The following is a 72,089-nucleotide window of genomic DNA, read 5'->3' as shown; positions in this document are numbered from 1 at the left end:
ATTCCATGTTTCTTTTTGGAGGACTTGTTGATTTAATCTAACAAATGTCATTGAGTAAATGTTAAAAGTCACTATATGAAAGGAAAATGGTAGATCTCTAATATTCAGTAATGAAGCCTTTATTGTAAGTATAACACACTTAGAATTATCTTAAAAGTAAGAGTGAAACTCTTTCAGCCTTTTATTAAAACTTCAACTCTTCTGGGGTAATATTCTTTCAAGTTTTATGCTTTGATCTCATCCTACTTCTCTGCATGTCCCTGTTCAATGAATTAAATTGCAGAAAACGGAATTACGGGTGTCTTTGAGGGATAAATGCACCCTTTTGGTTGGTTGCAGTCCTTCACTTGTTTAGCTGACAGTGAGGTCTCCTTCTGTTGAGTGGTATGAGGGCTCAGGAATGAATTGTAATTGATTCAGGCTAATCACAGTAGCCCCATTTCTTTTGCTAATAGAGAATGAAGAGCCATCCCTAGTTTTTGGCAGGCCTCAGAATAATTTCTCCCACTACTGTGATACAAGTTAAAAAACCAGTAAGTTCTGAGACAGGGTGTCAGCTCCTCCCAGAAGTTAATGCTGCCCGCAGGTGTTCAGCTGAGAAAGAGGATCATGGTTTGGCCACTAAGAGATTGTTTTCTGTGTTCATTGTGTTTGCTTCCACATGCCATGGAACTTAAATTAATTTGAAAGCTGCCTTTTGAATGGATGACATGGAGGTAATATTTAGACATAAAAAAAGATACATGTGTACTGAAAGAGTAAAATTAAAAATAAATGAGATCTGACATCCTCTTTTAGTGCATTTTTCACTTCTATTCTCTCCGTCAGTTGATTTATTAAGGCTTTTCAGCTGTGAGCTTATCATACTGCAATCTTCCCCAGGAAAAAGCAATTTGAAGGTTGTTGTGGCTGAAGCAAATTATGACAGTAGGAAATCAAATAGAACACTGACTTTCATTTAAGATTGTCAACTTGATGAATAGAATGAATCTGACTTAAAATAGACAGGACCTGATAAAAATGATCTATTTCTAATGGGTAGAAGTCATGTGGAATGATGTTTAAATAAGGCATATTTCGTTACCATGATCCAGAAATTATGTATTTTGCTACATTTGAACATACAGAATTAAAACAAGCTAAGGCCTAGAATCTTCCAAACCAAATTCTCTGTAAATAACGTCCATTTGTATAAATTTTGAAATACATAATTCCTCCATTTTTCTTAGATAGGCATTTTAATTCTTTGAAAGTTATTTTTCTTTAGTTTGTTATTGAAAAAGAATATGCCATTTTTAAAACCAATTTTATCTTCTAATTTGTTACAAAACCCTAATTTTGTATGATTAACCTTGTATTTTGTGATTTTTCTTTAATATAGTGCTTGTGCAGGCTCTGAGAATCACTTACTCGATATTATTTATTCATCACATGTTTATGGACTTCCTACTCTGTGCTGTGTAGCGGGGAGAAAGACAGACATCAAGTAATCCCACAAACAGATATACTATTAGAATTATGAGACTCTATTATAAGTGTTTCAAAGGAAGAGTCAGAGGACCCTGATCTGGTTTGAGGGTTAGTGAAGTCTGAACTGAAATCTGAAAGACAAACAAAGTACATTATAGGTACCAATATTATTTTTATCCAATGGTTTTTCCCCTTGGTAATTCCATCTTGAGTGTGTGTGTTGTGTCAAGGTGACCTTCCTCTGCTAGAGAACTGGTCTGAGTGAAGGGAGAACCAGCAAAATCACAGGGTGGGTGAAAATAGTTATCTGAAGAATTCCGGGAGACAGCATCCCCAAGCACAGCCCAGCACAATCTGAGAAGAGAAGGAAAATCTTAAAGGGCAGGTCCTGGGTGCAACATAAATAACTCCTTTCTGTAGCTTTTGTATCCAAGAAAACAAAAATCAAGTTATTAATCTTACATAGGAGTCATTTCATTTCATTTCCATTTTGTGTCATTCAATCTTTTAGCAACTTGTAGAGTCTCCAAGTAATAACAGTTTGAGCACATTAAGGTGAGGAAGAGTGGGCCCAGCACCGTGCCTGGAATAGGGCTGACGTCCAGCCCTGGAAGACATGGTTCCTGAGGACGAGGGTTGCTGTCTCTTTCATTCATGGCTCTCTTCCCCGTGCCTGGAACAGAGTCGGGCATATAGTAAGTGTGCAATAAACACCTGCTTAATGAATGAATGTCAACTAAACAGTGCACTCACGAAGCTGCACATGTGTTAGGAAGGATGCTTTCAACTCTCAGTTTTCCATTCTTTCTCCCACTCACAGTCCCAACGTCTACAGAGGTTTCCACCAGATGGTGAGAGTCTTCAAGATATGGACCATGTTTTGTTCTTGTTTTTACCCTCAGAGCCTCACAGCGCAATGCCAGGACAACAGTAGTGGCTCAATAAATTTGCGTAGAAAGATTGAGTTTAAAGTTACTTTCAGTGAGTAGTATTCCCTTAGTGGCTCTGGTGTTCTGAACTTTAAGAGTCTGGGCTGTGGGGCCATCTGAATAGGTAAGATGCCCTGTTCATGCTGTTCCTTTGATCACTCGCAAAGCCTTTTGCAGAGGGGCCAAGGTACCTGCTTTAAATCACACCTAGATCTACAGAGGGCAGCGTTACGCGAAGGACCAGGGCGTTAAACTCTAACATTTTCATCATATCTGTGGATTTTTCATAGCTTTTGTCTTCTTATAGGATTGAAGAACTTGTGAAAACATGTTATAAGTAGTAAAACATTATCCAATTTTAAGGTATGAATCCCACAGACTTACCAGAGGTGAAAGTCAAACTTGCTTTTTTTTTGAGGAAGATTAGCCCTGAGCTAACATCTGCCAATCCTCCTCTTTTTGCTGAGGAAGACTGGCCCTGAGCTAACCTCCGTGCCCATCTTCCTCTACTTTATACATGGGATGCCTACCACAGCATGGCTTGCCAAGTGGTGCCATGTCCGTACCCGGGATCCGAACTGGCGAACCCTGGGCCACTGAGAAGCAGAACGTGTGCACTTAACTGCTGCGTCAGCCGCAAGAGAGTCAAACTTTTAAACTAATAATCTTCACAACCTTTTTTTTCTTTTTCTTTTTTTAATTGAGACTCATAATAGTTTACATCAATGTGAAATTTTAGTTGTACATTATTTCTTGTCTGTCACCACATAAGTGCTCCCCTTCACCCTCAGTGTCCACCTCCCAACCCCCTTCCCCTGGTAACCACTGAATTATTTTCTTTGTCCATGTACTTGTTTATATTCTGCATGTAAGTGAAATCATGTGGTGTTTGTCTTTCTCAGTCTGGCTTATTTCACTTAGCATAATTCCCTCCATGTCCATCCATGTTGTTGCAAATGGCATGATTTTGTCTTTTTTTATGGCTGAGTAGTATTCCATTGTAGATATATACCACATCTTCCTTATCCAATCATCAGTCGATAGGTACTTGGATTGTTTCCATGTCTTGGCTGGTATGAATAGTGCTGCAGTGAACATAGGGGTGCATATGTTACTTTGGATTGTTGATTTCAAGTTGTTTGGATAAATACCCAGTAGTGGAATAGCTGGGTCATATGGTAGTTCTATTCTTAGTTTTGTGAGGAATCTCTACACTGTTTTCCACAGTGGCTGCACCAGTTTGCATTCCCACCAGTGCTGTGTACAGGTTCCCTTTTCTCCACATCCTCTCCAACATTTGTTGTTTTTGGTCTTGATAATTACAGCCATTCTGACTGGTGTAAGGTGGTATCTCATTGTAGCTTTGATTTGCATTTCCCTAATGATTAGTGATGCACAACCTTTAAATGTATTTATTTAACCGTTTCCTTTATCTCTTCCTCCCTTCTTTCCTTTCCCTCCCTTTCTTCCTTTACAAAAAAAAAAAAAAAAGAGTTTTATTGAATTCCTAGTGTGTGTTAAATTGGAGATGGAGGAATGAGTAAGGAATGCTTGCAGCCTTCAAAACTCTCCTTTTCTAGTGGAGGAATAAGTAGGTAGTAACACAAAAGGATTCTTGCAACAGCCTGAGTGAGCATGCTCGGAGAAGGTTGAGAGTTTCATGAGAACATAGAGGAGGGAGTTTAAGAAGTAAAAAAAGATGGATAAAGATGATAATTTTATTGTTTGCATCTATTTACACCAAGGAGTGTCACATACTTGGCATTCATCTCTCTTAACATTAGAGAGGAAGATAAGGATGCACAAAGACTAACTTCTGTTAGACTATGTTCACAGTTGCAAACAATCAATGGGTTAAACATGTTTTCTTTGCATTGGATTATCTGTGTCCAGGCAGGAGATAGAAGAAGAAAGGGCAAGGAGGACATGAGGGGCATGTAAGTTGGACACTTGTGGGCCCAGAGCAACAGTTTCTGCTAGGCAACCTATGTAAGGGAATAGTATGGACTCCTGGTACCACGGAAGAGGCCGTGAAGAGGAGTAGAATACAAAAGAAGACTACAGCGCATGGTGTGAAACCATTGCCTGAATACCATTTTTAAAATTGTAGGTCTTAAACTTTTTATTATGGAAATTTCAAACATATGCAAAAGTAGAGGGAATAGTATCAGGCATAATAGTATGAGAATGAAATGATTCCTCCCCACATACCCATCACCTAATTTCAACTATTATCAATTCACACCGGTCTTGTTGGATGTGTACTCCCCACCCGACACCGCAGGCTTATTTTGAATTTAAGACAACATATAATTGCATCTGTAAATGTGTCTGTTTTTATCTCTACAAGTTAATAATTATTTTTTTCTAAACACATAGCATATAATCATTATCTCACCTAAAATATTAATAATGATTTCCAAATAATATCAAATATCCAGCCAGTGTGCATCTTGTCACATGCATTTTTTTCTCAGTTGATTTGTTTGAATTAGGATCCAAATAAGGTTCACAAATTGCATTTGGTTGATATGTAGCTTAAATTCTTTTTCATCTATAGATTTCTGCTTTCTAACAGTCTTGATTACTTACAATTTATTTGTGAAAGAAGCTAGGCTGTTTATCCTGCAGCGTTTCCCACATTCTGGATTTTGATCACTGTGTACTCACGGTGTCAATTAGCATGTTCTTCCAAATTCTGGCTAGATTTAGATGTCTGATCAGATTCAAGTTGAATTTTTTGGCATTAGTGCTTCCTAGGTGGGGGTGTGTATTTCTATGAGGAGGCATGTCTTTTTGGGTAATGTTAAGATTAATCGAAGAGTTTATGGGTTATCAGATTGATCCATCCATTGTAATCTTCCCATCAGCTTTTCATTTCATGATTTTTAGTAACCACTGATAATCACTGTCCAAGCTCCCTTATTTCATTAGGGGCTGCAAAACGCAATATTCTAATCCAAAGTAGGTGGTAAATCCTACCAAGATTTGAGCCTGGATTCAAAGTCCAGCGTGTAAGTGTAGACAACTCTGAGTGACCTGAAAAACTGACCTTCTTCTGTTTCAAATGTTATACCAGATCCTTTCCTTTCATTTCAGTGAAAATCAGCCTATCTTCCTTAACTGTAATGCTTTTTTGTGTCATCCAGTTAGTCCATTTATACTATTTTCAAGGACTCTTGAATTATAATAAAGGGAGGAAAAAGGAAATGTTGTAAAAGCAATTTTCCTAGAATTTTCTCTTTATTCTGAACATAGATAACTTCAAAATAGTAGAGTTATAACGAAAAGAAAAGTATGCATTTCAATACCCTTCAAAACTTCAGTACCTCCTTCTAGCAGCCCACTAGCTAACATCTGAAGCCTAATTCAACTTCCGAGTTGTTGTCAGTGGGATGTGCTCCCCTCCTTAGATGATTCGGTAGTGTTCCTTCATTCGTCCCTGTAGTCTCCTCCTTAAGTTTTATTTACGTATTATATTTATGTATGGATTTGCTTTTTGAAAAATTAATGTACTTATTTTTGGATGGAAACATCATTGAGGAGCATGCCAATAATATCTCAATTTGGCAATATTAGAACACCAGAGCAGATATCATTCTGAGGTATCTCTTAGTGGATGCATTGGTGAAAATGGTCACTCCATGGTGAAATGCCATTGGACGCTGCCTTGTTGGACCACTGAAGTCTTCCTAAGCTGTCATATGTGGATTTCAGCAACATGTGCAAAGTTCTGTAAGCAGGACGAGTTTCACGGGAGCAGGACATATGTGGTCAAAAAGGGCCTGTACTCAAAAGGGCCCCGTGCTTGGTTTGATGCTCTGTTATCACTGTTTTGAAAATCTTGACAACTTTATCTTTGAACTTGTGTTTTATAAGTGAAGTCCGATGGGACAAAGGCGAGTGCACATGAGCAGAGGAGATCCCTGAAATATGTGTCTAATATGTATCTACCGTTCCTTGCCACCCCGTTTGCATCTAGCATTCATAACACTCCGTGAACACAGAAGTCTGGTGGATCCGTGACATGTGGGAGTTCAGTGACACAAGGTGGGTACTACAAGGGAAATGTCTTATACCCACGACTGGGTAAGCGGGGGCACTAATAGCCCCAAGAGGCCACACTTTCCGTTTGAACCACAACTTGCTTTGAACACAGAAAGAAGGTAGTGGTGTTCTAAGAAACATGATGACCAAGGGACACTCTCAAGTCCTTTCTTACTCATGTTTCTTCCTTATATCAGCCAAACACTTATGCTGAAAATGATGCCATCAGATGATGACATAGTTCCTTTCGTTTCAGTCCTGTCTCAGCCATTTGTAGCATGCTGGTAGAGTGTGTGCATGTCAAGGAGTGACATAAAAACACTTGAGTCAGTTTTATGCAATGTGTCCACTGTGCTGGTAGCAACACATATATAAGCAGGAGCTACAAATTGCAAATTGTGGAGTTTGATGATTCTGCAGATGAGTTAATTGTTCTCGTATTTGCATTTAAAACTAAAGTTGCACAATGTAAAGAGGGATAGTAGAATTTGTGCTAGTAAAATTTTTATTTACTTAGAACAACACGAAATAGCAAATAAAACACGCCATGACAAATCAAGAGAGAGACCATAGAGAAAGGAAAAACATTATATTTTAGTACATTTTGATGGCACTTTTGTGCTGCCTTTGAACAAGAGGCCTGACATTTTCATTTTGTACAGGGTCCTGCAGATTATGTAGCCAGTCCATTCTGTAAAACGCCATGAATTTTATGTCACTGTTTTCCCTTGATGTCATACTTGACTCTTATTTTTCTCTGTTCTCCTAATTATTGTGACATTTGGTGTAGTCCTACAAAAGCTGGCTCAGTGAATGAGTTCTCTCCTTTAATCGTAAAAGGGTGCTTTAAAATCTAAAATGTGAGGTGCTTCAAGCTCTCTGCTCACTTGCAGGGACACAAAGGGCTGTGTTTAATTAGGTGGGGTAGTCTCATAAATTAATTATCCTCTTGTCTGATTCTATGTTCAAAAGATTATGTTTAAATATGAAGATAAGGCCCAGGTCTCCACGTACAGAGAAGGAAGAAAGGAGAAGTAATTTCCTAGGCCAGTTCACATGAAACCAAACCAAAGCAAACCAACAAAAATCGCTCTTGCAGATAAAATAGTCAGCTCTTGAAATGCTTCATTCTGGTAGTCTAATTCGTTGTTAAAATCAGACTTCCCAATGATCACATTATGCTTTCACGTAGCAAAATAGCGAAAGAGATGTCCCTGAGTTGGGCTATGAACAAAAATATAGCAATTTAATTAATTTCTCTCTGTTTTTTTAATGGAAATGTTATCACCTTAATTTTGAATTTTTCTCCTTCTTATAGGTCACTGTTTGTCTCTGCAGCATTTTTTCCCCCACAGTCGTCTTAGCTTTATTGAATGAATTGAGTTTCAACCTCTGCTGAAGTGCTTCAGAATTAGCTGATGATTCCGCTGCAAAACTATAAGTTGGTTAGTGAAGAGAAATCCCCACCTGACTGTCCCATTCTGTCTCTTCACGGAACATTAATCTTTCTTAGACTTAAAGGGATGCATTTATGTCTAGAGAATTAATTACACGTGATTATTCCTGTATCTAACATTACGCCAAATTTGACTCACTTCATTTTTATTCCTGTTCTTTTGGTTCCTTTTAAGGTAATATTACTGGTTACTTTTATTAGTCTAACTCCGATCAATTTCTTGCAATTTATTTCTCTTCCATTTACGTATTATAAGGCTGCTTCTCTTTTAATAGCTATAATTTTTCCCCTGTTTCTTCTTTTCATTTTCATGGCTCCTGTTCCACCTGTCAACATATTGTTTAGGTCTATACATAACAGATAGTTTCATACGTTTATTTATCAAATAAGCATAGACAGAAGACAGCAGGCGACCTGGACAAGAAATCTAAAGCAAAACTCTCAAACTGTGAACCAGTGACTAATAGTTTTCCTCTCAGAACAGCTTCTTTGTAGGTGATGGTCAAGCTCAGGATGGCTGCATCCAGCTCTTCAGAGCAGGCTGCCCTCTCCTCCTCTCTTCTCACTTTACAAGCTCTCCCTGATCCAGCTTAAAGTCCATGAGCTCAACCATCGCCTAGACTTGGTGGCTCTCAAGTCTTCTTGTCCTGTGAATACTCTCCTCTGAGCTGCAGCTGCTCGTTAGATAACTCCATGAGGCTCTTCCCCAGCAAGCTCCCCAACCGCCCTTTTGCGTTCTTATCTCAAATAAAGGCTGTATCAGCCATCTGGCGATCCACGCCAGAAACCTTGGAGACTTCAGAGACTCCCTCCCTTCCATTTCTCAACCACCTGCAAGTCTCTTGTTCCTGGATCCTAAATACCTCTTGCGTCTGTCCCTTGTACCCTGCCTCCAATGCCCCTTGACATAGCTGCACTAAGAGATAATGTTACTTCATTTCTGTCTGGTGGCTTTACGTCCCCCCACTTCTCCACGTCTCTGTCAGAATGATCTTCATGATACCCAAGTCTTCCAAATATGGTCATGGGACTCCCATCCTCAAAACTCTCCAGTTCACTTTTTGGTTCATCTGTTTACTCGTTTATTTTTTTGTTTATTTAGAAGTTGTGATCTAAACTGTATTGCACTGCACATTCAGCACTTTATTATCTAGCTTCTCGGTAGTGTTAAGCCTTATCTGTGGCCTAACACAGTCTCTCTCTGTCTCTCTCCCTCTCACACACAAACATATACACTTTATATTTAAATGGCATACACTTACCTGTGTTTAGACAAAAACACACACTCCCGGGTGCCTTCACACTTTTGACCATGTGGTTCTGTTTGCAAGTAGAACCCCTTGCCCTCACCTGGCCACTGGAAACTCCTACACATTATTGAAGGCGCAACTGTAATGCTACCTTCTTTGCAACATTTTCCTTAATCTGAGGCTGGCCTCAGTGCTCCTATTGCCTCTCCTCTCACTGCACTTGGTAGATACATCTGTTACAACTACAGTCTAACCAATTTGTAGTGGTTTTTTTACTTGTTGGGTTTTCCACTGGACTGTGAGCTCTCTGAGGGCAACAGTCATGTTTTTTCACCTTTATGTCCCAGTGATTAGCACAATGCTTGGGAAGTAATAGACCTTTAATAAATATTTGCTAACTCAGTGAAAATATTCTCGTGTCTGCTTTCTCACTAGCTTCACATTTCAATGTTCCATTTTCATTTACTGAATCACACATTTCTTTTTCTTGGCCTCTTTGGTCTTTCCCTTCTGAGATGGTTAAACATCACAGCACAAGACACAGAAACAGCATCTCCCCTCTGGGCATTGTAATGTTGTGCACAAAGTGACGGGCTGCCTGAGGGAGCACATACTTTCTAATGTTGAAAAGCACAGGACACGCTAGGGTTGTAACTTACTGAAAGAAACCCCCCCTTGTTTGATGACAGCAAATGAGACCTTTTCCTTGATCTGCGGTTTCCATAAAAACTATGAGTGTCTTAAGGGCTCTTACTATCTTTACATTCCCAATGCCTAGATCAGGGCCTAAAAAAATAATTGTCCTCACAATTATTAATGTGAAATACTTTACTCACTGTTGGGAGAATCAGTTGTAGATATTAGCCATGGATCTCTTAATCTGGATATAAGTGTTTGGGGGCAGAGGAAGGTCTCAGGCCAGTTAATTTTGTTCAGTAACTGACTAATCCAACAAATATTTATTGAGTTCCAGGCATTGGAAGGTGCTGGGGGTAAAATGGAAAAATAGAGCAAAGCCAGGCCTGCTTCACAGAGTTCATAGACTGGTGAAGAAGGCAGACTTCAATCAGCCATCACTTAAGGGAGTGTAGTAAACTGAGGCTATGAAGGAAGAAATGTTATCTCTGAGATGGAATAACAAAGAAAAATGTTCCGACTCCAGGCAAGGCTGAAATTAATTTTTTGTTGTTTTCTAACTACTTCACTTGAACTTGGGCATGACCATGACAATTTGGGGGTTGCAACGCAATTCTGAGGTTCTTCTCAGGTTAAGGGCATAGTTTCCCCAAAGACTGCCTTCATTGCAGACATCAGCCCCAAGTTTGGGGAGTTCCCAAGCCACCTGCACCCCCAACCAATTGGCTAAAAAATCAGGGTCCCTGTTACCCCTTCATGTTTGATAATTCCCAAATTTCTAATCATGTGCTTGGTGCCCTTGGTGTAACAATTGCCATCCTGAGTCATGTCTTTAGCATAAATTCAGTTGTGGTTCTAGGGACCCCCCCCCCAGGAATAACAAAGTCACTGCTATTCCAAGGATTTAGGGGTTCCCTCCCAGGACCTGCAGACAAAGTCCATTCAAATTCTTTATTATACGTCAGTGTTTTATTCCTCAATGGCAGCCACATTTAGACATACAGATAATGGAATAACAACTACAATCACATGAAGAATGGGATTCATGGCCCAAGACTAAGGAAACTTCCTAGTTGGGCAAATAGCAATCTGTAAAGGTGTGCTACTAACCAAAGCTGGCATTTTCAGAACACTTGCTAAGAGCCAGATGTGAGTCTCAGTGCTTTTCCAGTATTAACTCTCTTCATCTTCTCAACAATCCTGAGCATCTACCTTTATTATCTCCATTTAACAATGCGGGAAATTGGGGCCCAGAGGCACCAAATGACTTTCCCAAATGATGGAGAGCTGATCAGGGGGACAACTGTGCTTTGGACCCAGACAGTCTGGCTCACTCCAGTGCCTCATGCATTACCACCACATGTTTATGGCAGATGCCAAGATAAGAAGATCAGAAAAAACAGGTGAAATTAAGAAAGGCATTGAATTCTGATTCAAGACAGAAAAGAGAAAAATATGTTCCACTTATTAAGATGAATAATGGGAATGAGATGCAGGGTTAATCAGACGATTCTCTGTCTGACCACCATGAAAATTTCTTCTTGGTATGAGTTATTTTTAGTAACACAGCAAGGATCCATAGAATAAGTTTCCATTTCTTTTTTGAGGTTCATCACATAGTTTATATTTGTTTTGCGTCAAAAGACATCCAGAAGAGTTTAGTTAAAGATGCATATTGGATTCTCATCATCTCATCTACAAATAAGATCTCTGCCACTCTTCCTTTTCCATTGCTATTTGTTTCTTCTCGGAAGGAATAGAAAGATAAAGGTACTTGGATTGACTTTGGCCATTTTATTTAATTTAACAGATTTTTCTTATCAGGGATCCTGGCACTATGTGAGCCATATTCTTTTAATGGGAGGAGCAATCATTGTCAAGGCAATTTTTCAAATATCCATGTAAGAAACCTTAAATCGATGACCTTTGTCAAGTGTCTGAGACCATAATTTGCAAACATTGATGCAATTTGATGATTTGCTAATTAATTTTTAAAACAAATATTTATTAAGCATTGTGTTTAGTGCTGTCTAGGGAAAAATGCTTAAGACTTAGTCACTATTTTATGGGCATTTAAGTGATTTAATTAGGGAAAGAAGACATTTACAAATTGACAGTTTATTAACAATGCAGGCAATAAATAATAAAAAAGACAATGATACATGAAACAATTATGTGCTATATGTGGTTTAGGCATGAGGGTCTGGCCCGGAGGGATCACTGTGGACTGGAAGGATTTAGGAAGGTTCACGGAGGTGATGCACTGTGAACAGAGCCTAGAAGGGGAGATAAGACGTGAATGTGTAAAGAAAAGAACGAAGGACATTTTTAGTCTATGTATGTGTGGTGTAGGGAGGGATGGATGGGAAAAGACTTAACTCATTTCACTCCCTGGATCCAGTACATTAGTGAGTCCTGTTGGTTTAATCTCTAAAATCTTTCTGATCTCTCCTTTCCATTTTTTTCTGCCTAATACAGACCATTCTTAATTCTGATGGACCTCCCCAGCAGCTTGACCTCCCTCCTTCTGTTTCTTCAAGCCATTCTCCATCCAGCAGTGAAATAGATCTCCCTAAAATGTAAATTGGATCACATCATGCCCCTGCTTAAAAGCTTTGAATAATTTTTTAGAGCCTTCCAGGGAGTGTATAGAACAAGAATAGAGCATTAACATTCATGGGAGTGGAAGTCAGAAACTTTGTAAAGAGAAGAGAAAGAGTATGGCCTGGGGAGGGGGAACAAGAGAGCATGAAGCCACACACAGGGAGGTATTTAAAGAAGGAAGCTAAATACCCACCAACAGGGCATTGACTAATAAATTATAATTCATGTTACATGACCATTAAGGATGCATCCTCTAATAAAGTGGTATTTAATTTTGAAGGACATTCCAATGCACAGAGTAAGTCCCCAGTCTGCAGAAATTTTATCAGTGTTGTGGATAAAGGCATGGGAAGCAGGCTGATTAAATTTTCAGGTAACCTTATAATTTGAGGAAATAATAGAACCATAGTTCAAATCATGGTTTTTGAAAAGTTTTATGATGGATTAAGTTTGACAAAAAATTAACAAGTATAAATGTGAAAAATAACAAATGTAAACAAATATAAATAAAACGTTTGTACTTAGGTCTAAGCGGGAAAGATAGATCTTCACAGAATCATATGTTCAAGATATTGAGCTAATTAAAAAGAAAATTGTGTGCATGGAGGTCAAAACTCTGCCTGCTCCTCTCTGCTCTGAAGAGGGCATAAACACGTGAACTTTACAGCCACGCTCTCTGGACACATATATCGACCTTGGTCTCTCCTTGGGTCTCTGTAGTTACTGTTCCCTCTGCCTGGAGTGTTCTTTCCCAGATGCACACACGGCTTACTCCCGGTAACTTACTCTGGTCTCTGCCCAAAGAGCCTGTCAGAGGTGTCTCCTCTCACCACCTTATTCAGAACACCACCTTCCACTTTCTATCCCTTGATCTTCTCTAGTTTCCTTGATGGTACTACTGCTGTCTGAGATTGTATTGTGTGTTCATTTGCTTATTTGTTGTCTATTTCTGTTTCTAGAGGTAAACTTATGAGTAGCCATTTGGTCTGCCTTATTCACCTTCATGTTCCTGCCTCCAAGGGGCTTCATTCTAGACTTTTAATTGGGATCAAGTGGTGAGGATTAGATATCAAATAATGGGTTGCATTGAACTTAGACATTGTCTTGCATCTTGAGAGTTTGTCTGCTCTGTACAATCATACCTTCTCTCTTTTATCACACTCACATCATTGTCAAATTGTAATGAAGTAGAACAAATGTTGTGATCTTAACAACTGGCACCAGAATTCCTTTGGTACGCCACTTGGGGTAAAGGGTGAAGAGCAGGCTCAAGCAGCAAAAACACCTTGCTAAGAATAAGACTGGAAGGAGAATTCGAAGAGCAGGCTCAAGCAGCAAAAACACCTTGCTAAGAATAAGACTGGAAGGAGGATTCGTTGTGTTTTGTGGTGGGGATGGTGGGTGACCGGGGTAGGAAGTGCAAGGAGGAGGAAGAGGAGGAAAGAGGCAAATGGAAAGAAGCTGAGGTTAGGGGAAGTCAGAGAAATGCCAGAGTTGTGGGGGGAGGGGCGGTGAGCCAGTGCCATTCAGGAACAGTTCCTTTTTCATTGCAGCTTTATTCATCCGCAAATATGTTGTGAAAATAGATTTAATTTTGTACCATCCCAGAAAGAGGAAACCAAAAGGCAAAATACTCCATGATGTTATAAGCACCTAGACATTTGTAGAAATCTTGACTTGTGCTCCAAATATCACATTTTGAGGAATTTGGGGTTCCAAGCCAAGATCTTAGGATCCTGAGAAGGCAGGAGGACAAACCGACAACTCAGTTACAAACTACAGCTTTATCATCGTTTTCAAGGGAGGGACAGAGGCACCTACCACTCTTGGCTTAATTTTTACCACTTTCTCTCCCATCTCCCAGCAAATCCTTATGCTTTTCAGTTTGCAACACACAGCACTCAGGTTTCAGTAGTGCTTCATGGAACTGCTAAGATCATCACAGGTTCTGGTGCTGGACGAGCCCAGTTCACTACTTCTTAGCTGTGTGATCTTGGATATGTTACTTAATGTCTTGGTGCTTCTTTTGCCCCATCTGTAAAATGGGGATAGTATTTCTTAGGGTTGCTATGAAGATTTGAGCTTAGGCATAATCAGTGCTACATAAGTGCTTGTTTTTATTGTTATTGTTGTTGTTGTTGTTATTATTGTTATTATATGGACAGATCAGAGAGAGTTTGAGTCTTGAAAACATAAACTGGCTAGCCCATGAAAACCGAAGACAGTGACCCATTTGGAAACAGAAGTCTGGTCTCTTCAAATTTCATTTTCCTCCTCTGAAAGGTACAATGTTATTTAGAGAGAGAGAAAAGAAATATTTATAAGCTCAGATTTTTCCTCTCATTGCAGTAAGAGGCTAAGTATCTCAAATTTTCCTGAAATCTATGGCTGAGGTACTTAAAAAAAAGTGTAGGGGGAGCATTTTTTTACCACCGGCTCTCACATTCTTTTAGGAGAAGCTTCGCGGCTGACCTTTAACTTCCCCACACCTCAGGGGACCTGATGTGGAAGGTTCTTGCAAGCCTATGCTGAGCGAGCTCTGGGAAAGGAAGGCCAGATTTGGTCACAGTGATCTCAGAGGACAGTGCCTGGACACGATATTCTGTGTGTGTGCTTGCAATCTCAGAAACAGCACGAGACTGTGGAGGCTTCACGAACTCTGAAACTTTGCTCATGAGTTGCAAGCAAAGCTGTGAGTTTTCCAAAGGTTATTTGGCCAGAAGAGGATGTCAGCACACAGAAGAAGAGACCACCACTGCTGGCCTTTCCAGTTCCAGCCGGACACCGCGGAGCACTGTTGACAACCGTGCAGGGCTCATTCTCCTTCACAGAGAGGGGCCGGGTGCGCCTCCCTGCCCAGGTCCCCAGGAGGCTCTGAGAGGGCAGAGGGGAGGGCCTTCTAATAAGGCATAAGCTGCTGGAAAGACAAACTCAAGCGCAAGCTGGGAGGATCTCACTAGACCTACAAAAGTGGAAGGAAGCTGGCCGGGTGCCTGGCGCTGTGTGACCTACGCAACGAAAGGCAGGCTGATCTTAGAATGCTCAAAGAGGAGCAACTCTCCCATGACCCTGTCCGTTTACTCCAGAGAAGAGCAGATAAGTCATTCTGCTGCCAGGGCTGAGGAGGGGCAGTTTGCATCAGGAGCAGGTAAGAGAAGAGAAAGGCAGAGTGTGTGTTCAAGGAAGAATTTAAACTGAGGTAAACCTGAGGGTAATAGGAAGAGACATTTCCTGTACTTCTGACAACTGCGTGTGTGTGTGTGTGCATGTGTGTGTGTTTCCTACGTAAGTAATAAAAATGGGACTCAGTGGAAAACACTTTTTTTGGGCGTAGGAAGGCAGATGGGCTTCTCAGGATCCCGTTACCTCATACCCTTTCAGACTTACCACTTGTGTTGAATTTGAGGCTCCTTTTTTCCAGTAACTCTTTTGTCCTCCTCTCCATTACATTCCCATGACTTATTCTTTCTAGTAACTCCAAGAACAATCTGGTTCTAGGTGAAAGAGTGCCTGGAAATTGCAGCACACACTGGCACACTTCCTCCCTCTCCATCTGGTCCAGGAAGCCACAAAGGGTCTGTGAGAAAACCCTCAACAGAGTTCTCCATGCGGCCGATCCAGGGGAGTTTGCTCTTTGCTGTTCTTCAAGTCCCCAGGGAAGAACTGAAGATCTTCCCAAGATCGTTCATGTGACGTTTGGAAATGGAGATGGCCTCCTGGCCCATGCATACCTTCAGCTTCACATTGTGACCTTTAATTAGGTGCCCTGCATTTGACCTCATCAGAGTGCCTGGTGACCTCCAGTAATCAGGCAAGGTCATCTGCCTGAAGTTCCTGAGGGTTTTCTAGGGCCTCATTGTCTATTCGGATCCTACGCCTTTTCTGTCATGGAGGGATGCAAACGAAACAGAACTCACAGACGCTGTCCCCAAGAAACTTGAGGTGAAAGTAGGATACATACAAATAATATAAGACATCTGAGCCATCGAGAAGAAAATATAAACAATCCTTGGTAATTGAAAACCTTTGTTTTTTTGTCCCAACTATAGGATTGTGGTTGAGTATCTGTCTTTTTCAACGAATGTGATTACATCCATTTCTGAAGGAGTTAATCACTTCAGTTACCCAAAGATTGTAACTAGTTTGTAGGACATATAAAGTGAGTGATAATAGTCATTTCTGCTTCACAAAATGCCAAAGAAAATAGTCATTAGATAAACAGAGCCTTTTAAATTTTCACCACTGAAACTTTCTGAGATATTAGAAGTGTTCTGGAGAGTTCCTCAATGTATTCACTTTCTACCTGAATAATTTGTCTGTTTTAAAATAGTATAGTGTTAAATCTTGACAAAATTCCCATACAAAATTATTCCTGTTTCCCTCTACTTGGTTGGCATAGGCTCAGAATTCTCCCCAAAGATTTTTACAACTTTCTAAAATATCTATCATTGAAAAAAAGGATACACATGTAGTCAACCATCATCAAAAAAGCAATCTTTGAATTGATTAGATAATCAGTGCAGGGATGCCGTGTGCATCTTTGTGCATGTACAGAGGGAGACTTCAAGCTAACAAGAAGTACATGGCTGGGGAGAGGTATAATTTGTGGGGTACTTTAATAACATTTATTATTTTGGGGAAAGATACCAAAGCTTTAAGGTTCTTGTTAAATAAAAACTCCCCAGGGCTGAGAGTGGGAGGCATGACAAGCCCTTGTCAGCCTCTACTACTTTAGTATGAATTAAGGTCCTATTTGAGCTGAAAGCAACTTGGAGACCATTTACTACATGTTCTTCACTTAATAGATGAGGAGCCCCAAACCCAGAGAGCATAAGTAATGATGCTGACAATGCTGGAGAAAAGCAATTGAAAAGGAGATGTTAAGGGAAAAGTGACCACAGCAGCATTTTGGTTAGGGCTCACCTTACTCATACATATTCATCAGGTAGATTATAGAATGCCTGCTTCCTTCACAGTTCCAAAAGCAAGTTCTTTTTTGAGGAAGATTAGCCCTTAGCTAACATCTGCCACCAATCCTCCTCTTTTTGCTGAGGAAGACTGGCCCTGAGCTAACGTCCGTGCCCATCTTCCTCTACTTTATATGTGGGATGCCTACCACAGCATGGCCTGCCAAGCGGTGCCATGTCTGCACCGGGGATCCAAACCAGCGAACCCCAGGCCGCCAAAGCGGAAGTTCGCACTTAACTGCTGAGCCACCGGCTGCCCCCTAAAAGCAAGTTCTTATTTACACCAGAGTTTCGAGGGGTCTTTATGGCCCGTAAGCATGCTTCCCTCTGTTCCTAATCCCAGCAGTGAATAGGGAGAAAATGTTTCATTGTGAAGAAATTAATAAGCCTTTAAGGATGAGCCATTGATCCCACCTCCCTGGTGAAAATAGCCCCTTGGAGCCACTGTGGCATCCGGGGCCCCAGGCAGCCGGTGTGTTTATTTCCCATTTGCTGAATTCCTGTCTCTAATGAGCTAATACAACTGGGCTGCACATAAAGCTTATTTATTTCCTTTGATAGGTTTACATACTTAAACAAAAACAAACCCCTAGGAGGACGGAAAGAACAAAGTCATGCAGCTGCTTAAAATCTTTTAATTATGACGGAAAGAATTCTTTTATTTTTAAATCAGTAAAACAAAGTTAAGTGGAAAACTGAAAGCTCATGCCTGACAAACATATTTTCCCAAACAGATTGAATGCTTTTGGATCTCAGACACTATTTCACTAGTGTTTTTAATTCATAGACTTTGAAAAATCTGGATCCAAGTAATCTTTTTCAGAAGCATTGAATTTACACCATTTGAATTTTAAATAAAAATGAGAGGCTTTTAAGGTAAAAATTATTGCTTAGGGATTACAAACAAAATCTTGAATTTCCCATTGGAGGACACTAAGAAATACAATTTTTTCAAATCAGATGAGTAAATTTATTTCAACAATGTAAATTATAGATTCATTCCCAAGGTGGCTCGCATAAATAATGTTTGGTAGAAAATATCAAAGTTCGGTGAGATTAAATTGATATGAAGTCTGTTGCACTCAAACTTTGTTTTGGTTATTAATAGACGTGAAATTAGGCAAAAAGAAATTAAAAGTTTATTTTCTCATGACTCCAGAAGGATTTCTTTGAAGATTCGTATAGTTCTTATCAGGTGCATTTAATTATTTTAAGTTCCCAATTTTATAATTAAAATATGTTAATTAGGTTTCCCTGAAGTTGTACCGTGTTAACTTGGAGAAAATGTCATAAGTCCAAAACTGTCTTAGTTTTCAGAGTAACTATCTTAAAAGAAAGCCCCTCCAGAATGTTCCCAGGACACAGTGCTCCGAGTGTGACAGAGGGACATCAAGACTCTCTAAGTTGCTGTTCCGTTTGTTCTCCAGGGCCCATTTGTACCCTGAGAGCTAAAGCAACTACTTTAAGAGAGAAAAGTCAGCCCATTCTCTATGAAATATTTGAAGTTATTTTTCAGATAAAAAGGTAAAGAGAAGTGCTCTTTTTTCAACCTAACTTCTGGAATACTGAAAAATAAAAATTATTTGATCTCAAGATTTCCATATTTCTACATTTTAATATGTTTTCTACTTAAAGAGTGGATTGTCACCCCAAATTACTTTATTCTCCATATAGCGGGGCTTTTGCTTATTCCAGAAAGCAGCCAATGTTTTGGCTGTACCTAGTTAAATTTGTTTTCTTTCTACTTTTACAGAAGCACAAGACTCAATGCTGAGGGACAGTTAAAGAATTGCAAAAAAATTTTTCCGTTTAAATTCATGACTTCATGATATGAGCCACAAAGCATATTTGACACTAGTTAAAATGTCATATTATTCAATGTACTTAAATTTTACATATTCCTCCAAATGACCCCAGTGAAATAGTGCACGCCTGTAGGCCCAGGTGCCACTGTGATAATGCAAGAAGTATTTGTTATGTTGACTCTGTTCCTACAGAAGGGCAGATTGTAAATTAACTTCACAGCCGATTTATTGAGCTCTTAGATCTATTACTCATTCGTTCAATACATTCCACAAAGATTTTGTGACAACTTTTACATATCAAGCATCATGTCACACACTGGGAACACTTTGACAGATCACACAAAAACGCCCTCAGCGTTGGGGCCTGGGGGGCACTTGGGAGCGTGTTCCGACGAGGGAGCACTGGGAAATTCAGCGTCCTTACCTGATGCAGAGGGAGAGCAATGTGTCACCTGTTTTTAGGAGATCAAGTGTGGTGCTCTTGGATACTGCACACATTACTTATTCTACTGTTGTAAAACCACAAAAAAAATCAATAATTTAATTTTACTTTCATAAGAGCCGTAGCCAAACTTGGCAGCAGCCATATCAGAGGTTCCAACGTGGAAGCAGATGTTCCTCCGGGGAATAAGGAAGAGATTCTCACTGGAGGTACAAGGGAAGAGGCAGTGTTCTGCCCCTGATCCATCTCCTGAGTCCAGATGGCCATTGGCTATACCCGGGAGTCAGTTCAGAAGCTCTCCATGGATGACAGGAGGTCCTGTGGATCCCTGCTGAAAGGAAGTCTCCACCACCTGCCTTGAAGGAGCATGATGGAAACAGAGAGCTAAGGAATAAAATCAGAGAAGGCCTGGGCACTCATAACTGGAAACTCCTGGACATTCAGAGAGCTTGGTCTACACAGAACCATTTCTTATCTCCATTCAGTAAATGTTTCCCCTTCCTAGCACAGGTTCCGGCACTTAGTAGGGGATTAATGAATTTAGGCTGAATGATTAGGTACCAGGTTCTGCTATTACCAGACACTTAGTGATATAGAACAAGAAAAAGGTAAACTCCTTCACTCAGTCACAAGAAATTAATCAGCTCAGGATTATGAACTTCTAGAAATTGAGACACAAATTTTGCTTTTTTAAAAAACTATTTCTTCCCTCCCAGGCATCTTTCCTTTCCCTTTAAACCGGCTGAATTACACAGAAGTCTTGTGAGAATCAATGAGCATGAAATGAGTTCCCTTTGATCTACGTCAGTCCCCCCTCTTTCGCCTTCTCTCCCCTACTACCTCATCACCCTCAAGTCAAATAGTTGTGGGGAAAAGAGCTCAAGATGGAGTTGCCAGAGTCCTGCTGTTTCTAGCAACGAAGGAGAAGAAAGCCCTGGCTTGCTGTTATTATGTACCAGCTATTCTAGAGTACATCCTTCCTCGCTTCTTTCCCAAGCTAGAGAGTTGGCTTCCATATTCTTTTCCATTGGTAAAATTCTGAAATATACCTGTGCCTAACTGTAATTCTATGCACTATGTTTCTATGTGATCTGGATGAAAAGAAAAAAATAGCTGTTTATTTTGAAAATCCCCAATATGTACAAAAATAAAGACAGTAGTACAGTGAATCTAATGTACCAGCTTTCAGTTTCCACAAGTATCAACGTATGTCATCTTTGTCATCTATACCTCTACCCACTACCCCTTGACAACGATTGTTTTGAAGTAAAACCCATATATCGCAATGTTTCATTTCTGTATATTTTAGTATGCATTTCCAAAAGATGAGAACGCTTGAAAAAAACTGTGATACCATTATTACATCTAAAAAATTAATAATAACTCATTAATATCACTAAACATCTACTTAGTATTCACATGTCTCCAAAAGAGTTTAAATTAGTTTCTATAGATATGTTTGAACAGGATTGAAATAAGATCCATACATTGATATTGGTGATCTATTTCCTAATTTCCTTCAATAATCTGTAGGTCCCTGCTTCATCTCTGTTTACTTGCAACTTTTTTTTATTGAGGTAAGCAGGTCATTTGTCTTGTAGATTTTCTACAAGGTCTGTATGTTTATGGATTACATACCCATGGTGGTATTATAAACATGTTCCTTGGTTCCTTATATTTTCTCTAAATTGGTAGTTGTATTTAGAAGATTGATCAGACTAAGATTTGCTTTATTTTTTTTAAACAAGACTTCCTCCCAGGTCGTGGTGTTTGCCCTCAGCAGGAGATGTGTAATGCCTGGGTTGTCTCCTTTCTTGTCAGGCTACCAGCCATTGACGAGTATTGCCTAGATCTATTCTTATCCTAGAAATTGCAAAATGGTACAATTATAATTTTTCATTTACTCTTCACTTATTAGCTGGAAAACTTCTATAAAGAGAAACTTACCTTTGTTGATTTTTGAGTCATCTTGAAGAATGGATTGTATAGAAAAGGCAGGAGAAATGGCTTTTCCCTTGATTGACCAGTTTTCAAAATAAAGAGTGGTTCCTTCTGATCTTCCAAAGATAACCAGTGCATTTTCCAAGTATAAACTTATGGGTTTAATTTAACTTATTTACTAAATTTTAATCCATTTCAGTTATAATCTTCATTGATATTCAAATCAACTTATTTATGTCCAGTGGGTGCTTTTGTTACAACCCTAGGAATCAATGATAACTTCTTTGTTTTCTGTTTTGACCAGAGAATAAATATTTTGGGCTTAGCAGGCCATAAGCTCTCTTTTGCAATTACCATGAACAGTATGTGAGTGATTGAGTGTGGCTGTCTTCTATAAACATCACGCCCACAAGACATTTTTTGTGGACCCTGTCCTAAAGTGTAAAAACCTATATTCTAAGAAAAAAATTCAAAGCAAATGCACATCGTTAAGTACATTTAATCCTTGCTCTTTCCCTTCACCCTATCAAAATGCGTTTCTGTTTAATAGTCTGAAAAGGAAAAAAGGCAAGTGTGGCAAAGTAGAGATGGTGTGAATGGTAGGGGGCTATGGCACTGATTTGATGAGATAATGCTAACTTCTTATTGCAATTAAAAACATATTTTATATGTGTTTATACACTATATATATGTATAATACATTCATAAGACATTTTTATACTTACATACATAGAGTACATAGAGAATATCTCTATGTACCTACATGTACCTGTATGTACGTATGTAAATATTTTGAGTTGCTTGGCGGAATGCTAACTAGTTTTATAACTATGGGGCAGTATTCAATCTGGTCATGTTAAAAGCCCTCTAGCAAGACCTTCTTAGGAGTGGCTGATGTCACTGTTGGTAGAGTCCAGGAATCTCAGGCTTGGATGAGTTCTCAGTTTATCTAGCATGGTCCTTCCTGTTGTGTGACTTCTTCTATATATCATCCAGCAACCAGCCGTGCAGACTCTTTTGGTCCATTCATCCATCTAATGATAAGAGGCTCGCTTCCTCCTTGAATGATTCTTCAAATGATTTTCTTTGTGTTAAGTCCACATCTGTATCTCCTCCCATCACTCCTATAAGGAAGTCATTCCCAACTCCCTAGCTTGGTCGAATTCCTCTATTACATGCTTTGCTATGACCTGCCCCTCTTCTGTGTAGAATTTTTTAGACCTCATTTGAGAGGGTGTTGGATAGTTACTATTCCTGTATTAGACTTTAAGCTTCAAGAGGGCAGGGACTATGTGTGTTTTAATTCACTTTGTACACCAAATATCTAGCACATAGCAGAGTCTCAAGAAATACTTGTCAAATGAATGAATTGGTTCTTATTTTTTCCCTCTATAGTTATATAGAATAAGTACAACCCTTTGAAATATCATACTCCTGTTAAATCTTATTTTTCCTAGGGTAAACATCTAAGGCTCGTCAACAATTCCTCCCATTGCATAGCTCTTCATTTGTTTGTTACTGCAGTTGCTTTCCTGTTAACAGATTCCAGTGGGGCACTCAAAACTCATCAATAGTCCAGATGCACCTTGACCAGATTAAGGTTGGAGTGGGACCATCATGTCCTTGTTGCAGAGACTGAAATCGCCTTTAGCATTTGGTAACAACATTGCATGATGTTGATTCAAATGATGCATTAAAAATATTGTCCCCTTGGTTTTTTATTTCTGAGTGTTTACTGAATCCATTGGCAGTTAACACTATCAGAATGTTTGATTTATTCAAATTCACTGTATTCCCAGTTTTTTCCTCATACTATTGGTTTAAATGTGTCCTGCTTACCATATATTTTTTATATTGAAAGCCTATGTGTGTGATCCAAGAGGAGCACAACTGAATGTAAATAAATTTCTATTCTTCATCAAACAACCTTAAAATTCAGAGGGTTCCTCTATATTTATTGCCGGGCAAACTTCTTCCCAAATGACTTCTCTCCCTCACCTCACCCTTGCAAGAACGTGGCACTTTAGCTGGTTAGGAGTTGATCTTTGCATAGTATATTCTTTTAGGAGCTCATTTTCAATATTTTTTGGTTTCTAAATGCCTATCAACCTGCCATGTCTGATCCGATCCCTGTTTTGGGCAGTGTTCCAGATGACAGCAGCAGTTTATCAGTTTCCATGCCCTGATAAATGCCACGCTCCACTCCAGCAAAGCTACTATTTCTGTGGGATTTGCAGTGGTAATTGAATGTCTGGATTAGGCATCTGCTCTCACGAATTCCTTCCTTGGAATACATTCAGCAACTGTCTAACCTCATCTCTCTCACGAGCAACATAGGCCTGGAACATTGTGATCTCTCTTATTAAGAAAAGACACAAGGAGCTTGGGACCTGCCGCTCTGAGAGATTCCAGACCAGCCAGGGCTCTGGCGAATAGCTGACCCAGGAATAAATGCTGGCCAACCCTTTCCCTTCTAGGGTGTGGGTGCAACTGATTTCCTTTCATGTGAGGAGGACAGAAGGCACTGAATTACAGATTTCCTCTCTGCCCTTATCATAATCTTTCACTGGCACCACAGTTGTGAGTATAAACATGCAGGATAGAAAATCCTAGTGATGTAGGATAATTTTTTTTCAACTTTAGAACACAGAGAGAAGTTTACTGCTCCTGCTCTCTTCTCTCCCTTCTTTCTGGTCATCTCAGATGCCTCTACAATGTCTGTGGCATCTTTGTTCAGTGGACTCGCAAACCTTGTTTTCTTTCCCAAGCTTTAAGTCCAAGAATTTCATTGCTTGTTGAACATTTCCAACTGGAGTTTTAAATGTTTCCTCAAACCGAACATATCCAAAACCAAAGTCATCAACTTTCTATCCAAATTCTTTCAAAATCTCATCTTTCGGTTAACACGAATACTAGTTATCTACTTCTTCAGACTCAACATCTCAGTCTTCCTCGCCACCTCTTCATTCTCAAATGTCCGTACATCCTGTGGTCCACAATGTTGAAATGCCTCTTACTTGCTTCCTCACCTCAAACTCTTGAACCTTCAATCCATTGCATAGACTGAAATCTTTCTAAAGCGTGACCACTAGACTAGAAGACCCACAAAGTCGGGGACCATTATTTTTATGTACGTGGCTGTGTTCCTCACAAAGAGAACTGGGCTGGGGACTCAAAAACGTTTCTAAAGTGACTGACAAACTCCACAAATTTCCACGTGACGTGATTGCATGCTGAGGAACTCCCTATCTTGATATTCAAGGTGTTGCGTGATTTAGCCCTATTCTGTTACTCAAAATAAAAGCAATTCCCCCAAATGACAAATCTAAGGATGAATAAAATTTCTAAACAATTTGCTCCATTAAAACTAATGATAGGGGCTGGCCCGGTGGTGCAGCGGTTAGGTTCACACGTTTTGCTTCTCGGTGGCCCAGGGTTTGCCGCTTCGGATCCCGGGTGCGGGCATGGCACCGCTTGGGAAAAGCCGTGCTGTGTTAGGCGTCCCACATATAGAGTAGAGGAAGAGAGGCATGGCTGTTAGCTCAGGGCCAGTCTTCCTCTGCAAAAAGAGGAGGATTGGCAGTTTTTAGCTCAGGGTTAATCTTCCTCAAAAAAAAAGTAACTATAATTGTTTTTTTATTAACAAAGAAGTCTGCCACAAAAGGCAGTAACTTTAGTTTCCCATTGCCTAGACGTAGTGATGAGCTTAAAAAAGGAGAAGAAAAGAGTATCATGACATCATTCGGACCATTTATAGAGAAGGTACAGTTTTAATTTGGAACTAATCCAGGATACAGTCAAATTGGGAAACTCTTTTCATGGTTTTGAAATAGTGGAAATCCTATAATTTTGAATAATTTAATGGGTCAAATTTACTTAGCATTCAATAAGAAGAAATTGAGGCCTATTTTGAGGTTTACTCATTTACATACAGTTTAGCTCCACGAGGGTGTATGTATGTATTTATTTATTGATTGATTCCTGGATGTTCTTGTTCGTAGAAGAGATGATCTCCTTAAAACTGGTTTTTTGAGGTATGATGTAAAATGATGGGAACGGAGGGCAAAATGTAAAAGGAGAAGTAGAAGGGAGCCATGTGAGGGAGGACACCTTTGGCACAGCTGTTAGCTAATTAGTTGAGCTTTGGAATAGCAGGAAACAGCAGCAGCAAATGAAGCAATTTAGCCCGGAGAGCTGGTTTCACAAATGGGCAGCGAAAGCGGGTGCCCATTCGCTGTGCGGTCAGAGGCGTCAAGGAGTCTATTCCACAACATGTCAGCTAGTGACTGCCTGGCATTTTAGATTTACAGTACAATCATTTGGCTTAAAATTTTCTTTCCTCTTTCTGTGGAATTACTCCTGGGTTAGGGAGACGTCACTCTTCTGCAGTCGTTCATAGTTCATGGTGCTTACGTCTGCAGCCTGTTCTTCCAAGGCAAGGAAGGGAAGGAGCACACTGGGCTGTAAACACATACCTGGGGCACTTTCAAGTTGGGAAAGGAGGTGACACTTAAACTTCACAATTTTAACAAGGGCTACTGACTATCCACTCATTCATTCCATAAATAATGTTTGAACACTAGAGGGGTCTTTATTGAGCAATGTTTCACGCAGGCGAGGTGTAAACTCCTACAGTGGATATAAATGTGTCTTAGGGTAAAGACACCAGTGATGTAGAGGGCAGAGAGTGACAAAGTGCTTTGATCGAGGGGTCTGAGGCAAGGCCCAAGGAACAAGTATTTTAGCCAGTTCACCTCTTGCTGAGGCCTCTCCAGTATTTTCTTTTTTCCCTACCAGGGCTCAAACTTGCCTTCAGAGGCTGTACTTAGAGTTCATATCACGGAGGTGGGGTGTGTGTGTGAGTGTGTGTGTAAGTGCAAGACTGATGGTCATATACAATCTGTTCATTCATTGAACAAATATTTCTAGAGCAACTGTCACGTGCAGGCTCGTGGTTGGGGCACAAATCTGGTGGCTTCTTAAGAAAGAGCCTTAATCTAGCAGACAAGACAAATATGAGCAGGTAACCACATGTGTGATGGGTGCTATAAAATGGTGTGCCATGAATGTGTAAAAAACATAATTAGGGGGTGGAGGGTGGGAGGTGGGAGGACAAATGATGTCACCACTGAGGAAGTAACTAGATTATTCAGGAATTTTTAGGCTGTTTGATGTGAGGCTTTTCTTCTACAGGCAAAGGGAATTAGTGCGAAGAGTTTAAGCCAGAGCATAACATTATCGTATTTGGGCTTTTAAAAAGAATATTTTGGGTTCAGTATGGAGTGTGGGCTGGAGGAGGTGGGAGGGGCTTCTGGTGGTCTAATTAAGTGGTTGTTACAGGATTTCAGGAAGAGAAAATGTTGTCGTGGTCTAGTGTCTTGGCAGTCAGGATGGAGAGAAGTAGGCTGATGAGAGAGACAGTTAGGAGGGGGTGGGCTCAAGATGGGGGTCTGCCTGGAGATGGTGGTCACGAGAAACAGAGAGTAAGAAAGGCTTCCAGGCTTCCACCTTGAGCCACTGAGTGGATGCGGGTAGTACTGTGCACCACTGCAGAGAACACGAAGAAGACTTAGGGGCGAGTTCATGACGGCGTATCTTCCTATGTGGAGTGTGAGATACCTAAGGGACAAGCAAATGGAAATTTTGAGTGGACGTCTCTCAGCATGAGGGAGCCTGTGTGCGACTGCTGGAAAAAGACTGTTCTACTGGTATCATCAGCCTACGTTTTTGAAAGGCTCCCATCTCCTACTGCATCTAGTCTAACCTTTTAAGGTTAACCGTTATCTGGACATGACCCATTTGAATGTGCTCCCTTGGTCAAGCAGTTTTTAACCTTTTATTTTTGAGAAGGTGACACTGATTACTTTTCCCTCTTCCACATCTGTACATTCTTCTGAACTCCTCCCGTATACTCATTCATTTGTTCACTCAAACATGGTATTGCTATACATGTTTATCAATTGTTTCACGGGTCAGTCTTATTTCTTCAGTTAGCTAATGGCAGTGTGATGAAGGAGAAAGTGCATGGGCTACTTAGCAACTGTGCAAACTTGCATAAATTGCATAACCTCTCTGAGGCTTGGTTTCCCCATTTGTGAATTAGATGTAATACCTACTTTGTAGGGTTGTTGAGAGAATTATAGGAAAACTGCACAGTGCCTGCCACATAGAAATGCTTCACGTTACTGATTGCTAACTTCACTTATATTGCTGTCCTTCCCTCTCCCCCCAGCGATGCCATCACAATGCTGAGGACTAGTTAGTGAATGGTAACCCGTCAGAGGAGGAGGCTGAAGGCATTGCCTGTGGTTACTGACGAAATAGGAGCAGCAGCTTTGGGCACAGATGCTAGACAATCAAATATGTTTCCAGAGATTTCTGTAGTAATTATTGGTGATTTTCTTTTTTTTTTCCTTAAAAAAAATTGCCAACTGACTTTTACTTACTATTTTTTGTTTACATACACAAGACATCTTAAGGAAGATTCATACTGTCGCCATAGGGTAAAATGTGCTCTGTTAACTACACAAAATAGTTAAATGGAATTTCATGATACCTGGAATGCTTTCTCCCTTTTTATTTCAATGAAATTTTCGGCTTCCCGAGCAAGTCTGCATCCTCCACCGCTCAGTCGTAGAAATCGTTCTCATACATTCTCTACCTTTCTCTATCATTGCAGTACTATTTTGTGGCTCTTCACAAAATCCAGTTTCTCTTTGATTTTGCGTAAGAGGAACTCAGATGTCTCTTTCCTTCCCTCCTTCCTTCCTTCTTCCTTTGATCTACAGCAGAAAATAATACCAAGATGTCCCACTCATTCCTATGCGATTGTCTCCGCTCTCTGTGTTCTGCTAGCCTGTCAGTCCTTGTTCTAACATCACTTCCCTCTCCTCTACAGCTCCCTGACAGGTGATAGTCTAGTGGAACACGCGTACCTCTAATCTCAGCTTTGTAACTCCATTTAAATCTTAGGAGGAGAAAAGAGAATGACACGTTTTTATGCTAGTTTTATTTCAGAACAATTGCAATTACTACATATTAGAAAAATGACTTTCTCGAGTTCAAGTTGACACAAGTGACCTGTGCTCTGGAGAAATAAACGTGCTCTGCCAGGAACCTCGAGCATTGCTAACCTGGCGTATCGCCCTTGGCATTCCCTGAGCGTGTTGGCCGCACACAGGAGTGTGTGTGCATCCTGTGCCGTCCTGAAGTCTCCTCTGAGCTCTGAGGAGAATCAGAGCTTTGGAGACTCGTCATGCCCAATACAGAGTATTCAGAAGCAATTTGGCTCCAGCCTTATTTGCTTTTTAATCATTTTGGTGGCAGCTTGACTTTTCAGCGACATTCTCAGGAACAGGATTTCTTTTTAAGTGGAAAATCTCCAACTACCATTATTAGAAATGCCAATTACAAATGGTCACGAATGTGTTCCCTGAGTGTGAGCTGGAAAAAGAGAAGCAAAACAAAACCAAACAAGCAGAACAAAGACCAGTGTTTCTGCAGCTCATGCTGAAAGGCGCAAACAAACAAATGCTGTGCACGATTCTCCGAGCCTTGGTGGTGCTGGAAGAGCTGTACGCCCAGCAGCAGTTTCCAGGCTGCGCCAGGCTCCTGAGCACAAGGACTCCACCGTGCACTCTACTGTGTCATTAGAGACAAACGCCCTGGCCCTGATGTGATGGGCCTTCTCAACGCATGCAGTACACTCTTTCATTTCAATATTTCCAATTTGCTTGGATGCTTGGATTAAACAGACAAACCTGAGACACTTGTGCTTTGAGCTCCAAAATCTTTGCAGAGATTCTTTATTCAACACATATGGGAAGAGGGAGCGAGAGAGCGAGAGAGCTGAGCTGGCTTGCTCAGGCCATTTAGCTTGTCAGTGTTGTAAGCGCTGTACTCTGCTCCTCTGCCGTTCCCAGTCCAGATGAGGACTCTCAGCTCAACGAGGCTTTGTGGGACTCGATCCAGGACTCAGAGCCAGTAAGCATAGAAGCTAGGATTGGAACCCGGTCTGCCTGACTCCATGGCTCTTCCCCTACACTGTCTACACTGCCAAGTACAAGACAGTTTTCTCTGGGAAGCAGGACTGACTTTTGACAAAAATATGAGCCAGAAATGTGTAGATTACTTATGTCTAGCTCACCTTTCTTTGGTCACCTCTACACCCTTTTAAATACTGGTTCCCATTCTCCAATAATGCCAAAGGGCATTTGTGAGTGTTTAGCATGTGTCAGAAACACTATCAAAGTTACTTGTGTTGTTACCTGTATTAACTCTTTTAATCCTTATAGCAACCCTCTGCAGAAGGTACTATCTTGTCTCTATTCTACACTCAAGGAAACTGAGGCACAGAGAGGTAAACATCTTGCCCAGATGAGTGGCAGCGCTGGGATTTGAATCTAGTCATGTGCCTTCAGAGCCTGCTCTTAACCATCTCACATACCTCCTCCCTTCTCCTCTTCTCATCTCTCCTCTCTCATACACTACTTATAACCTCTTTGTGGCCATCCCTCCTGCAGCCTTGCCTTCGGCCTGCCTCTCCAGCAGTACTGCATATCCAGTGGAATGAATTTGCCCCATTCCTTCAGGTTCCCAGGTGCCTGGAAGTGATCTGGCTTGCTTATTCTACAATAATGACTAAGGATACAGTGGGGGAAATTAGGGGCAAGAGAATTGAGGGAAAGACTTCGGAAGAGAAGGCATTGAGATATTTATTTATTTCTCACTAAATAATTTCATTGAGCTTTCACTGGGTAGAAAACATTGTTCTTGCCAGATGTTGGAGGGGATACAAAATGATTCTTAAGGTCTCAGCTCTCAGGGAACATAAGCTCCAAGGGGACAATAAGGCATAGAGAGCCAGGTTTTGCAATGGTAAAAGCTGAAGACATTCAGGGGAGAGAGATCCTTTGTCTAGCAGATGACATTGGGAAATGTTTGGATGACTTAGAGTTTGAATCAGACATATGACCACGCATCCACAGCCATTTGCGTCCTACTGATGGCTAGGCAGGGCAGCCGGGAGAGCAGGTCTCAGCTCCTCTCTTCTTTGTCCCCAGAGCTCTCCTGTGCTGCTGTGGGTTGCCCAGTCCTGCACAGAGCATCCTGCACCAGATTTGGTCGGTGACATCTCAACATGAGAAGATGTCCAAAGGGATTTGGAACATAAACTTCTAAACTGACACGTTTAGAAATTGGATCACATTTGAAGTGCTGTTTGAATCAGACTCTAAATCTTTTGTAAATGTTGAGGAAAAATTCCATATAAAATTTTTTACTTTACCTGAAAATTACTAAGAACATGACATTTGTCATTATAATCTAAAGGACTGTGACGATGGCTTTGGTTAATGAGAATTTTGAGGGCACTTAAAAAACAATGCTTAACACTAGGAAACAAAAGAGGGCACTGAAAAACATAAAATTAAAGCTAAGACCAAGCTTATCTGGCCTGATTTTCAAGAGCACTACTGAGAACTCTGAATGCTTCCTAAAATGTTTTTCTAATTTGGAGAAACTTTGCCTCTTTTCATTGTCTTCTCTTATTAAAAAAAAACCATATTTTTGTTACTCTGAGCAATAGTTATTTTACAAGATTTAAAAATGCCTTCTCAAATCATCTAGTCAAGTTTCTGAAGGTCTTTGAGATCATTCAGAGGCTATGATGCTCGTTGTGACGTCTTGCTCTTTCCCCTTCTTCTTCTTCTTCTTTTTTTCCATGAGGAAGATTGACCCTGAGCTAACGTTTGTCGCCAATCTTCCTCTTTTTTTCCCCTGAGGAAGATTGACCCTGAGCTAACATCTGTGCCAATCTTCCTCTACTTTGTAAGTGGGATGCTGCCACAGTGTGGCTTGACGTGTGGTATGTAGGTTCACACTGGGGCTCTGAACCCGAGATCTCTGGGTCACTGAAGCAGAGCGCATGAACTTATCCACTATGCCACCCAGCCAGGCCCGGGACTCTCCCTCTCCTATACTTATGTGTGACTTCGTTGGGTGAAATGTTATTTTGACCTGGTCTCATGTCATGTTTTGAAGGAGAAGCCCTTTCCGGGCCTTACTTTTAGTGGAAACATATGATATAAATCTGCAGCTTCCTTAGCTTGCCTCTTTTTCTATCTCATTTTATCATTTTTATTTTGTGATTTCAAGTGCAATCACATTTTGGTGACTCTGCCTTCTGTTCAAATCTCCAGGAAGCAGAGCGAATGGCTTATCCTTTCTCTCTATTTGTCCCAGCTCTGAAATTTTCTTTTAGGTAAGGGGGTATTCAACCTAGGTTATTAATTTGCTTCCTTCCGCACAGCCCCATGGGGCAGAATCTAAGGATTTATGATCATGTTGGCGTCGGAGGTGTGGAAATGGAAACCTGACTTTCTACGAGGATAAGCAAGCCGCTGTGGGCTGTATCGAGTAGGGAGACCACTGCAACACAGACAGAGCTCACCATATTTTATCTAAATATTAGGAAAATGTTTCCATTTTGGAGTAAAGAATTTCTGTACAGAAAATTAAAGACGGTAATAAGTGATCAAAAGCTCTGTAGTTCAGTGTGCTTAGTGGCATGTCCAACAGTGGGTAAAACTGATTATCTTTTGCTTGCCTTTAGATGGTACGATAGGAATGCTGTGGTCACTGTGACGCAGGGGGTTGTTGATTCATAGCAGTTAGAATACCTTTTCTGGGTTTTTAAACATCATGTTTTTTAAACTGTGCTGTATTTTTTTTTCTTCCTTCCTTCCTTTCTTTCTTTCCTTCCTCTCTCCCTCCCTCCCCTGCTTCCTTCATGATAAGGTGAAACGATCATAAAAATAACAAACATGAATCTATAAAACAAGTCGGGCCTTCTGTCTTTAGCCTGGGAGCAAAAAGTCACAGCACTGAGTAATTTATTACTGGAAGTAAATAGAAACAGATTAGAATTAGATGATAATAAAAATAGTTTTCCTAGCAAGATATTTAACAAGAAAATAAACTGGAGATGGGAGATTTTGTATTAAGGACACCTGAAAATGATTTGAGGAGGAAACCATCTCTGCCGGGTATTATTAATATTGCTTGTCTTTCTGATGAACTGTCATTGATTGCTTTTTTCTATTTTACTAAATATTAATGAGAAAGACAAAGAATTAGTTACAAATATATTTCTGTGCAATTTTGTGTGTCAAAGACTGAAGAAATAATAAAAGGAAAATACTGTTTGCCTTCAAAGCTATCTGAGTTTTGGGAAGAAAAACTGATAAAGCGGAGCGTGCTACCGAAGCCACCTCTTTGAGTGAGTCCTATGTCACAGGCACTGACAAAAAAAGGATGTGCCATCCTGAGGGAAAAGATTTATTTGCCACGAGGGGAAAATGGCCAGACCAAAGAAAGAGAAAGATGGCTTTTTGTTTGTTCATCTTTTCTTTTCTTCCAGACAAGTGGGTGCAACAGACTCTGATTGCAAAAGTAGAGAAGATCTCTCTGGAAGGAAACCTCCCAATGTTTTCACCACGAGCTGTCATGAAGAGAGACCTTGTGAAGGTGTTTTTTCATTTTTCTCTGCATCTATCCAACTCAGATGACTGCACTTATCCTCAGCACGCTCAGGGTTTTCCCGTGATGACACGCAGATGCCCATTTCCCTCGCCTGTCCTGCTTCATGGACTTGGAGGGCGGGCAGGAATTTGGCACGTGCTGCAGCTTTTCAGAGCAGCCCTGTGCACTGGGGCCTGGATGCCCAGGCTCTGCTTCCTCCCTCCTTTCTCGTCCTTCTTTTTCCTTCAACAAATATTTATGGGCATCTTGTATCTGTTGTACACTTTTAAATGTTAGGTAAGCAAGTTACAGCTGATGGCCTCCAAAAGCTTCCGGTCTAGAAGAGGTCGAGATGGAGGAGTGAAAAAGAATTATAATGCAGTCTGATAAGGGCAAGGATAGGCAAGACTGGGACAGAAGAGCACAGAGCGTTATGGGAACCAATCAAAGGGGAGCCCGTAGTGGTGGGGCGGAGCTCAGGCCAAGACTCAGAGAAGGAGTGCTGTCCTAGATGGAGACCAGGCTGGCTCAGCTTTGAGGCACAGGATGCTTTGGGGTCTGAGCAGTCAGTGATGAGGTAGTGAGTTCATTCAGTGTGTGATAAGGAAAGTCCAAACATAGGGGAAATCTATGGTTTTGGAAGAGAGGAAAGACCTCACGTTTACCTGGTTAAACCAGAAAGTGTTAATGTAGCAAACTGAGGAGAAACTGTGCAGATTAGCCAGTCTTTAGGGTGGGAGAGGGACAAGCAAGGAGAGGACAAGCAGACATGTGGAACGGTTCACATCATTTTGACCAAGAGAACAAGGGCAGCCAAGGACATGGGGGAACTTTGCCTGGTCAGGTAAAAGGACCTAGTTAGCATGTCATAGTTTCCTGTAGTATGATTTTTTTTTTTTTTTTTAAAGCAAACATTAGGCCAGTCCTGGTGTCCTAGTGGTTAAGTTCAGCGTTCTCCACATCAGGTGGCCCTGGTTCGGTTCCTGGATGCAGATCTACACCTTTCTGTTAGAGGTCATGTTGTGCTGGCAGCCCACATACTAAAAAATGGAGGAAGATTGGCATGGATGTTAGCTCAGGGCGAATCTTCCTCAGCAAGAAAAAAAGCATGCATACTAACACATGCCGTTGAATAAATAGGGCAAGGCCATTCCAGTCAAGGTAGCTTCATCGGGAACAGGGCCTAGGGAGAAGTTTGGGACGGGTATCCACTGCAGAGGAAAATAAAGTCATGAAGCTCAAAATAGGACTTTTTTTGTGAACAAAGGTTAACTTGAGACTGTATGCTCAAGACAGCCTCTGGAGAATGCTGATGTGGAGCATCTCTATTGACATGAGTGGCGAATCACGTATCTGTGCACTCATGTTATCTTTCCAGGTCCACTCCAGCTTAGCTGCTTGCAAGGACCTCCCAGTTTCCAGGCACCGAAGTCTGGTAAAGCAGGCACTCAGCCTTCAGCTCCAGGCAGCCCCCTCAGGGTTGTTCTACTTGCTCTTGCCACCCTTGGAGGCCGGGCTACCACTGTGTTCCGAAAACTGATGAGCATCCAGCGGGCAGCTCGCAGTCAGCTCCCCAGGCTGATACTGGTTCCCTGGTAAGTACAGAAGGTACAGAAGAGTACAGAATCTTGATAGTGGCAGAGATTTGTGGGAGGTATAAAGTGGAGAGGATAATCTAGAAATAACATTCCAAGAACTTGTAGAGAAATTGTTCCACTCATAGAGACTCTTGACTAGTGAAGACTCCCCCTCCAATCACGGATCCCTCTCTCCATGGGTCCAAGAGCAAAATGCTCTTCAGGGTGGTCGAGGGGGAATGACCTTGGCACGGCATGCTCCACACTCCACCCTCCCATATCTCTGGCAGGGATGATGCTTTAGTCAGGCAGCTCCACAGCTTCTATTTGCCCAGAAAGCAGACAAAGGCTTTGAATCACCTCTTATAGAGATGGGATGATACTAATACTCAAACTTCTCATGGGTTAGGCACTTCTTATGGGTTAAGTACTTTTACTGCATTATTTTGCTTTCTCCTTATAGCAAAGCTTTGAGATAGGATATATTATTATCCCCAATTGACAGATGAGAAAACAGAGCCTTAAAAATACTAAATGATTTATCCATTGTCTCAGAACTATCAAGAGGTGAAGCCAGTATCAAAAGCTGGGCAATCTGACTGCAGAGTCCACACTTAAAAAAATTATGTTCTACAGTCTCAAGGCTGTGAACATAGAAGATACAAGAGAGAGAAATACTTGATATCTGTTCCAGTGCTAGCACTGAGTACCATTCAACTAAAGAGGGATCGCAATTCATAGGTGAGCAGTCTTGAGCCTCTAAATCTTTCACAGCCCAGGTAAACAGTAGTTACCACCAGGCCTCAGGGTTCTCCCCCTAAAAGCGAGTGGGGTAGACCATGTGAGACTCTTGAAGCTAAAATAACAATGATATTCATGCTTTCCTGAGTTTGGGCAAGGCATATTATGCATGTCACTACATTTTTGATTCTCCAAAGAAACAATAATCTAAAGGGATAAGATTCTTAAGCACTTTCTTGTAATGCGGTGCACATGAGGAATGTGGAGGCTCTGCTTGTCCTTAGTCATTAGGCCCATGACCAAGTGACCTGAGGTGCTGTGATTGGCATGAGCAGCGAGCCTAAAGCTGTTTGCTCCAGGATTGGTAGGGACCAGGGAGGCTGTTGGGAACCAGAGGGAAACTAGCATTCAGGAGCCATAGCAGGAAGAATTACCGAAATTAAGACCATGCCTGTGGGCGAGATATTTGCTGGTTAATTTATTCCCTAGGTGGGTTTATCAATAAGTGAGAAGAGAGACCTAATGCATGCGGATGGGTCTTACTGGTTACGAGCTGTTGGGTGATCTGCTTACAGAGCAACAGAGACAAAGGTGCTTGCATGTGTGAGTGTTGTTCAAATGTGCTTTTCTTCTGAATTTCTGTCATGATTCCTGTTTCTTAATTCTGTTCTTACTGATGACGATGATTAAATGAATAGATAAACATAATTTACTTAGACACTTTTTCACATGTTGGAAAAAATCTTTTATCAGACCTTGTGTCCCAATGTTTGCTGCATAAAATGTGGTGACATTAGTGTTGTGTGACCCTCTCCCCAGGGAGTAGAGTGGCCCTGGGCCCTTCTTGGGTTTAGCGCAGGTGCCCTGGGACTCTGGCTGAGACGTGAGGGGTTGGAATTGAATCGAACATATTGAAACCACGTGCATATGCAGCAGTTAGCTTTCTCTCGGAACATGTTATGTTTTCTTGTGTCCTTTCTGAAAAAGCTCCTTGGTTCCCCCAGGGCTATTGGCAAAGCACAAGTTAAAAGTGTCTCCAGCAGCCTCAGGCCCTCCAGCTGCCAGCAATTAGTCTCCCCAGTCCTTCCCTCAGGAACCTCCTTCTGACTTAACAAGCTAAATGCTGGAGCAGTTTTCTCTCTGGCAGGTGGGATGCTAACCATGGGGAGGGGCGGGCAGATGCTCTGGAGGGAAGATGTGTGAGCACCAAGGACTCCCACCCTGTGTTAACACTGAGGACAGCTCAGCCCACTGACCTGCGCTTCACTCTGGAACTGAGGTCGAATTCTGCCTTTCCAGTCAGAGCCCAGCTAAAGGGCGAGATGGGGAAAACTGAGAACAAACCCTTTTGTTAACAGAGGAATGGAGCCTTGCTGGCTTGTGCACCTGTTTCTCATCTTAACAAACAATAAGTGAGTATTTCTGATCTGCTGCTATAACAAAGCCAGCACAACCGTGTAGATACTGACTTTCCAAAATCTCCAGCATGCATCTCATTACCAGGATACTAGGGTACTCATAATGCCCAAAGAAATGTTCCAGTCTCCCTAATTGAATACAAATGTATGGGATAAAGTTTTGGAACTTCACCCAACGTATTTCCCCCTCCTCAGTCACTTGCCACTTTGCTTCCTGCTCCCAGCCCTTCTGCCTATGAAGGCGAGGCCTCGGGTTCAGGTTTACTGTGCCACGGAAGGGGGGGATGGATGACCAGTTTTGTATTTCAGTCTCATCTCGTGAATTTAAAGTTAGACTTTAAAAATGCCATCATGAGATAATAGTATTCATTTAAGTAAATGAAAGGTTTTTTTATCAGAACTCCCAAAGCTGGCTTTATGATGAAAACCCGTACAAGTATTCCAGATGAGAAATCAGAAGAAATGATAGGATTAGAGTAGCACAATTTTGTAGGGCCTAATGTATTCACAGACCCAGGTAATGAGCAGCAATGGCTGCTAAGTGCACAGAGAGAGACAATCAGACATTATGTTCCTCCTGCCAGAAGAAAACTACTTCAGTTGCATTCTTGAGGAAAAACACAACTGAATTTGATGAGGCTTGTAGGTCCAACTTCCAACTTGTAGGAAATAGAGGAGAGAAGAGCGTGTTAAGCTATACTTTGGGCATGCAATTAGCAAAATCCAGACTGTGGGACAATCTATAAGACCAACAGTCTGGTTTCTCCAAAAGACAAACAATAAGGAAAAAAGAGAGATCCAGAGAGAAATTTTAGGTAAAAGAGGCTTGAGAGGCATAACCAATGGCAATGTGTAGATATTACTTATATTTTAATTCTAAATAAATAATAAAAATGTGATATTTATGAGATGATTAGAAATGTGAATAATGGATATTTGATGGTATTAAGTAATGCTAGTCACTCTATTTTTTGGTGTGTTAGTGATTTTTGTGGTTATGTTAAAAATGAGTGATGTTTTTAAAAACATAACTGAAAATTGAACACATAAAATGCTTGCTGAAAAAATGACAGATAAAACTGTAGTATGTGGGACTGGCCTGGTGGCGTAGCAGTTAAGTGTGCATGTTATGCTTTGGCGGCCCCGGGTTCCCTGGTTCGGATCCTGGGTGTGGACTTGGTACTGCTCAGCAAGCTATGCTGTGGCAGTCGTCCCACATATGAAGTAGAGGAAGATGGGCACAGATGTTAGCTCAGGGCCAGTCTTCCTCAAAAAAAAAGTAGTATGTATGGGATTTGCTTCAAAATAATATGGGAGGGGGAATTAGTCAAATCAAGATTGGCTGTGAGTTGATAATTCCTACAGTTGGGTGACAGACACATGGGTGGGGGATAGGTTTTATACTATTCTGCTTGCTTTTTTATATCTTTGAGATTCTGCATAACAAAAAATCTTTAAAAATGAAGTCGGTGATAAAATGTATACTGTATTACGATGATAAAGTACTTTTCCATCCTGATGTTCCAGAAGAATCCCTATTTCGGGCTCCTTTGTGGGCTGTCACAATTAGGTACTTGATGTTCCTTTGCTTGGGAGAATATTACTCATTCCAAAATGTTGTAAGGCTTTGTTCTTCTAACAGACACATCAGGGTCAGCCCCACACTGATGGTGAGTACCTCCCCAAAGTACAAGGGTGTTGTTATGCTTTCGTAGAAGTCAGTAAGTTAGACTGTTTCTCATGGAGAAAATGAGAATTCCAAAATGTGATACCAGCCTCAGCAGTCCCAGCCCACAATATGCACAAAACTGCGGGGTGGGTCGCAATATCCTCATCTGACCTGGATTGCTTGTACCTATTTCAGTCCCTAGGAATAATCAGTCCCTACATTTAAAATGGCTTTTTTCAATAACACAAAGAAAAACTGCAACCTTGAAATCAAGGGATAAAATAAAGGAGGCTGCGATGACCACTGGACAGTACGTTGGGCTATCGATTTGAATCATTATTAATGCCCACTGAATCACTCGAAGACATACTAGCTATAGCTCGCTTTATTCGACACACCCAAGAATGTGTGCTAATGCTAATCAAAGGACTTACTATTTAGTTTATTTGGCGTTTAATGATTAGAAATTATTAAAACATAGCTTTTCCTTTGCTCATACAATACTCACAGAATTTTTAAGTGTTTGAATTTAAAGTAATTTTCTTGGAGTAAATTCTAGGCACAATAGACAGAATAAGTTAAAAAAAATTCTCCATAGAGTTCCTTCACCATACAGGTCTTTTAAAGATTTTCAGATCACATGGTGGAAGGTGTTTCATAGCTATCTGTGTTCTAGATATTTGTAATAAGTTGACGGCTTGCCTTTGTTTTTCTCCTAAGGCAAGACGCTGAATATCCTGCAAATGGCTTTCATGATAGTATTTGATAGTCATTCTTTCAAAAAATTAGTACAGCTTTGGTCTATAATGGTACTACCATTTTTCAGGACAACTATGACATTGACATTTTGAGGCTATATCAATCCAAAGTGGATAGTATTTTTTTAAGCGCGTCCTCTGTGCTCAGTCTCAGGCAGACACAGTGGGGAAGGCACATGGCATGGTGCCTGTCCTCTCTCTGCTCATGTGAGGCTACACATGTGTGAATGAACAACTTAGTATAGAATCAAGTGCTCAAATGCACTGACCAGTGGATAATTGCTATGGGAGGTCAGGTATAGGAGACATTGATGCTGTCTCAGGTCATCAGCGACTTCATGGAGGAGGCAGGATTTGGGCTGGGTCTGAGAGGATGTGCAATATTTATATAGGTGGGAGAGGGCAAGAGAGGGCATTTCTAGCACTGTTTTTTGACAGCCTTTGTGTGAATCAGAATTTCCCAAGGCCCCACCATCCTATAGGTACCAATGTGGTCAACATAGTATTAATAATCTAAATTTTACTATTTTGTGCACCCTGTCCTACATGTACAGGGCCTCAGCTCATCCTCTTTTCTGAGAATCCTCAGAAGTCCCTTTAACATCTCCCTGACAGTCCCCAGAGTCGACGCTGGCTGTGTGTCAGTCATTGATCCTTCTTGTGATCACTTCTATGGGAGCAGCCATCCTTTCCCAGGTATCAGATGGTTGATGGATGGCATTGGCTTCCAAGAAGGTGACAGTAGCCATTTAGGTTGACTCATGGCCCTAAAATTTCTGCTGCCAAAGAATCTGTAAATATATCCCCTTGAGCTTGAATATAGAATTAGGAAAGTTTTATGTAGAGGCCTGGCCAATTTTCTAGACCTAGTAAATTCATATAATGATCTGCTTATATAGGAAAAGAACAAGATAATCTACAGTGTGCTGTAGATTATCCGGTTGAATTCTGTGGTAGTTTAACCCTTTAGGGAATGTTAAATTAATCTGTTTAAGATTGTTTTTGTAGTTAATGCCTCTCTTTGCAAGTATAGTAAGAATAATGAGTATATCAGGGCTGATGTTCAGCCAGCGTAGGCCTACTGGCTGGTAAAAAGTCCAAATACTGTTCTGTTGGGAATTGACCTCTTTCTTGATTCCCCAAGTGACCCCTCACTGTCTGTCCCTCAGCCCTTTGCATAGGACCCACCCCCACTTCCCCAAATCCAATGAGGGTTGTGACTGCCATTCGAGGAGGGGTGTCCAGGACTGTGAGGTTAAGGCTGGCGTTGGGTCTCCACATTGGTGCCCATACCAGACCTGTGTTGGATGTTTTTCTTCGGTGTTCCTAATTCAAATTAAAAAGGAAATTGTGGTAAAATAAGCATACATAAAATTTACCATTTTAACCATTTTTGAGTGTACATTAAGTACATTCACATTGTTGTGTCAAAGTGCTTTTAACATACATTCTCATTTAATTCTCACAACAACTTTTAAAATCCTTGTTACAAGCCATACAAGGAGAAAGATAAATTTGAGTGTTTCAATTATCTCATAAAAAAAATAAAGGCTACTAGTGGTTATTTTTTGGCTTGTTGTATGTCAACTTTTTGTCTAGGAATCAAGCCATTAATTATGCTAATTAGGTGATAAGTTAGTACTTAGAGAAAAATGTTTTTGTTAGACTTCCTTCTCAAATTTAGGGTTTTTAAAGTCAGTGAATTTAGTGTATTTATGATTAACAAGAAATTTTCCATTTTACCACCTGATGACAAATCTGTTTAGCTAGCTGTAACCAAGGCATCTCTCTGGCAGCAGGAGGTTAAGAATAGAACAGGTTATCAATTGAGTTTGTGAAATTGCTTTCCCGGAAGTCCTTTGTGAGCAAATGGAGATACCATATGTCTAGCATGATTGATTTGGTCCTTCAGCACTGAGCTTTTCAACAAAAGAGCAACCCTAGTTTCTTACCAGAGGGAAGCCCTGACTAATGTGAGCCCCTTGTGTGATCTGTCCCCAGGGAAGTGCTGTAGAAAGTTAATTCTGTCTGTACACATTCGAAAGGAAATAGAGCATGAGTTGAAAGCAACCATACTGATCCAGAAGGCCACTGTTTCCTGCATTGGGTCAGATTGTCCACTCTGCACCCGTCTCTGTCATCACTGGAACACCTTGTTCCAGGCTGGGCAACTACCATCTGTTCCCTTGTTATATAAACAGAACAATAAGCTTTGCATTTATGAATTGGTTTTGTCGAGTGAAAGAATTTAGTCCTTAGTAATTGTAGGAACAAAAGAAGGGATTATCAAAGTATTTCAAATGGTACTATGTCCCATGAAATTCCATGCCTGACTCCTTTGGGAAGTACACTGCAAAGATCTCATTCAATTGTCCTGTGTTCATTCCAGTGGCAATTATGGACACCATTTCTATGAGAGGTCCTGGTTAGATCCACTGGGGATGTAATGGTGAGTGTGGAGTATATGGGGGATTGGCACTTAGTAGCCTAGTATACCTTTCTCTCTTCCTGCACTGCACCTACATCTTTTAGACTCTCTTGCAGCTAAGGCTCCAGGTATTCAATAATCACATGCCCTCATTGAGTGTTGGGAGGCTGCAGTAAAGCCATGCTGTGTCTTTGCTGCATCCTCTCTTGTTGCTGGCAAGTACGGTACTGGAGGTATTTGTACTTTTCATATTGGCACATGTCCTAGTGGCCAGGTACTGGTTTCGTGAGTGGAGTGTAGCTGACATGGGGCAACCAATTTCTGCTCATTCTGGTCTAGCATACAGTTGTGGATCCAACCAATCTCTGGGCAGCTTCCCGGGCCATGCATCACAGCATTTGATTCCCCATCTGCCAGTGGCAGAGGAAGCAGCTCCCCCGGCAGGCCAGGTCTGCAGTATTGTATTTCCTACTCCAAGATTAGGAATGAAAACCCACACTTAGAACACAAACAACTTCTAAAAATTACAGATATTATTTTACATATAATTTTGATGCTGGCAGAAAGATTTCTCTATTTGCAAATTATACATGTTTAATTTTTTTGTTTGTTTCCTAATTTATTTTCACAGGTATCGTTGAGTTATCCGATGTTGAATATTTTCTCTTTAAGGGAAGGTCATTTTGTTTTGGATGTCCTTAAATCCCTATTTGACTAGAGTCCTGGATTGGTTGGTAGAACTGAGCATCTTTCAAGTATTTAAGCCCCTCATTGATGCTCCACTCATGGAAACAATTTAAATGCCACACAATCACAAGATCTGCTGCTGCAGGTAGGCGAGCAAACCCAGTGCTTTGAAGAGAGGACACTTAGAACAGGTGGTTGTAGCAGAGACTAATGAGGAGACTCTAAGTGTCTCTCACTAAAATTGAGAGAGCAAAGGAATTGTCACACAATGAGTAGATTTAATTCCTGTATTCATGTGGGCAAAGTGGTTTATGATTTTAAAAATGCACTGTTAAAAATAAAATAATTAAATTTTATATCAGAATAGTCTAAAGAGGCTAATATACACCATGAACATCTCTTTCAGTGTCCTAAGTGCCCTGTATAGATAGTTATGGAAATCAGCAATGTTCTCGGGTAAATTTAGTGAGAGTACAGCTTTCCAGGAGGGAGGGGAGAGAGGGAAGAAAGAAATGAAAGGTGGCTGATAATCAGAGCAGAAATCAAATTAAAAAGGAGCATATTTTGTTATATCAGAAAAAAAAATCCCTTTGAAAGTCAACTTCTATATTCAACTCGTAATCAAAACTGGAGTTCCCTAGCCAAGAATTCATATGCTTTCTTCTTTAATATCCAGAGTTAAGAAAAAAGAGGATGAAATATCCTTGCAGGATGGAGAAATTGGTTAAATGTTGATGAAGGTCTTTTTTTTTTCTCCTTAATTTATCTAAACTCTGGTTATAAAATATATCTGAGTGCTTACTTCTGACATTGTAATAATAGCTCTACAAGCACTATCTTATTTAATCCCCTCCAAACTCTTTGAAATAGGTACTGTTATTATTGACACGCTACAGAGGAGAAGCCCAAGACTCAGAGAGTTTAATTCATGTGCTGAAGGTCATTCAGCAAGTGCATGGCAGAACAGAGATTAAAATTGAAGTCTGTGTGATTCCAGCATCCAAGCTATGAACTATTGTATCATTCTTCTCGGGCTTGAAGTCCCGCTCAGTACACATCTATGTTTCTCACCAGGAGAACCCTGTCATCAAGGTCAGTGTTAGTGCCTCAACAGCAGCAAGTCCAGACAGACATTTAAGCGTAGTCTGAAGAGGTATGACACCCTCCTATGTGGGGTTACCTTTGAGTTGGCTGAGGATGAACCCCATGGGCTTGAAAGACCACAACTGCTTCCAACCCAGAATGCCTTGAGATTATATCAGGATGTGAATACACACCATTTCTGTGAGAGGAATGCTCTTGCCAAAATGGCCAATGTCGTACTTCACACCAATCCTCATTGTCTTAGGCACTACCATTCTGTCTATCAACGCACTCTCTTTTCACACTTTCCCTAGTCCCCCAATCTCTGACTGGAGTCTCTATTTTATATTCTGGAAAAAACTTTTCACAACCCTTTCTATTCACATCTACTTGTCTACTATTTCCAGCCAGGTTGGTCTCATATGGGTCTTAAGGAAATTTCTACTAATTTTATCCATCCGTATTCAACCACTTTCAGCTGTACCTGTGCTACCAAAACCCTTCTCTCCACATCTGCCCCGTCCTTGCCATGGGCATGTAAGATGAGAGACCAGAGACAGAATAAGAAATGCTGAAATCCTGTCATGATCTAGACCACTTCTAGGGCTTGGTTCCCTAGAAAGGTTAGAGGTGGAAAAGAAGGACTAGAGCTTTCCCGCCAAAGAAAAACCACCCAATATCCACATCAGGTTTCTACCAGGTGACCCCAGAATCTCTTGAGTCTGCAAAACCCAGAAAATGGTACATGAAGGAGTTCCTGATCTTAATCCAGGCTCATTACACTCATCCACTTGGCTGGAGCCACCTCCACTTATACTTAATCCACTAATTTTGCTTCCATATCCTTAACACCATATCCTAGTATTTAATACCTGCTGTTGGCCTTTCCAGAATCCTCTCTGACTTGCTAGGAAGTGTCTTCCTTCTTGGCTCATTTCAACACCCACAGTTTGTATCTATCTATGTTGTCTCCAATGAGGGACTCTTTTCTCCAACCTTGACACATGGAACTTCACTGTGGCAGTCAGCTTGGACTGCCATAACAAAATACCAAACACTGGGCTGCTTAAACAATAGACATTTATTTTTCACAATTCTGGAAGCTGGGAAGTCCAAGATCAGGATGCCAGCAAAGTAGATTTCATTCTGATGCCTCTTCTCTTGGGTTATAGGCAGCTGCCTTCTCTCTGTGTGCTCACATGACTTCTTCTTTGTAGGTGCTTGGAGGGACAGAGAGAGAAAGAGAGAGAGAGAGAGAGAGAATGAAAGAGAGAGAGAGAAAGATCTCTTTTCTTCTTCGTATAGGATTAAGGATTAAGGCCCTGTCTCCAAATACAGTCACACCAAAGGTTAGAGTTTCAACACATGAATTTTCGAGGGGACATAATTCAGTCCATAGCACTCACTGACTGGAATATCCCCCTGTTACTACCCCCGACCCCTCAACCAAAGGAGGATATTTAGTATTTAGACACTATTTCTCCCAATTCTGGACTTGGATGAAAATCAAAACTTCATTGGAGTTGAATTAAGGAGAAGAAGTCGGAAGATCTTCTGCTTGGTTAGAACAGAAGAAGGGGTGGGTTTCTATTTTAGTGTGCACATAAGTTAAAGAGGTCACCAGTATGTCACAGACCTGCTCCCGCCCTCAGCAGGAAACACTCTCACAGCTACTTCTGTACTCTTGGTGGGTCTCAGCTCTGCCATCTGTTGTTTGTTGCCCTTTGGGAAGCCATTGCTGATTGATAGTAGTTCTAATTGTGAAGTGGTGGAGGCCAGAATTCTTCTCTGGCCCTTGTAATAGTTTCTCCCCATGGAATAAAAGAGGCAGCTGTGAAGTTATTTATCTTCTAAAAGATCTCAGGTTCAAATCTTGTTCTTCAGAAGAAATGCTGAAAAATATCAGAAGTGGTATGACAAAACAGAGGGTTTTTTTTCAGTATTTACTTGGTGGCTGAATGGACTGAGGTATTCCTGGAACACTGTACTTTCTCCAGTTACCCTGATGGAGCAGTTGGAGTTAAGGCTGTGTTCTTCACAGTCCATCAGTATGTCTTGATTTACCTGTAGGAGAAGCCTTATCTTCTGTGTCTAGGGGCTATTTGTGCCTACATAGTTGAAGTAAACAGGTAGAATTTTTTATTTTATTTTATTTTTTTTTGCTGAGGAAGATTTTCCCTGAGCTAATGTCTGTGCTGGTCCTCCTCTATTTTGTATGCGGGATGCCACCACAGCATGGCTGACAAGTGGTGTAGGTCTGTTCCCAGGATGCGAACTTGTGAACCCCAGGCCCTGAGGTGGAGCACATGGAACTTTAACTGCTTGGCCACAGGGCTAGCCCCTAGAAAAGTTTTTTTAAAAAGAATAATTGTTTTCCTTGAGGGCAGAGATTTTGTTTAATTCATCATTGAACCCCCAGGTCCCAATTCTTTTTTAAGAAGTGCTTGTTGAAGGAATAAATTCGAAGACTCAGCCCTTTTCTTTCCTCCTTAATTTAGCACTTACTCACTGTGGGGAAGATATATTGTGACGACGTCTCGTTTTCTTTAAGGCACAAAATACTGCTTTGTTCTAAAAAGTCCTCTCGTGAGAGTTGTGTAATTAACATCCCCAGAGGTGCAATGTCGATATGTCTTCTGGAGATGGAGCCATGTAAGGACAATATGGAAGGAAAATTATTTCACAGTGAGTGACAAGAATGACTCCCTGCCCACTCAAGCGTGTAATAACACGGTTGTTGTGTGCAATCATTTGGCATCCCACATTTACAAGTTCAAAAGACATAAAACATGGCTTGTCTTTTTGGGACAATAGCTAATATTTGGGGTTTCTTTAAGGGTTAGGCTATTCAGACCAATATTAGTTATATAACAACATCAGGCAATTAACATATTTTCCCTAATACCTAGATGCATTCTCATTTAATTTTAAACTTAAAAACCTTTCTCTTCATTCCCGTTGTCAAACCTTTTAAAAATTTTTAGAAAACATATTTCGCTTTTATTCCAAGTGCTTTTCACTAGGTAATAATGCTAAGGAACACTTAGTTTCAGCTACTTTATTCAGAATTTAAGTGCATAAAACTCATTGTACCAGCTCTCACAATCTATTGAGGCTTGTAGCTTCACTTTAAAAAAAATCATAGATTCACAGGAAGATGCAAAGGAAGATATCGGAGGGTCCTGTGTACTCTTCACCCAACCTCTCCTAATGGTAGCATCTTTCCTAACTATAGTAAACTATCAAAACAAGGAAATTGACACTGGTACAATCCACAGAGTTTTTTCAGACTTCACCAGTTACACGTGTGTGTGTGTACGGTTCTATGCAATTTTGTCACATGTGTAGCGTTGGGTAACTGCCGCCACAGACCAGATGTGTAATTGTACCATCACCACAAAACTCCATCCTTCTACCCCTTTGCTGTCCAAGTTGGCAGCTTCGCCCTCATTCCCAACCCCTGGCAACCACTAATGTGTTTTCTATCTTTATAATTGTTATTTTGTGAATTTTATATAAGAGTAATCATATAGTATGTGTTTGAGAATTTTTTCATTCAGCATAACTTCTCTGAGGTTCATCTAAGTGATTGCATCCATCAATAGTTTGTTCCTTTTTATGGCTGAGTAGTATTCCATAGTATGAATATACTACAGTTTGTTTAGCTGTTCATTCCATGAAAGGCATCTGCTATAGATATTCCTGCATAAATTCCGATGTGAAAATGAGTTTTAATTTCTCTGGGATGTAAGCCCAAGAGCACAATTGTTAGATTATATAAGTGTATTTTTAGTTTTAAAGAAACTGTTGAACATTTCCAGAGTGGCTGCATTACCATGAATAATCCAGTTTCTCCACATCATGGCCAGCATTCGGTGTTAACATTTTTTTTCATTTGAGTGGTTTTGGTAGGTGTGTAGTTATCTCAGTGTGGTTTTAATTTGCGTTTTACTAATGGCTACTGATGTTGAATATTTTTTCATATGTTTATTTGCCATCTGTACATCCTCTTCAGTGAAGTATCTGTTCATGCCTTTTGCTCATTTTCTTGTTGGATTGTTTATTTAATATTGAGCTTTGAGTATTCTTTATATCTTCTAGATCCTGGTCTTTTGTTGAAAATGTGATTTGCAAATATTTTCTTCCAATCTGTAATTTGCCTTTTCATTCTTTTAATAGAGCCTTTCACAGAGCAAAAGTTTTTAATTTTGATTTAGTCCAATTTGCTAAATTTTGCTTTTATGGATTGTGCCTTTGGTGTCAAGTTGAGGAACTCTTTTCCTAGTCCAAGGTCCTGAAGTTTTTCTCCTACGTTCTGTTCTAGAAGTTTCATAATTTTATGTTTTGCATTTGAGTCCATTATCCATTTTGAGTTATTCTGTATATAAGATGTGAGATTTAAGCAAAGTTCTTTTTTTTTTTTTTGAGGAAGACTGACCCTGAGCTTACATCCATGCCCATCTTCCTCTACTTTATATGTGGGACGCCTGCCACAGTATGGCCTGATAAGTGATGCACGGGTCCACACATGGGATCCGAACTGGTGAACCCTGGGAGGCCAAAGTGGAACGTGTGAACTTAACTGCTACACCAGCGGGCCAGCCCCTAGGTAAAGTTCTTTCTTTCCCCTATGAATGTCCTATTGCTGTAGCACCATTTCTTATAAAAGTTGTGCTTTTCCAATGAGTTGCTTTTGCTCCATTGTCAAAAATTAATTTGGCACATTCGTGTGGATGTATCTCTGGATTCTCTATTCTGCTCCATCGACCTGTCTGTCTGACCCTCACCATAACACACTGCCTTGACTCCTGTAGCTGTGTAGTGAGCCTAACACCAGGAAGAGTGCTTCCTTCCACTTTGTCTTGTTAAAAACTGTTTCTGTTGTTGGAAGGCCTTTCCCTTTCCATAGACATTGTAGAATAAGCTTGTGTAGCTCCATAAAACACCTTGCTGATATATTGATAGGAATTGCGTTGAACCTATAGATCAATTTGGGGAGACGACATCTTTACAATGTCGAGCCTTCCAATCCAAGAACATGGCTTATCTTTCCAAATATTTAGGGCTTCTTTCATTTTTTACATCAGCATTTTATAATTTTCAGCTTATAGATCCTGCACATGTTTTGCCAGATTTATGCCTAAGTATTTCATTTTCTTTGAAGTACTTGTAAATGGTATTGTATTTTTGATTTCTGTTTCCACTTGTTAGTTGTCACTGCATAGAAATGGAATTGATTTTTGTGTGCTGATCTTGTATCCCACAACATTACTGAATTTATTTACTAATCCTAAGAGTTGTTTTGCAGATTACTTGGGATTTTCTGTGTAGCTAATTGTGTCACCTACAAAGAGACAGTTTTATTTCTTCTTTTCCGATCTGTATGCTTCTTATTTCTTTTCCTTCCCTTAGCGCAGTGGCTAGAAGTTCTAGCACTATGCTGGATAAGAGGGATGAGAGCAGACACCCTTGCCTTGTTCCAGATCTTGGAGAAAAGGCATTCAATCTTTTACTATTAACTATGATGTTACCTGTACGTTTTTTGTAGATATTCTTTATGAGGTTGAAGAATTTCTCCTCTATTCTTATTTTTCTGAGAGTTTTTATCATGAACGGGTATTGAAATTTGTCAAAATTTTTTTGGATCAATTCATATGATCATATGATTTTTCTTTCCTAGCATGTGGATATAGTGAATTACATTGATTGATTTTTGAATACTGAAACAGCCTTGCCTATCTGGACTAAAACTGTCCTGATCATGGTGTATCATTCTTTTTTGTGTGTGTGGAAGATTAGCCCTGAGCTAACATCTGCTGCCAATCCTCCTCTTTTTGCTGAGGAAGACTGGCCCTGAGCTAACATCCGTGCCCATCTTCCTCGACTTTATATGTGGGATGCCTACCACAGCATGGCTTGCCAAGCAGTGCCGGGTCCACACCCGAGATCCGAACCGGCAAACCCCGGGCCGCTGAAAAGGGAACGTGCAAACTTAACCACTGAGCCACTAGGCCAGCCCCTGCATCATTCTTTTTAAGCATTATTGGATTCAAGTTGCTAAAATTTTGCTAAGAATTATTATTTCGAAGTTTATAAAAGATATTGGACTGTAGTTTTCTTTTTCTTCCTTCCTTTCTTTTCCTCTTTTTTCTATTACCATTGGTGGTTCTGGGCTGCAGGACTGTCTGGCATCAAGTCCAGAGGGTATCTGAGAGAACAAAAGAAAACTCAAGGAGCTTACCAGGTTGTTTATCCTTCTAGCCGGGCTGCCCTCTGCTTTCCAGGGCTTTTCAGAGTCCTTTTGTCCTTGTCTGATGAATAATTTCCAGCGTATTTAGTTGTACTTAGAGGGGAAGAGCAGTGCAGAGTGAATTGCACTTACTGCAGCTCCATCTTTACAGGTGCTAGAGGGCCAGGCACTGATCAATCAATGGAGATTTATTGATTATGCACCGTGTGTGAGACTCTGCATTTGTCAGAACACAGACACAGTGTTGGGAACCATGGTTAAAGCAGAGAAGGGCTGGGGGAGGAACAGATGACTGAAGAATACTAACGATAACAGCAACAGTTAACCTCTACTGAATGCTTACTCTGTGGTAGGCACTGTACTAAATGCGTTAGCGGGATCATCTTACTTAATCCCTTAAAACGGACACTATCTCCATTTTACATCCAAGGGAACTGTTGTTTAAGGAGATTCATAACTTGCCTAAATGCACATCCCTGTGAACTCTGGATCCAGGGTTCAGATCCAGATCTGAGTCTAGCACTCAGTCTTTCCCACTTGCCACAGCATCAGATGTCACCAGGAAAGTGTACAGTCACCTCAGGCAGGCAGTGGAAAAACTGCATATCCTCAGGCAGTTGACGTCCTTTCTGAACCTCCATTTCCTCAGTTACAAAACGCATTAATATCAACCTCACAGTATTGTTGCGAGGCTCAGAAACATCACAAATAGGAATGTAGTTTGTAAGCAATGAGGTGAGGCAGGAAGGACGGTAGGGACAGCCCTGGAGGGGCTGGCCGCAGGAGTGGACAGGGCCCCCGCAGCTGCTCCCGGGCGGTTTGGGGGTGAGAGCCCGAGTGTGGCCACAGAGGTGGGTTTTTCTCCAGCTACTCTGAAAGAGCTTCAGTGGCGTGAGCTCAGGGACATCCTGACAGGCAGGATGCATGTAGCCGCAAGGGGACGGGTGATGTAGGTAGCAAATTTCAGGGCAAGCTAAGAGCTGTAAAGGAACCTAACCAAGAGAACTGCACTGACAAGGCCCCACTGTGATCCTCTGGGCTGCTGCGCGCAGCCGGGTGCAGGCATGGCTGAGCCTGGCCGAGAGTCAGGAGCCCCAGAGAAGGGGTGGAGGCTGCATGAGGGGGTGAGGCCAGTAGGAGTACCATGTGGCTGCATGCTGGGGAGACGTAAGGAAGTCAGAGATGTGCTTTGTCCTGGGGGCAGGTGTCATAGTTGGCAAGACTGGGCACGGATGTAAGAAGCTAAGATTAAACGTAATTACAGGGTGTTGTGGTGAGGGCTTGGTTTTACTTTCCTTTTCCCTGCTCCTGGCTGGTCTCCTGAGTCACTCTTTTTCTTCATGTATTGATTGTAGGATTTTCCCGATTCTGTTGTTTTCATGAGGTTTTTTTTTTTTTTTTAATCCCTTTTGAGAAAAATAATGGCTTGAATTGGATTTCTGTTGTCTCCATGCTGGTCTGAATGCTTCTTCTAGGCCGGGGATGCTTTCTCTGTCTACCCACCTCCTCTCTCCCACTGCAAGTGCTCCTACGCCCCTGTCCTGTCATGGCCGTGGGGCTCCAGAAAGCTCCTTTAGTTTCGAGCAAACAGAGCAATTGTTTTCCACTGTCTGGTTCTTTACCCATTGGTTAACACGAAAAACTTTGCTGTCCTCTAGGCTGCTCCGCCCAGTGCTGTCTGCCTGCTGTGCAGGTTCACAGGATGGCTGCGAGATGTCGTCCGACTCTGACTCACTCTGTCCCAGGTCCTGCGGGGGTGTGTTTGCCTTGTTGGGGTCTCACACTGTCTTCTCCATGTCTTATCAACCGTCAAGGTGCTCTGCAGAAGGGACAGATTTATATATCCACATATAATATCACTTATGTGTTTATAGATCCATATAATGTAATAATAGATAGTCAGATTGTTTTTTAACAGGAAGGTCCTTGGAGTTCAAGGGGTCCTGACATTCCTTTAAAAGCATGAAATATTCTCCTAGAAGTAGAAGTCAAGGGCATTATGATTAATTTTTAATCTAGCGCACGGCACACACTGACATTGGTTCTTTAACTTAACCAATCCGTGGAGCACTGTCTGTGTGTCTGGCCCTGCTGTGGGTTCCGAGGAGGCAGCAGTGAATGCGACAGAGATGCTGTAGCCTTTTGAGTAGGGGAATCTGACAAAAAGCAAAAAGAACCATATAATGCAGTGTCAAGGAGACGTGTGTGAAGAAGATTATAGCAAGGTGAGGGGCTGAAGAGGAATGGCGAGGTGGCGCCAGGGGAGGATTCTCTGAGAGGGCACATTGCTGCCGAGATCTGAGTGGAGTCAGGCCGAACGTGGCGCTCTGAAGCAGATGCTTTGGGTTCACAGGACAACCCCTCTGCCCTCTCCTGACTTTAGCTGTAGCCATGGAGACAAGCCCCCTAGAACCTGACAGAGCCTTACCTCAAGCACCAGAAGCATCTCTTTTCTTTTCTGCCTCAAGTTTTTCCCCCAAAGCTGTGGGAACTCAGCCCCAGCAGGGTGTGTCATCCTCTTGAATCAGAGTGGGTGTGATTGGGGGACAAATGCCCAGCCTCCCTCCTTTTGAAGAGATAGTTGTGAGGTGCATTTCTGAGGTTCCCTAGCAAGACTGAGCCCTCATTTCCCGTGACAGCACCTGCTCCCGCATCCTCTGCTGACCTTTCCTCCTCCCTTCCCTCACTCTGCTCCCGGGCCCCTGATCATCTTCTAAATAAACCATCTGCACCCAAGTCCTTATGTCAGCTTCTGTGTTCAGAGGAAGCCCAATCAAGCTACATGCCAATTATTTTGTTTTTGTTGCTGCTGTTTTTCTCTTCTAAAGGAAATCCTTTTTTTTTGCTGAAGAAGATTAGCTTCGAGCTAACATTTGTACCAATAGTCCTCTGTTTTATATGTGGGTTGCTGCCACAGCATAGCTGACAAGTGGTATAGGTCCATGCCTGGAGTCTGAACTCCCAAACCCAGGTCCCCAAAGCAGAGCATGCTGAACTTTACCACTAGGCCATAGGCTGGCCCCAGGAAATCCATTTTTGATATGTATGACTCCTAAATTATTCTTATCTTATTAGATGATGCTGTTAAGAGTATTTCCTCAATTATACCCTTTTCCTCTCCGGTACCTAATAACAATCCCTCCTCATTATTTTGCTTCTTCTTCTTCTACTTTTTTTTTTTTTTTAACAATTAAACATCAAAAGATATGGACTCATTACTAGAACCTCATGAATCTTTCTGATACTTTAAAAGCTAGGGTAATGGTTTATCTGAGTATTTAACAGCATTATACATGCCCTTCTGTAATGTCTAAATATAACAGTGAAATACCGTCATTTATAACAGGAAGCACAGAAAGCCTGCTCAGATATAGGCCCTAGTACTATTGGTTAATATTATTGAATTCTAAGTGCATAAAGTAGTTGCTATTTGATAGGCCAGCAAACAGGGAATGCCAGTTTTACGGAAAGAAGGGCAGCATTAGCGAGCCACACTGCAGTCCGGATCGCAGAGGCTGGATGCGCAAGGGATGGGCAATCACAGTCTCAATTTGCAGCCTCCTGTAGAAACAGGATGATGCTCAGCAGGTCTGGGAAATGAACACATCTTCCGGAGCTAATCAAATACTTCAGAGTGTGTCAGGGGAGGACTCGCTTCATGAGAAATGAAAGTCTTCCACGTTTCTGTGAGTGCTAATGATCAAGAGGGTCATTTCAAAGATCAATATAAATAAGAGCATGGGTGAAGGTTTTACAGCAACAGGGTGACCCTCCTGGTTACATATCAGCTCCTGGAGTGTGAGAACATTGACCGGAATACTTAATGACAGAGCACTTCTCTTAAGTTGTGATTCAACCAGAAGAAAAGAATATGGATAACAATGCAGCATTCTTCCATGGATAGCCACTAAATCTTCAAATAAGTCCAATGAACAAGTAATTTAATGGTTTTGGGTTGTTTTTATTTTTTGTGAGGAAGATTGTCACTGAGCTAACATCTGTGCCAATCTTCCTCTATTTTATGTGGGACGCTGCCACAGGGTGGCTTGACCAGCAGTGCTAGGTCCCTGCCTGGGATCCAAACCTGCAAAACTGGGCTGCCAAAGCAGAGAGGGCAAACTGAACCGCTGCATCACCAGGCTGGCCCCTAATGGTTTTTATTATGTATGTTTGGTAAATACTTCCTCCTGTGATGAAAGCTTCTGCTTGTTTTTGCAGCTTCATGGAGAACATTATGAGTTAGAATCAAATTAGTACGATGAGAGTTAAAAGACAGAGCATGGAAACTCGGAGAGGCTCCACACAGCATCTGATTGGACCACAGAGTGTGCCCTGAGTTCAGAGGGACAGGAGGGCCTGACTGCACCCCAAAGTGTGTGTGCAGAGTTAACTCCTCTCTTTAAAATGAAAAAAATGAAACCCTCCACATTGTGGAGTGCGTGAAACTGTGACAACTGATGTGGCTGCCCCTGTCATGGACAAGTGGCCTTTCGGAAGCAGATATGAGGAGAAGCTGGCAGGAGGGACTTCATGGAAATGTGGGGGAGGACTCATGGAGAAGGAAGAAGAGAGGATAAATCATTTTCTGCTTATAGGAGGGGCTGGAGCCTGTACTGAGGACCCACCCAAGGTCTGAGGCTGAGATGGGGCACACTGGGGTCTGTGCCAGGCCAGTCCTTGACTCTGTTCCTTCGTATCTGTTAGAGGACCCTTTCAGCAGCCATAGGACTTGGAGATTCTGGGGCAGCAGAAAACAAATGCCTGCTGGCTCAGAGAATCTCGTGAGATTTTATCATCGTCCCGGTGCCCATAGCCCTTTGGTAGTTAGGAGAGAATATTTCCCACTGGCCCCCTAAATGAACGATCTGAGCAAAGACTGAAAAAGAGACGGTGCTCTCCCTTCCTACCCTGCCTCCTGCACTTTCCACTTGGAGATACTTGTTCCGGGACGTGCCCCGCTTTCTTTGTTTTCCTTCTGAGCTCTTGGCTTCTAAGGACATTCAGTCTGACATCTTGGCCGTAGGTCATTTCCCATGTTTTGTACCAAGATCTCAGAAAGTGTAAATTGGTGAAACATGCATTTTCTGGTTTCTCCCATCTATGTTATTCCTCACAGGGGGCTATAATGGACCCCCAGCACTGGTCCTGAATGGAAATCTCTTGTGTGCACAGTGCATTTAGCACCAGGAAGAAAAGGTAGTCTTGGATTGAACACTGAGAAGGGGCGGTGGGCGGGGTGCAGGAGTGAACTGGGCTTTGCAAGTAGAGCACCCAGCACGTGTCACTGAACCCCTACACAGGAGGGATGTCTGCTCGAGGACGGGTGGAGGGAATTTGTGTTGAAGCCAATGGAGAGGTGAGTGGAGCACAAGGTGGCTCTGTCCCCGTCAGCATTCCCCATGGCTGAGGTGTGTGCGACAGAGGGAAAGACTGGAAAGAGGCCCTTGCCCAGGGTCCGAAACCCGGAACAGCAGGCTGGGAGCTCACTTGAGGAGAGATGAGTTTTCTTATCTCGCACCTGGGCTGTTCCCTTGCTTGACTGGTGTACCTGGAGACACCAGACGATTTAGCTTGACCAGAGACAGCATTCTTATTTTCATTTATTTGTGCTTTTCTTTTTCTTTTTCCTTCCTTCTCAGGGGGAATTATGTATTTAAAAAAAGTCTAGTAACTTCTTTACGTAAATATAGAGTTGGAATGAAAATCGAGAAAATTAAATATTAGAGAAAAGTGTACCATATTATAACTAGGTGTTATCTTTTCAAAATCATATTCAATAATATGGTTTATGTATATCATATTTAATTATTTAAATGAATGCAAAACTTACCAGAGTCTCAGACAACTCTTCCAGAGAAATCCTAACTAAAGTACTAATCTCCCTCTGCGAACAGGGTGCTGGAAGCTTTGTGAGGTGGAGAGAGAATAACCCCATGAGTGCTGTGAAGTGTAAAGCTAATCCCAGAAAATGAGAGTAAAACCCCAGGGAGAAAGATAGTGAAAGCAGCAGAGTCACAATTAAAAGATATAATTAAAACAAGTGAAACCTCCTTGTTTTTATTTTGAAGTTCCCAGAAGTTGCATGGATCTGGGAGAAAGCCTGTCAGATGCCGTTAGAGATCTGAAACTTCAACAAAAGCTGAGCTACCAGGTATATGGTTTTCAATGATCTTCTCCCAATTGTTAGGTTGTCTTTTTGTTTTGTTGATGGTTTCCTTTGCCTTGCAGAAGCTTTTTTGTTGGATGTAGTCCCATTTGTTTATTTTGTCTGTTGTTTCCCTTGATTTTTGCATTACTTAAACATTTAAATTTACTGTTGAGACTTGTTGTTTTTATCAAAGATACTGTTTACTAGCCACATGGCTAGGGTCAGGGTTTGCTTCCTTGGGACTTTACCAAAGACTACTTACCAAACAAACAAACAAGCCCCGGCGACCTAAGTTTCATGCAGAAAAACTAAATTTTAAGTACAGAAGAGACTTATCTTTGATTAAAGTTCATTCACAAAAGCCAAGTTTTAAATATAGGAGAGAACATAACCAAACAGCCAAATCCTGGGGCCAGTGACAAATAATTAAGGTAGGAATTGTAGAGTCAGAAGGTCGAAGCCAAGCACGATGGGACCGGCTTCTATATTCTGGGCTTCATGCTGGGTACTTTCACATATTAATGAACGTGGTCCTAGATTATGCCAATGTGACGGATGAGGAAAACGAGGCTCTAAGCATGACTTATCTTGAACTGCGTGGTGCCTAATAAATACTGTAGCTGGGGTTTAAACCAAGATTCATTTGGCACCCAAGCCCATGCTATTTCCAGTACACTAGATGCAAATGAGGGGAGGCCAGGGGCCAGTAAGGAAAGTTTTAGGGAAACTACCATGATTGCCAGAGCTTCCATGGGTGTGGTTTGCTTTCTACTCTTCAGATCAAATCTGTCCTCCAAGGAGATTTGCTTGATCTTTTCTTACAGGGTGAAGCGTGCCCGTGGGAAGACCCTCTACCTCTCCAGACACTTGGATAAAGCAGTGGTCAGTGAGAGATGGTGGCTTCCACCCATTCTCTCAGTGATGTCTGGGTTCGGAAGGCCTCCAGGTAGATGACTCTCCTTCCCATGGCTAGTAACCAGGAGGACTAATGGTAATCAGGAACCAGCTTTTTTATTCCATTTAAAATTTATTTATCGGAGTAAAATTCGGTTTATTTATTGGAGTAAAATTTGGAAAGCTAAATACAATTCTCTCCTCTGTGGTATTTGATATAGACTCCTGACCTTTTCTTAGTGCTTAGTTCCGAGTGCTTCCTTGGGCATTAGTTTTGTTTGAGTGCTAAGCTTCTACGTTGCGTCCATAGTACGTAAATTTCCGTGTGCTGTGTCTCGGCAGTAACACAGAGTAACACAGAGCCTAACAGGTGACAGTCCTTTCACATTGTCTTCATTCTCCTACAGAGGATTTGGGCTTAAAGATCCAAAACTGACTGTCCTGAACTCTTTCAAAACTATGTCTGAGGAAAAGAGAACATTAAAAACTGCAAGTTAGTATGTCCTCATTGTGAATCTACTTGCTTTCATATGCAGAGAGTACTTATAGGCTAGAGGTTTCTTCATTGTAAGTCACATTCAGATTTATTCAGTTTTTAAATGATTATGAGCAAAAATGGAAAGTGTTGGTAACTCTCTCTTGCCCCCCCCCCCCCCCCCCCGCCGTGTAAAGCTTATCTTGTCTTATTTGTTCCAAACATTCATAAATGAATTGAAAATGAAGGCCATTCTTCATTCTTCCTACCTGAAACAAGATTCTTGGACAAATTATCTTACATACCATCGAAAAAGGAACACAAACTAGTCTGATAGGGGAAAAACCAGAACCATCATTTATGGGAACAATTTCTCCATACAAATTATCAGGGGATGGTTTTACTCTTCCTAACCTGGTTTCAGCCCCACTGTCCCTACCGCACTGCCATGCCCTCCCTCCCCTCGCCTTCCACCTCCCCTCCCAGGCATTGGATTTACTGAGTTGGTTACCTAGTCTCAAGATGGACAAGCACACTAACTATTGCATTGCTTACTGTTACTACAGGATGATGGTGGTCTCGTGGCTCTTAAAGGGAAGAATAATTTATTACTTTTTTACGAAAACAACACTTTAAAATAGTCTTAATATTACATCTATGTTAAATGGAAATATTAATATGCTACACAATTTCACTTCTAAGTTACAAATCAACAGATTTTATATTTAGAAATTCTCCACCTGTGTTTATTTACTGTTCCTATTTAAACAAATTTTAAATATTGCTAAATCACATGATACAGAGACAATGCTATACAGAGGGCAGCTGAGTAATCATGGAGGAACAATAGCTCCTTTCACATAGACTGTCCTTCTAGATTTGAGAAAAGAATGAGACTTCAATGAAAAGCCAGTCTAAAAAAGTACCATAAATAACAAATGCTATGCATATATCCTTAACCTTTTGCATAGGTTATAACCAAAATTAAAGGAAATTTCATGAGTAAAATTGCCTCTTCTCATTAAGACCTCAAATTATGTTGGAAAATTACCTCTGATTTATTTAAAATATGAGTGCAGTTTTGCATGAACTCTACATGCTGCACCCCTGGCTTACTTTAGTTCCTTGTTATAAGCAAGGTCACAAGGATATTTGAAAATTCCAGCTGAAGACTGATGAAATGAGTTTTTCTTCTAACGTGAATTGAGGTTAATTCTCTAATTCTTTAATTTTCTTATATGAGACAACATGTTCTTACATATGATAAAGAAACAGACTCACTAAATCTTTAAAGCTAATAGGGAAATCAGAGTTTAGTCCCGTCTTCTCATTTTGAGGAACACGGATCTGAGATTAGTGGCTCACCGATGGTGTCTATCCCAGGTAGACCAGTTGACTCAAATCCCAGCCAGCAGGAGCTAGTCTCAAACTCTTCCCACTGTGTGTGTGCCCTCCATGAATGCTGAAGAGAGCTACTTATGCCCATTTCTCTTTTTCTCGGTTGCATCGCCTCTGCCTTCTTTTAGGTCCTCACCATCTATTGTTGAATATAGTTTATATTTAGTCCTGTATATTATGTGGCAGCATGCCAAGAGCACGGTAAAATTATGTTGATTTGTTACCAAAAGTAAGAAGTTTATCCTTATTCTTTCCAAAAAGACAGCTGAACTATCATTAAATACCAGGACTCTCTTTAAGGAAAACCATTTTCTGATGTATTTGAATAGGCACTCAGAAAGTATTTGTTGAGTTACTGAATGAATCTATAGTCTTTAAAAAAAATGTTTTTGAAAGAGTATGAAATGGTTTACGTATGTTTTCTACTTAAATTCATTCTCCACGGTATTTCCAGCTATCTTTTCAAAACAGGTATCTGATTATGTCATTGCCTTTTGTAGCAACCTTCCACTGTTTCACTGGATGGAGTCTGAACACCCTAGGATGGTATAAACCAGGAGCCATGTAATTAGGCTCCAACATTCTACATAGCAGCACAGGCTCTGGATAAATACTTGGAAAATCAGGAACAGAAGTTAGGACTATTATTGAAGTGTAGTTAGATTTCACTTGTTTTTGTCATAGAAAGTTTTATAACTTTCCTATAAAAGGCTATGTAGTAGTGATTCTGGTATTCTTCAGTACATTTGCTAGCTGATCTCAGACTGCAGCCCAACTTGTAATGGATTCTTTTTGAAAGACAGAATACATGCTGTTTGCAAACTTTTATGGACTATTGTTTTATTTCTTGAGAACGTCTGAATCTTTAGCTGAAAAAATTTTAGAATTTGTCAGTATCCCCTAAAGTTAATGTGGCAAAATAAAGCACAAAAAGATGAAAAAACCTCAACAATTAGAGTTAAAACAGAGGCATGAACTTGCAATTATATCTAGATCTGGGAGAGGTTTAGTATATTTTGTAAAATATTCTCACAAAGAAGTATTTAAAAAATTTTAAAGTCTGATCATACTAGTATCTTTTCCATTGATAATTAGTTTTCTTGATGGTATAAAATCTGATTGACTTTTCATTGGATTTCCTTCATGATTCTATACAGCCAAGATATACACTGTTTGATCCTTAATTATTATTTCCTTTAGTTCAACAGTTGGGTAACATTATATGAATACTCATTTTCTTCTGTTGACTCTGTGAGTAGACTTTCTCAGATTTCCTTGAATATTATGGAAAATAAAAGATATTCTTTTCTCTCCTTTTGTGAAGTTGAGTGTCTTCACCTCCATCCTTCCATAGATCAGAATATTGGATTCCTGATCTTCATTTCTTCAGAAACTTCATTTCTAAAGTTTTTATAGGGGAAGATGCTAAAAAAAAATACATAGACATATAGATAATTGAGGAGCTGGCCAAATTCCCTGACCTGGGCTATGGACAAATGCCTGTCCTTAAACCTGTCAGTTGTTTGACATCCCAGTGAACATTTCCATTGAGTCTTGTAACATGTGTTGAAGAGGCCCATTAAAACAATACTTCTAACACTGTATCCATATTTCCATTATCGAATGACACACATTATAGGAAATGTTCTCTCTTTTACTTAGAGAGATGTATTATACCAGAAACATAAGAAATATATCTGATAAAATGCATACTCTAACAGAATAAAGGACAGAGTTTTCTCCAATTTCTAAAAATAGAGAAACGGAATCTGCCTCTAGGAAATCAAAGAAACACACTTTGTTACCCCAATACACCATATTCTATGAAACAAGGTCAGCTAAATAAACTGTTGGACTAATAAAAATCTAAAGTACTCAGGTGGATCACCTGGAAATCATTCCAATTTCCTCTTTATTCCCATCCTTTTACCATTCCCAGTCTTTTACCCTTGGTTCTGCAGCAAACCCAATATTTATGGGCCCAAATATCAATAGTCTTTGGGAGATATGATGGTAACTGGCCCCTCTGAGTATGTCCAGTTGGTCTCAATTTGGCAGAGTTGACTTTTCATACACCATTTCTCACATCCCATGCCTTCACCAGAGTTCATCAGAGAAGAATCTAAAATCCTTTTTCCAAGGTCCTACAAACCCAACTGCATTTTTGATTGGGTGTGGATCGAAGCTGATCACCTGCAGCCTGGGAGTCTTGGCTAGTATTCTTAAAAGGGCCATGACCCTGGGCTACAGATGCGTCCATCTTCCTAAATCTGTAAGCTCTGACTTCGGCTTGGCTGCAGTGACATTCATTTGTCTGTATTTTTGGTTCTGGATGCACTTTGAGGTGATAATCTGGGAGAATTATCTTTTGGTTAGATTTTGCGTTCTTTGTGCATTGGGGATTGTCATTCAACATTGACCAAATGTATTTTCTTTAACACAGAATCCAGAAATAACTCAGTCACAGATTAAATAGCTTGTGGGATGGAAAAGAGTAGAAAGACTGTAAATACTAATAAAATACATTATCCCAGCTCCTTTGGCTGCTCCCATTCTTAGGACAGTTCCCCTACATTTCTAATCAAACATCAATTAAAGGATTTGGGGGATCATAAAGAATTCTAATAATTTCAGAAGAGTTTATTTCCAGTTTTCTCTATCAAGAAGCAATGTGCTAAGAAAACACAATGAGAAAACATCTATTGCTTTATTTGTAAAACAAATAGAAAATCATTTTCATTCATTCTTCAAAAATATCCGAATTCTCAGCACAAATGACCAGAATCTCTTATTCCATTAGAAAAACAAGTACAATTTGTTTATTGATTAAAATTATAATTTGGTAAATTGTTTAATTTACCAATGTGGAAAGCTAGAAAATATAGCATATATACGTTGTTCATGCCTTCATTTTCAAAATTAATTCATTCTAGAAAAGGTAATTATCAGTTACGACAATTATGTAAATGGCACTCAAGTAATACTCTTTCATGAGATATATCTCCCTAAGAAACTAATAAAATTTGAATAGCAAAAACAGTCTGAGATAAATGAATGAAAAGTCTATTTTTTAAGTTCTATAGTAATTAGCTGTAATCAATTGACTGAAATTGCCCTGTTTTTCTCAAGTTGGAAGTTACTATAGCATGGATAAGTGACTTCATAGCCGAATTGCACCTGAATAGCATACAAATGACAGGCTTTTAATTTGTATTATTTAATTCACAGGTTCAACCATCTGCAAAGGAACAAAATGAAAATTACATTTTCTACATGGTGAAATGAATGTCATTCTTATTTTAGTTTGTCATAGAAATCTCTTTACCGCAAGAACTATTCTTCAACTTAAACTGAAATTGGAGAATGCATATGGGCTACCTATAAGTGGTTGAACACAATTTTTTTAGAATTTTATGTGCTATCAATTAAACGTGTTTTCATAACTGAGACACAAATGTGAACAACGTTTTTGTTTTCATTGTCAAGATTTTCTAATGGTGTGAAGGAGAAGGTAGAAATTGGAGGCATTCAGGGAAGAAGATCAGTTGAGAATTGATATTTGAACCTCTCTCTTACTTGTTCTTCAGTAATATCTTTGTCCAAATCCATAGAACATACAACTTCAAGAGTGAACTCTAACATAAACCATGGACTCTGGGTAATAATGATGTGTCAATGTAGGTTCATCAATTATAAGAAATGTGCCACTCTGGTGGGAAATATTGATAATAGGGGAGGTCGTGATGTGTGGGGCATGGGGTATATGGAAAATTTCTGTACTTCTCTTTTAATTTTGCTGTGAACCTAAGACAGCTCTAAAAATAAAATCTTTTTAAAAAAATGAGGCTAATGCCCTAGGTCCTGGCCCTCCTATGGACTGCTGTAGAATGCCAACAGGTGTAACTCTTGGGGTTCTCCTCCCTGCTACTGATAGCCCTATAACATCACTCATGGAATTGGATAACCATCTGTTTGGGAGAGGCATGGAACAGAGTAGCCTTTAGCAACCTTAATGCTGGTAAAAAAAAAAAGTTTAAAAAATTATTTTTTCTTGTTTTTCTATTTGGCGGAATGTTCCTTAAGGGCACAGACCACACCTCATACTTACAATATGCATATCAGACTTATGCATCTCAACAGAATCTGTTTGGCAGGAATTTGCATTGGATCAAGATAGCTATTATCTTGGTCGGACTTACAAATGTCCAGAAAACTTGTGTTCTGTGAATTAAAATAGAGAAATGATACAGATAAACCAATCATAGAAGAGCAAGTTCTAGTAAATTTAAAGTGAAAATAACAAGGCATATGGTTAAGCAGACTATTCATCGACCTCAGATATTTATAGACCAATGTGCAAAGTACAGGTAATAAACACAAAGAATTCAAAATAATAGCTTAGGTGCCATTGAGACTTAAATATGATACTTGAGCAGAATCTGGAAATCCTTAAAAAGGAAAAAAGCCAGTGGTGGATTATGCTGGTAAAGCTTTTTATACTCAAACATCTTTTACACACATCATCATCGCATTTCATCTTTAATAGTTCTTGGAGGAAATCAGAGAAGCATCGTAATTTTCATTTTAAAGTTGAAGAAAGTGAAGATGAGAGGAATAGGTTTTCAAAGGTCCTGCAGCTGGTAAGTGCTAGAGTCTGTAATAACCTTGATCTTTTCCCATATAAGAATCCAGAAGGCACATCCCTGATGGAGATCCTTGCTTTGCAAGATAAAATCATAGTGCCCCACATTTGAATAAGCCTTACAGGAGAGAAGAGACAAGTAGTATTGAGAAGGGGTATACCAAAGACCACTGTGAGATAGAAATTTCAACCTACAGACTCTCCCATCTTACGAGCAGAATGGATATGCTTTCTTAATACTAGTTACACAGTTGGCAGAGATAAAATAGATCAGGACTAGGAAACTCCCCTCAGAAATCATCTTGAAGTAGCAGAATGTCTGGTAAATTCTTGGTTACCCTGTTGGCATTTATAACCTTCATTTATGTTGAGGAAGTTAAGATCAGACCTGCTACTGTAATCATGACTGTGACATCAGGTGACCTTGAAGGAAAGTGACCACAACGTGGAGATGACATTAACTGAGCAAAAATAAACTGTGCCTGGGCAGACAGATGTTTTAGATTCAAAGATTTTCACAGAAGAGACATAAGACCATATTCTAGGAGCACTACAAAGTCTGGGATTAGAGTCAGATAGTGTAAACTCAATTAATATGTTGGATTGAATGACCGAGGAATGACATAGTTTTACTGCTTGGCAAATTCTCTTCATCTACAAACTACTAGTCAAAGAAATGGAGGATATATCCTAATTACCTTATTTTCTATCTAGTTTTTTTATATCATTTAAAGTATCTTTGAGTGATGGATGTTAACTAAACTTACTGTGGTAATCATTTTTCAATTCCTACATTTATTGAATCATTATGTTGTACACGCTAAACAAATGTAATGTTATATGTCAATTATATCTCAATAAAGCTAGGAAAAAATAAAATAATAAAATACCTTTGAATATGTTTTTGTACTCGTCCCTGGTTCAATTCAAATTGGAGAGGATATTTTTCACAATTTGTATTGACTTATACTTTGATTATTTTTGAACGATGTTTATGTGTAAAGTGAAAATATCTTATCTAAAGTTTCAGAAATAAAAAAAAGGAAGAGAGCTATTGTATTAGTTAAGGTTCTCCAGAGAGAGAAAGAGAGAGAGTCTGTGTGTAAGAGAGAGAGAGAGATTTTAAGGAATTGGCTCACATAATTGTTGGGGCTGGCAAGTACAAAATAAGCGCGCTGGGTGAAGGTTTAGGTAAGAGTTGATGCAGTGTTGAGTCTGAAGGCTGGAAACTCAGGCAAGACTTCCATGTTTCAGTATTGAGAAAAATTCCTTTTTCCTCAGGAGACCTTAATCTTTGCTCTTGAGGCCTTCACCTGATTAGTTGAGGCGCACGACATTATGCAAAGTAGTTTGCTTTATGCAAAGTCCAGCAAATTAAATGTTAACCACATCTCAAAATACTTTAACAACAACATCTAGACTAGCGTTTGACCAAACAACTAGTCACCACATTCTTGCTGATTTGACAAATAAAATTAACCATCACACCTATAAAAAGAGGGAGTGTGCATTACATTTTAGAGTCTTTATTCCATTTTCCCTCCCCACACAAACACCACCTATCACATATGACCTCTCAATGTCACACACATAATGGAAGAGTTTGGCAATGATAATCATTGTTTATGTTGATTTGAGTACATAGAGCAATTTGTGAAACAAAGCATCAGTTTAGGACAGAAAAGGGATGCGTTTTAGAACACAATATTAATTATAAAGTTCTACTTGAATTCTTCAATGTTTTCTCAGGGAGAAGTATCAATACATTAATCTCAGCATTTATCATACAACACTTAAAAATGCCAAATGCTAGTAACTACTTTTAAAAAATCACATGATAAATATTATTTTCAGATTGACATACTAAATGTTAATCGATGTCAGTATAATGCTTTTTTCAGAGAAACCTGGTTTTCATTCCAATTTGATTTCTTCTCACATTAAGATGTGTTTCCTTACTTTTACGTTAAAAATATGCAGCTATCCAAGAGCGAAGGATAATCCGTTCTACCAGTGATGGTCCTTAGTGGCAATCTTGCTTCACATTTCACAGTAATGATTTAAAATTGTACTTAATACTCTTTCTGCAATTGCACACGTGGAGGAAACTTAAATGCATATTACTAAGTGAAGGATTCTAATCTGAAAAGACTACATAGCTTGTGGTTCCATTATATGACACTCTGGAAAAGGCAAAACTATAGACAGTAAAAGGATGAGTGGTTGCCAGGTGTTAGGGCAGATGGAAGGATGGATAGGTGGAGTGCAGAAGATTTTTAGGGCAGTGAAACCACTCTATGATCCTATAAGGGTGGATACATGTCATTATACATCTGTCAAAACCCAAGCATCAAATGAACAACACCAAGAGAGAACCCTAATGTAAGCCATACACAGAATAACAAGCCACCCAAAGCACAGTAAACTGCTAAACTCCCTGATGACAAGATGAATTTCAAGTAGCTTCTAATCCATTTGGGGAGATACAATCTATGTGTGGGCACCCATAAAACAAGAGAAGGTAGCCAGCGTGGAAGAGATGTAACAAGAGCTATGCAAATTTAGTGGAAGGTGACATTACATGAAATTGAGATCACATTATATAACAGGATGTTTTCTAGTGGAGACCTCCCAAAGATTTTTGAGGAGGAGAATGCGACAAGGCTTAATCTTTAGGAAGATTAGTCTGGAAGTAGATTGTGGTAGGAGTGAAGTAGGGAGAGAGAAAGGCAGCTAGTAGCATTTAGGAAGGTAATGAAGACGGCCTGGATCCACTCGGGTGGGGTCACCTAGGAATGAAGAGAGGATGTCCCACACCTCTGAAGTGAAGTCTGTAGAGCAGGTGACCACTTTGAAGAATGGAAGAAGAATAAAGAAAAAAAGAGAAAATGCCAAAGGTCTGTGTGCCTGGTTTCTTAGGAGGATGCTGGTACCACCAGCAGGTGGTGACCTCACGGGGAAAGGGGCTGGTTTGGGAAGAGCAGCTCTTAGGAGAACCACCCCTCTACTGCAAGGTTAAATTAAGTTCATAATTAAATTAGACAGATATTTAACATTTGCCTGGAAGAAGGTGGCCACGTGGGGCTGGAGCGGGTGCAGCACTGAGTGCCCCAGAGTCTAGCAAGGCCCACACCAGTCATGACCTTGAGGTGGCTCCGTCCTTCTTGAACACTGCCTTCCTGGTCAGAAGAACAGGCCCTGGAACCAGATGGTCTGAGTGTAGGTCTTGGATCTGCTGCTTATTTGCTGTGAAACACCACACAAGTCACTCAGCCTCTCTGGGACTGTTTTCTCCTTTGTAAAATGGGAATAATAACAATACCTACATCATGGGGATGATGTGATAATTAGATGTGAAAGCATGGAAAATGCTTAGAACAGTGACTGGGACCTGGTGAGTTAATGATTATCATCATTATTTTGCACTCAAGTTAGTTCCTCACCTTGGAAGAACTGACACCAATAATCTACGTGTTATTTTTAAGGGATTGGTTATAAATGTTGAGTGCTCCCATATCTTGACTCAAATTAGAGTCTTCAAACCTCATCCTCATCTTTGGCAAGAAAGTGAGGTCAGCACTCAGGGATCCCCAAACAATCTCTCTCCTCTAGTTACACAGCATTGTGGGACTCTTTTTTTCTATATTCCATCCTCCTCATGCTGATTTAATACCCATTTACCTGACTGTTCTGATGCTGAGTTTGGCCTAAAAACAAAAATGTTTAAAGATCTGTTTTCCCACAGCAGTAGATATTGAGTGTCTAGTGGGTTGTATTTGGATTGTGGTGTCAACATCAGGGATTAATCAGTGCTTACAGTATCTTCAGAGCAAACCCAGGTTCACGTGGGTTGGGGTAGGGCAGGCTAATAAATACTTCTGTCAACATTACTTACCATTCACGGTACCCAATCTCTTCCCCATTCCTGGACTGAAGCGTTGAAAGCCATGGGAGCTCCATATATTAACCCTGCTGACCCTATCTCATGATCTTACTTCTTGTTCAAAGTTTGCACTTTATGACCTCCTAGTAGATACTTGGACTTAACCTGGCTTCCATGTTCCTTTTAGAAATTTTGGCTGTCCTTAATCCCTTCTCATGGATGATTTTCAAAATATTTATTAAAAGCCTAGGTCCAGTTCTTGAGCTCCTGAATCTTGTTCTTCGCTCTCTCTGTTTCAGAATTCTACCACCAAATTCAGTATGTCTAAATTTAAACCAATCCTTTTTCCCACAACCAGCTTTGCTTTTGGACTTCTATATCTCAGTCAGTATCTCTCTTTCTTTGTTGTCTTGCCTCCCACAGGTGGCCAATCTCCTTGTCCTGCCAATACTTCCTCAAGAACGTCTCTCCAGCCTAGCACTTGCTCAATATAGTCTACTGTTTTTGTTTTCTTTTCAATATCTCACCATTTCATGCCTATAGTGTTCTAGAAATGGGCTAGTTGTTATCCTCCATTCTAGACATCCTTCAGTCTATGCTACATGATGCTGCCAAGTGAATCATCCCAGGTGACCAAACTGGCCCATGAGTAGCTGTGTTGCACGAGTGTGCACACCATCCATTGAGCGGTAGAGCCAAGTGTCCTTGGTCCCAGGAACTTGATCACTTTAAGGTCACTGTGGTGTGTGTCCAGTGCCACAGGCTGGGTGGGTGAGAGTTATGGGAAAGTAATTTGGACTATGTTCCCCCAGAGAGGAATCCATAACTTGGGGCAGTCTTTTGAGCAGGCAGAAGGAGAGCTGGATCCTGTTGAACTCCACTTGTGTAGCTGGTCTTAGAGAGGATGGCACCTTGGCTATCCATGGAAATCACTGATGAAACTGTTCAAAATTTGTATGCTCCAGAGAATCTGAAAAGGAAGATCTGGGATGGATCCTGGATCTCTGCATTTTTAAAAGCACAGTGGGCTGATTTTGGATTGAAAGCTGAATTTAGTGTTTAGCTCCACCTTTGGCCAGGGGATTGATTTCCACAGAACAGTGTTGGTTTTCCAAGCCAGTGTTGGAGCTTTTTGGAGGGCACTAGGCAGGGTTCTCTAGGGCAACAGCTGAGGAGCAGGAGCAGGAGTGGTGCAGATTTTCACAAAGGCCATTTCCAGCACAATGCTGTCTCCAGGGCCTGCAGGGGAGAAACCTTCAGCTGAGTGAGAGAGTGGTCTTCCTCACCATGGAAGACAGCGTGGGTGGGGCATAGAGGGACCCTGAGCTTCTGGGGAAACATCCATTACTGTGGGACTGATGGAGTGCTAGAGCTGTGTTGCTCTGATTGGAATCCAAGAGAAGGGCTCTTTGAAGGACGAAATTTCACAGATTAGAGAGAAATTTCCTCCAGTATTCTTTCTTCACTGTCCTGAAGAGGAGCTAGTTGGGAAAAAGATACAGAGAGGACCAGAAACTAGAAATGTGGGGCCATTTGGCATGTCATGGGTTGAATTGTGTCTCCCAAAAAGATATGCTGAAGTCTTAACACCTGGTATCTGTGAAATGTGACCTTATTTGAGAATAGAGTCTTTGTACATATCACCAAGTTAAGATAAAGTCATTAAGGTGAGTCCGAACCCAATATGGCTGGCACCCTTATCATAAGAGAAGAAGACAGGGACACACAGAGGAAGATGGCCCTGTGATGACAGAGGCAGAGACTGGAGTCATACATCTACAACCCAAGTGATGCCAAGGATTGCTGACAGGCGCAGCAGCTGGAAGAGGCAAGGAAGAATGTTCCCTTGCAGGTTTCAGAGGGAGCATGGTTCTGCTGATGCCTTATTTTTGGACTTCTAGCCTCCAGAACAGTGAGAGGAAAAAATTCTGTAAATTGATGCCACCAAGTTTGTGATGCTTTGTTACAGCAGCCCTAGGAAACGAAGACAGGACACTTTATGTCCATTCCCATTATATTCCTGAGACAAATTTGGGGCACTGGCTAGTCTTCCACCTTAACGAGTCACAGTTCTGATCAGGACCTATGTCCACCCCCTGAGCAGAGGAATTAGTGGATTTAGGATTGGACTGGGTCACATCAGAAAACTGGCCTCTAAACCACAAATTAAAGCATCAGAAGGAAAATAAACAGTTTTTTCCAATGTATTCCACTTTTAGTCTTTCTTCTTTCCATAGAATGGTAACGGCATTCAGAATTGGACTATTAACTTTTGAATCAAGCTGGGTTTTTCCCCTTAAATATGTGATCATATAATTTCTTTTTTACTGTACACTCTCCATGACTGATTTACCAATTACTATAATGTTACCAATCTCCAAACCTAACAGATTCCAGTAATACCTGAGGGGCTTATGCTTCCTCACATCTGCTTCTAAACAGACCTTCCATCAAATGAACTGCAATTTGCACCTCCCTATTTTTTTAATAAGTGCCAACTTTACGATAACTAAAATTCTTAAACTTTTCTAATCACCCTCACATACATCATCCCACTTGCGAACAAAACAACCAAACAACAGTTCTGTGTGGGGTGTAACTTAAGGCAGAGGGTCAATCTCTGTTCTTTCGTGAGGGCTGGGGAAGAAAGGGCCACAGTCACTAAACTGAAATGGAATCTAACAAATCACGCAAAGTTTGCCGTGTCCTTGCTCGCGCCTAATGTCTGTCCTCCGTCTGCTCTCAGGGAGAAGCCATACTGCAGTACCAACTGCCCTTTTTAAGGTATCTGCAATATAATTTTAATTGTTTAATATTTGTCAATACAAATTTATCGATAGATATAGCTCCCTAGAAGGAGTAGCTGATTCCTTGGAAGATATTTGCTACAAAGTGTACTAGGAGTGAAGAATAATAGTAATGATATCAATATTAATAATAAGGAGAAAAAGAACATCTAACACACATGGAACAATTACTATATTACTAAGTGTTTTATATACATTGACTTGTTTAATCCTCATGATAGAAATTATTACTACCTTTGTTGTACAAATGAAGAAACTGAGGCTTAGAAAGGTCAAATAAGCTGTTCTGAATCATTGCTTGCAGGTGGCAGAACCTTCAGGCTCTAAACCACTCCTCCAGGTGGCCAGTGGATGTCCATGGAAGGCCTTCTGATCCACGATTTTGGAGTTAGGATTCTATTAGTGTGACTAACATTTGAAACATTGTATTGACTATTTCAGTGTTTTCTTGAATCAGTAGATTTCAACAAAGTAGCTAGATATTTACTTTTCACACTGTAAGCTAATCCACTGTATTAGTACTCTGTCACTACTGCAGTAAATTAGCACAACTGGGCAGGTTAAGACAACAGAAATGTATTCTCTGACAGTTCTGGAAGCCTGAGGCTGAAGGTAGTTTCACTGAGCTGGAATGAAGGCGCCAGCAGGACTATACTCCCTTTCCAGGCGCTGGGGAGAATTCCTTTCTTGTCTCCACCAGCCTGTGGTACCAGTCAGGATTCCCTGGGTTGTGGCTGCATCTCTCTGTTCTGTCTTCACATTGACTTCTCTATATGTTTTCCCCTCCATTTACCTATCTTCTTAAGATACATGGGGCCCACCTGGACAATCCAGGACAGTCTCCTCTCAACAACCTTGACTTAATCACATCTTGGTCATGTTTTTAAGGACATTAACTGTTTCTTGCTCCTGTTGGTTTCTCTTTGGTGGGCCTACACAGGAGCTGGCCCATAGTAAGCGCTCAATAAATGCTAATCTTTGTCAAATCTAGTCCGTCTGTACTATGGGGAGAAAATATGATGGGATCCTTCTTTACAGCTCATATATTCTATTTTAACTGATTCTGTGGAGATTGCTAGTCTTGGCCTAGATATTTTCTCTTAATCTGAATACTATTAAAGTAGTAGAAGAATATACCATACACAAAGTAGTTGTTTAAGACTGAGTAGTTGACTCATTTTTCTTCTTTTATCCACTGTTCTCTACTTCTCACATAGCTAGCCCCTGTGGCTTGCAATATTGTGGCTCTTTCCAAAAAAAGATAGTGTGTGTGTGTACATGTGTTATGTGTGGTGTGTGTGCATAAGAGGCATAGCAAATACATATGGGTTTGTAAAATGTCCCATAAAAAATCCCATCTTTATCTTTCCATTTCTTTCTGGTAAGGAGAAGCAGCAGGATGAACAGGCACTAGTGGCTGACGTCTGTTAATTATGTTGGATAGGAAGGACGTGACACTACCCATGTGAGTTCTTTGCATTGTATTAATTACAGGAGTCATCACTTCACTCCAGCACAGTGCTCGAGAGCTCTGGTATCTGTCATCCACAGCACAAATTCAAATGCAGCCTCATCAGCTGCTTTCTTAGAACCATCTAATTAGACCATACGACATGGCAGCATGTTGGGAGGTTGATCAATGGGAAGAACTTTAAGATTAATTACTTGTGTTCAAAGAATATTAATATTGTCTACCTGGCTAGAAACATAATTGTGATGGTAGAGATAGAATAAATCAATGATAAAAGTAATCATTGCCTCAGATTTTTTATAATGGACTCAGTATATTTTTTATGTGTTAAATTTTATGAGTAGCATGGGAAGGTAGGCTGAGAGGAGAAATTTAGAGTAAATACAGATTTGGGGATGATTTAAGTAGACTAATTTTCTTTTAAACACTTTTTAATGTAAAGGAAAGTAAATAAATTGTGGTCAAACATCTTTATAAATTTTCACAAACAGAAAATATCTATCCAATTAGCACCTATATCAAGAAACTGAACATAACCAGCATCCCAGAACCCCATCCTGTGCCCTTTTCTACTTACTACCCCATCCCTCCAATAAACACTTTCTTTAATTCTAACTACATACATTTATTTGAGGCTGGCAAAATTTTGGGGGTGGATAAATGCAGGCAAAGTAAAAATATGAAATAGGGATT

The 72,089-nt window shown here is 40.6% G+C and overlaps 1 long non-coding RNA gene across 1 annotated transcript; it reads left to right on the top strand.

Annotated features, from left to right (window-relative positions):
* The first annotated feature begins 14,965 nt into the window (after positions 1 to 14,965).
* LOC123290002 (uncharacterized) lies at positions 14,966 to 64,097 on the top strand. The gene is made up of 7 exons (XR_011493199.1): positions 14,966 to 15,540; positions 32,967 to 33,073; positions 34,446 to 34,662; positions 47,861 to 48,037; positions 55,747 to 55,829; positions 56,651 to 56,817; positions 61,822 to 64,097. It is a non-coding gene; the product is annotated as an uncharacterized lncRNA (long non-coding RNA).
* The last annotated feature ends 7,992 nt before the right edge of the window (positions 64,098 to 72,089 follow it).

The sequence above is a fragment of the Equus asinus genome, chromosome 12, assembly GCF_041296235.1.
Source record: "Equus asinus isolate D_3611 breed Donkey chromosome 12, EquAss-T2T_v2, whole genome shotgun sequence".
Taxonomy (NCBI): Eukaryota; Metazoa; Chordata; class Mammalia; order Perissodactyla; family Equidae; genus Equus; species Equus asinus.
Note: the sequence above shows the minus strand (reverse complement) of the source record. Positions and strands in the feature narration are given on the sequence as shown.